This window comes from Denticeps clupeoides, chromosome 1 (assembly GCF_900700375.1).
Source record: "Denticeps clupeoides chromosome 1, fDenClu1.1, whole genome shotgun sequence".
Lineage (NCBI taxonomy): Eukaryota > Metazoa > Chordata > Actinopteri > Clupeiformes > Denticipitidae > Denticeps > Denticeps clupeoides.
Window position 1 is genome coordinate 6,295,710 of NC_041707.1, and position 72,089 is coordinate 6,367,798.

Consider the following 72,089-nt stretch of genomic DNA (forward strand, 5'->3'; position numbering starts at 1 on the left):
TTCTCGAGTTCCATACCTCAGAAGCATCCCTATGTTTCACGAGGAAGCCTTTATTGTTCTTGATTCGGAGCCCTTCTTTCTATACACATATAATTATCCACTGAGAGGTTGAAAGAACACATGTGTTGGGCCAGAACTGCTGGACCTTATGGAACAGGAGGTGGGAGATGGACAGTGCAGACAGGTAGGTGGCTCTCTTATGCAGGAGGGCACGCCTGCTTCTCTGACACGTCCTGCTGAGGCACAGCAGTGCCTTCAGACAGCCCATCACCGGACTGTCAACCCCGTGACCCACCCTCTTTCCCCTCTTACAGCGAGAGCAAGAGGACCCCCGCCCTCCCCGTGGCTGGACACCCCCACATTCCTGCAGCAGCCAGGTCTGAGTGATAGGCAGATTGATGTGCCTAAAGCAGTGCTTCGGGAAGCACCTTCCATGGTAGGTCATGGAGTCAACACTCTTGGCTTACATGGCTATTTCTCACACCGCAGGCCAGAAATAGCTGTTTATTTCTCTGCGGTCTAATTCTGGCTATGGGATGCTTGGCATCCATATGAAATATACTGCATATTTCCAATCAGCAACAACATTAAAACCAATGTCTACAACAAAAACAGCTGAAGCACATGGAGACAGACTCCACAAAACCTCTGAAGATCTCTTGTGTTATCTGGTACCTAGACATTAGCAAGAGTCCTGTATGTTGTGAGGTGGCGCCTCCATGGGTTACACTTTCCAAGACTGAAATCTGCTTGGAAGGCAAGTCCTCAACTTTCCTTGAATGATTTTTGTGGTGTAGTGGGGTGTGTTATCCTGTTGAAAGAGGTCACTGCCATCAGGGAATTCTCACTGGGTGTTATTCTCACTGGGTGTATGTGGTCTACAATAATCTTTACGCTGGTGGTCCGCATCAGATTAACCTCCACGTGAATGTAGAAACTAAGGCCCAGAACATTACACTGATACCACTGGCTTTGGGACAACAATAATATCCACATGATCTAAAAGAATATTTAATTCCTCAGACCACACCACCTTCTTCTATTGCTCTACGGTCCAGTTCAGATATTCCAATGCAAGTGGAACTTCTAACACAGCCAAAATTACCATGTGCATGGGAAGAAACCATCTTCTGATCAAGAACCCAACGTCAACGCGGCTCTTGAACTAACCTGCCAAGCAGCTACAGAAAGCCCATCTAGTCTATTTTGGATTAGATTAGCCTTCATGGACAAGTTAGACAAGCAGCACTTCCTCACGTCCCCCCTCCCGCCTTTAAGCACACACAGGGAGCCCTTCCTCCTTGCGCTGCCGTTTCCTCCCTCCCTGCATATGGCTGTCAGTCGGCATGAGGGCCGGTGCAGCCGGCGCCCTGCTGTCCCAGCTCCTGCTCTCTCTCTTCCCACTCTCTCATGCATTTGGCAAGGCTCCACCGTGGAACCTGAGCCAAGGTGAATTCTCCCTGGATGGCCCATCACACAACCGATCCCCCTTAAATGGCACGAGGCAAGCCAGGTGAAGAGAGCATCAGAGACACGGATACTTTCATTGGGGAAAAAATACTCTATTCTATTACTAAACCAAGAAAAAGAACAAAAGACATGTTGAATGTGGTCATAAAATATAGCTCTAGCACTTATTGTAAAAAAAAAAAAAACCCACTAAGAGCAGAAATCAGGTGCTCTGCAGGAAGACAGTAACATTTATATTTCCCCCAGCTGGTAGCTGAGCGTGACTGTATCAGTGGGACTGTGTCTCGCTGTGGTTTAATCATTGCAGTGATAATATCTTCGCAACCCTAATTCCTTCACACAGTGTTCGGGAATGAAAGAACTCTAACAGCCTGTAGCCCCAACAGATGGGGTCTGTGTTACTGGATGCTGCGGTGGCGCAACGGTTAGTGCTGCTTCCCGAGTGTGGGTAGCTTCCATCAGCGGTTTAATGCGCATTAATGCCAATGTTCACGTTTGTGGATGAATACAAACGTAATATTGATATAATGCTGTCCCCAAACATTCTTTCTAGGGCGTGTTTGCATGAATGACTATGAGTAAGCAGACCTAGGCCTTGTTTTCTATTTTGATTTTTCTCCCCCCTCTGGGGTCAGGCTTCCAGCGAAAAAGGGGGAATTAATCTGATAAAGGCGCAGAGCTTTTCTAATCGGACTGATGGGAAAGAACAGTTTTTGAGGCAGCAGTCAGCACCGGGTGAATTATTGTGAAGTGATGGACTGCCTCAGAACAGGAGCAATCAGAGAGATAGCTCTTGCATCTCCAAATTACTGCTGCTTTTTGATTCATCAACAGGGGAGGCGGCCAGTCGGCAAACAGAGAAGATGCTTTACAGAACAAAGCACTCCGAATTTTTGGTGGAAATTAAATCTCTGTAGGAGATGCCGGATAGGCCAGTTCACCTTTTTCCCCACTCACTGAAATTAAAGTACATTTATTTTCTGTGGCAACGCGGCAAGTAAAACAATTAAAATTTTGCCTGGATTCCGGGAGAAACAAAGAAAAAATAAAAAGCAATGAAATAGCGGCCCTCTTGGTATTCATGTGCTGTTGGACGACTCAGACGAAGGAGTTTCTTGGAAGAGGTTCGCTTATTGGACAGCTGAGGAGCTGTAAATTGTCTGATGTGTTGTCCATCCCTAAAAGCTGAATTAAGAGCCAGTGGGTCACTGATCTCATTTTGTCTGTAATTTAATTCACAGGATCGCTGTTGACAGACGTGTTTGAGTTGGGGTTTGAGTCTGCTGAATGTACTATTCCACCTAAATTGATGACGATGCATTGCACTGATACATTAATTTAAAAATTGTTTAGATATGCTTTTATTTCATAACAGTAAACCATTTGGCATAGAATATTCAACAATGCACAACACAAGTTTTCACACAATTTTGCCAGCATTGGAATAAAGACGTCCAAATTTGTCGAAGACCTGGCAGGAGGTGAAGACTGTCTTGAAAGGCTGAATGGAGAAATAACACAGAAATCACACTGTTAGGCATTGTACTTACAACATATGGAGTTCTTAAGAGCAATCTTGGTTTTCTTGTTTAAGTAAACAATTCCTTGGAAAGATTATTATTAGACAATTAAACTTGCTTTTCAAGTAAATATACATTAAAACCATTCATGTCGTAGAGACCAGTTTATAACAGCCATGAATCAGAAAACTTTATTGATGCTGGAGGAAATTTATTTATCCTGGCTTATGTGATGGCTGCCGTGACACACATAGACACGGAAACGCAAAAACTATAGAAATTTAATTTCTAAAAGAAATATAATAAAATCTGTAGAAATAAACAGACAATGCTTCATACAGAAATGCTAGGTACAATAGCTATAATATAATGAATCCCTATTCACTTCCAACTTACCACCTCAAGCGATTTTAAACCCAGCGTCTTGCCCAACAACCAACGTCCCATTAGGAATCGTTTCAAAAAAAGAGAACTCCCCCAGTGCAACAGACCCAGACGCTGACAGTAGGGCCACCTCACCCTGAGGAGGTTACCACAAAGAGTGCTGAGCTACCGGATCCCCAGCTCTGCAGCTTTGAGATGAGGTTCACATCTGCCTCACCCCCAGCTCCCTTTGCCCTTTCCTCCGGGCAGCTGGCCTGGCGACCCCAACCTTTGATGCTGGCAGAGGAGAGGTGGTTGCTGGAAGTAACTGGGCCTCTTAATCATGTCCGTAATGCATTTTTACAGAGCCCAGTCAGCCTGTTAATGATGAATACGGGATCCATAACAGAATATGTGACCTCTTTTTTTGCAGCGCTGCAGAAAAGCTTAAGATATTTTTAGTTGGACTGGATTCAGGTTTCATAACTGGCCCAGTTTCTATGGTAACATTGGGCCCACTCAGTCAGTCTCTTAAGGTGTGGGCTGGTATGGAGTGACTCCCCTAGAGGCTGACCTGGTCTAAAACATGCAACCATTCAAGGCCTGGTTATAATTCAGCAACTAAAAGGATCGCAGGATTCAAATCTAAATGGCAGGAGAAGGAGGCAGGGAAAGAGAGGTGGGTATTTAATTATATATATATTTATTTTTTTCTTTTAAGACTAAAAAAAGCTGAAGCCGAGGAAGGACAAACTAATGTCACAGACTGGGGCATTGACAATTTCATTCTCCTAGGCAAGCATGTGATCCCCCTGTCAGTCAGTGTCCACTGTGATGACAATCATCCCTGCGCCGGGGCCTGGGGACAGAGTTCAGCCGTCCTTGTGAGCAGGGCTCAGCCCTGACGCTAACAACGGTGGAAGAACGCAAATGGACAGTCACAAGCTGCGCACACATGAACACGGCTCAATATAACATCTGAACCACTGTGTTATTTCTTTAAAATTGTAACGAACCATATTGTGGTCAGGCTCATGCGCTCTTTATCCAATGAGGCGCTGGCGCTCTTTTTGACCACTGCACAGATTGTGCAGATTGTGCCTGACGCTGACCACCGAGGTCGGCACTCTACTGGCTCGGAGAGGGACAGGGAGAGATCGCAAGGCCCATCTGCCTTCGGCGGGGCTAGGCTTGTCAGGATGAAGGAAAGGGGGTGTGGGTCTGGAGACGTGCTCCGTGTGACAGTTCCCTTTTGCACTCGAGGACCCTGAAACACTTGTCACAAGAGAAGTATTGAGACCACACACACACATTTGATTCGCAGCCATCGTCTAAATAAGCAAAACATGGTCTATATAATTTAAGAGGAATAAAGAACACGTGTGTTGTATTATTATGTATTATTATGTGTAGTGTTACACGTTGGCGCAATATGAGGAAAACCAGACTCTTTTGTAAGTTTTAACATGCCCGGTGAGGCCACTTTTTTTTGGTTGCCATGTGAAAAGACAGTAGGTGTGTGACGGTGATGGCTTCCAGGCGGTGAAGAGGGTGTGCGTGGAGGGCACCCGCTCCTCCCACGCCAACTTGGAACTATTGAATGTCCAGGTGCTTCACGGGTGAGAAGAGTGGGAGAAAAGTTCAGTGTGTGGTCGGATGTCTGGCTTGTTCACACCCAGCAGGAGGGGACCAGAGAGGGTCGGCACCATGCTGACCTGCCAGGGTTTATAGTCCCCCCGCCATGCAAATATGGGCACCTGTTGCCCTCTCTTTCTTGGGCTGATCTTCTGTGGGGGCTGACAAGAGTCCACTGGTGCTGGTCATCCCTCACCCCTTGTCAAATGTCCGGGGCCTGCTCACATTTCCACTGCATGGTGAAGGTGCGGTCCTCTCTACGAGATATGCTGTGTTTCAAACAGTTCGCAATGCTGGCCAAGTTATGGGCGGCTATTTCCACAAGCTCTTGGAGCATTGTGAGGGTCACCTGCCCAACTGTGATCTAGACCACATAAGGGAGGGCCTGTATGTAGCCCATTCCACCACCTCGTCCACAGTCAGATAAGATAGGCAAAGCCAGCTATGGGTCAGCCGGAAGGAGTCGGGCCGCTTGGGCGTGGTGAGGTTCGGCGGGGTTGTTTTGTGCTAAGGAAGGGAGGGAGGATGTTGAGCGCATCTTCAGCCGCATTAGGGGGGGTCCACTACACAGGTTCTGAAATGATGAAGTGGTCACATGGACGGGTCTTGGGGGGCACCGTAACAGTAGATTATGTTAGAATGGAGTGATGACATCATAAGGAAAACATTACTGCTCCACAGCCTCTCTTTAAATACTACTAACATTCTGAGCATTGAAACCAGTGCAGACTTGAACATGGAAAACAATCTACTTTTGCTATATCTACTATCTTGTTAACTAACACAACTTTAGAGCCATTATAAATGCTACCATAACAATTTCATTCCAGACATTGTGATGAACAGAATACAAATAAATCATAATCAATGATACATTTTTCCAGAATTAAAAAGGACAAATCTTAATTAATAAACTTTTACAGCACAAATGGACAAACGAAAATGCCCCATTAAACATCCAGCTCAGATATTTTAAAGCTTTAAAATATCCGAGGCATGTGCCTATGACATTAAACGTGGTGGGAGTGGTAAACACAGAATGCACCCCATGAACTGGAGCACTTTGTGAGCACTTAAAACTAACACACTTTCAGTCCACAGGACCCTTAACTTAACCTAGTGATTGTTGTCGTTCTCTCCAATAGTGCACAATAAAAAAAGACAAGAAGAAAATATGGGATTGATTTATTTGCTCCCGTGTTTCTTTATTTTTTCTTTTTTTACAACTGAAACCAATTAGCAGGGGTAGCACATGTAGTGCAGAATGTAGGTCAGCATCAAGTAATAAAAAAGTATTGACTTTTCTCTGACTGTAAGCAGCATGAAAGGGGTGGCGCGGCCTTGTCGTACATGAAAAGAGCTCCATTAATTTCACTTATTTCAAGAAGGGCCCTGTCAAGTCCTAATGCGCCCTGCGCACTGTTCGCATTCAGACACCCTGACATCAGCCTCGGTCCGGCTGAAATGAGTTTACATTATTTTAGCTACAGTGAAGTTGGCGGCATAATTCCCAGCACTTGGCTCGATGGAGCTGTCCATGCATGTGGCAGAGGGGCCTTTCATACATGGCTGAGTCGGGCTGAAGCTTCTACCCGTTTTATTCACATGACAAAAAGTGAGAATTTCATTTGGGACCTTTCTGATGTGGCCGAGAGAAGAAAAGAAAGGTCTTCCTTTGTTGTTTCGTCCCTTATTAGTATCTTGCATACATAATGACCCGGATATGTCGGCTACAACTCTGTGTTTTCTATGGGTAGAAAGTGGTAATACAACAATCCATCTGTCTTCCAAAAACTGTCAACATTATATATTATTGGACATTATATTATAACTTTATATGTTATATTTTGCAAGGCTACATAAACCAACAAAATTGAAGGTGTTCAATGGAGCAGTAACCCTTACCCTAAACACAAAAATCTATAACAAGATTTTACAGGAGGTCAGAAGATACTATTATTTACTGGCTACTGTTATCCTAAACTGATTAATTTTTGCATGCTTTATGGCTTTAATCATTTTAATATGCAATGTGTTTGGAAAGTTGAGAGATTACACCACTATCTTCATTCAAATCAAGTATTTACCCTCAGTTGGAGGGCTAAGAAGAAAATAGAGAAATTATGGTACACCTATATTTAGTAATAGCAAAACACGTGCAGTTGTAATTTGGGGAAAGTAGGAAAGGGGGGTGGGCTGGGCGTGTTCATGTCACTGAAGACACTGGCAGGATGAGGTTCTATGTAAAAGCCTATCTGCAGGCAGAAACTAATCACGGTAAGGGAAGATAAGGAAACCGGCTTTATGGTATATGGTAATCAGACAAAACCCTAAGCTGGCAATGCATAATGATTTGGTGTTATTCAGATGTTTGATGAAATATGCATTTCTGAAACTGGAGCCTCTTTTATCATTTTTTTTTTCCTTCGAGAGAAACGATTTTTTTTCATTGAAGTCCGAAAAGTGCATGAGACAATGAAACCATAACAAACATGATGCTACTCTCACAGTAAGGAATCTACTGAAATCACTGTTTGCACTACAAGAGCAATATAAGAGGTGTAGGAACAACGAAACCTCTAAAAAGGGAGGAATAAACATTAATTGAAATAACAAAATATCATTAGAGAACAGGTAAATTACACAGTTCGAGACTTGTCTATAATGCATAATCTCCACGATCTCGAAGGCAGAGAAAATCCCCAATTCTTCTAAAGTAATTTAGAATTCCTGTTTGCAAAGCTGTGATTAGGACTAATCAGCCTTCAGATACTCATGATAATGAAACATGTAAACTTGTCTGTGTCCAGTGCACACAAGAAATAATAAAGGGGGCAGTGGTGGCCACCTATAAGCGTAATCAGGAGGTGCTACTGAGCAAAGTACTTTCCCCACACACTGCTCCCCGGGTGCCTGTTATGGCTGCCCACTGCTCACCAAGGGTGATGGTTAAATGCAGAGGACACATTTTGTTGAGTCACCGTGTGATGTGCTGCAGTGTTTCACAATGACAATCACTTCACTTTCACTAGCTGAAAATTCATGTCTTTGTTCATTGTAGTCATTGCATTAATAAGAGTTGTTATAGTTGTTACTGTGAATAATAAAGAAGTCTTAATATGTTATATGACTGTAAATCAGAACTTTAAATATAATGTTAATTCAAGCATATTAATGGACACTGATGATGTCCTTGGAAATTCTATCATCTGCTACAATTCTACATAGTTTTGCCAATGATGTAAATATATAACATAATCCAGGATATTGTGACTAACATAATTCATTCCATGTTTTTATAATGAAAAGTTCAGTTTTAAAGCATCCTTCTAAACAATCTGTATGTTTGACACTTGAATATGATGATAAAGTGCCCCCCCAACACAGGTATCCACAATCCATCCCTTAATCAACATGAATCGCAGGGGCAAATCCGACCATATCAGGGAGACTGAGCAAAAACAGCACAAGGATGCATTTCTCTTGTAATTATATTCGCTGCTGTTCTCCTGCAAAGTAATCTCAGCCGCTCAGCTGAAGAGGCTTGTTTCATAATACTTAAATTAGATTTTTTTCTTCCTTTGGCTGGACCAAAATAAGAATGACTAAAAACACTGCAATATAATTTGCATAGCCCATCCCATTCCCAAGCAATGACCCAGTGTGTTATTCTGTTGCAATTAGTTCAAGCAAGTCAACAAGTGAAAAACGCAATTCAAAATATTTTAAAAAGTCAATATGGTCAATAATAATAATAAAAAAAAATTCATATGGGAAAACAGGAAATTATTATATTATATTATAGGGCAGTGGATGGCCTAGCGGTTAAGAAAGTGGCCCTGTAATCAGAAGGTTGCTGGTTCCAAGGTGCCACTGAGGTGCCACTGAGCAAAGCACCATCCCCACACACCTGTTCCCTGGGTGCCTGTCATGGCTGTCCACTGCTCACTAAGAGTGATGATTAAAAGCAGAGGACACATTTCGCTGTGTCACCGTGTGCTGTGCTTCAGTGTTTTCTTTTTTTTTTAAACATGCTAATTTTGGCCGCTTCCAACGTTCCAATGTTATTCACTCCACCTGTCGATGGCTTTAATGTTGTGGCTGATCGGTGTGAACCTCATATTGAAATTAGGGTAGGAATTGAGAACCAAATACACACTTCTGTATGTGCCCCCTCAGGTCTCGTGTATGCAGTTCTCTCTGAAATGAGGTTCATTTGCATTTTCTCTTTGCTGACTTATATCCCAAACAAAGGAAATATGAAAGCTGTCATGTTTCATTGTTCCAAACGCATTTTTTTCTCCCACGTCTCGAAAACCTAAGCTCAGGAGAGTTAAAGGATGTGAAACATGCAAGCGTGCGGCGGTTCAGCGAAGCACATCCATTTGCAAAGGGGATAGACTTTTCAAGTACGTTTGAGCGAACCGGGACTTAATGTAAACATAGTGGGGGTATTTCAGGGAAGGAAATCAACTCCGAGGTCTCATATTATACCTTTCATATTATACCTTCTAATTGCCACGCCTACGGGAGTCACCTCAGGGACATGAATCCTTAGCAGTTTATGTGACATTGCTGGCCCACACTTTGTCTGTGCCTCTCAGGAGCCAATGAAATTCTGGGATGCTTCCATTTGACTAATGGCAAATCAGTGCATTTAAAAGGACCATCTTGTGGCCCTTTTAAAACAAAGCCGACTTGACAGATCACATGCTGCGTTTCATATTTATTTTATGTTATTTGTATGTGGGCTGATAAAAAAAAAAATGCTGACATAATGGAAGAAAGTGTGCAGTTAATTGATCCATACATAACATAAAAAGTGAGAGGCATGCTATGAGAATTGTTTATTATACAGCAAATGAAGGGGCCAGGGAGTTTTAAACCCCTATAAAATGGTTATAGTGAATTACCCCCAGCCTCCTGGTCACTAATGTAGTGCAGTCTAGAGGGCTTTGGCAGGGTGGGTGGATGAAACTTTGCTCAGATGCCATATCATATCCTGAAGTCACTGCTAGTGTCCTACTTTATCCAGCTTATTTATTGCTCATAATTAATATCATTCGCATTTAAACACACCTCATATATCACACATATCATTTTGATGCATTATACCACCCATGATTAACAAGACGAGGCAGCAACACAGCATCGGTTTAAGCAAAAATTTCTGGCTGCTGCCAGCCCCGAACCATGATATTTTTAAAAATTTTTTATATATATATATAAAATTTGAGATGTAGGCTGAGTTGTTCTTGGCTAGGAGGTAGAATATGCAGGCTGGAGGGGGTGGGGGCTGGGGGAGAGGATAAGGGGAGGGGGGGGGGTGCAGAAAAAGCAATTACTGAAGCAACATTAAAAAAAAATGTGGGACTAGGCAGTGGCGGGCTTCTGCCACCAAGATATATCAGTTTAAAAGCGTGATTGATGAAAGTCTAATGCAAGCCGAAAGAGAGGCTTTGCGGCAGGACATGGCCACTGCATGCACTTCATTAGTCGCTGTAATTAGCCTGGTGGTTCAATTTGTTAGCACTGGTGGTGATAATGCCAACATCAAAACATGGCCCGTCCACTCTGCCGCACCACGGGTCTGATGAAGGGCCTTCCTCGTCAAGCGGGCATTAACTAATACACTAATTACGGAAGATAGGGGGACTGCAGCCTGATTGTCACTCTGTCTGACCGCATTACTTCTCAGTGTCAGTCCTGACGCGGCACGACTGTGGGACTTCACTACAGATGAAATAAAACAGGACTCAGGAAGGGAGGGCATGAGCTACACATTACTGTACATCTGGGTACCCACTGAGACCGGAAAAGGTCCAATGACCAAAAAACTATTCATGACCTAAAACAAATTTTTAAAAATGGCTGCTCTTTAAAATATATGTCCCTATTTACCTTGATCCAGGTGCTTAGAGAGTGAATTTCTGGCAAGCAAAAAACACTAATCCTTCCGACATCACTTTCTTTTTAGCTGTACAATTGAGATAAATCATCAGGCCTTGCATTCAGGTTACACATGTTAATCTGTGCAAAGAATGGATCTCAAGGTGCTAACGAAAAGAATAGGGGAGCGGGTGGAGGGAGAAGAGGAAAGGGAATGGGTGTAATTTAATCAGAAATGCACTTGAAAATCACCATATCCATCATTATCTTCTTACCAGACAAAGTGGGAAAAGTGAGGGGCGAAGGAAATTCATTTAAAAAAAACTGGTTTGTGTGTGCCACCTCGGATGCGTTATTCATAGCGAAGCGGCAAAGGCAGGGAAAAGCGGGACATTCATCAACACTCAGACAAATGACAGAGGATTACTAGTTAGACAGCGTAATAAGTGCCATCTAATCTCCTCTTTAGAATCAATTTATGTTTCCAGGCTCAGGACCATCATGAAGGGACAAACTTTCACCAATGAGAAATTGCATGCTTAAAAATCAGTTCGTAATCAGGAAGTAGTCATTGCAACTTTTGTATTGGAACAACACAATATAATAAAACATCAACAATTATTATAATTTTCTTATGAATTCCTATAAATATATACATTCAAACTATTATAAAAAATCTGATAAATGAAATAATAATATAATTATTAATATTTTGTGTTTTCTTTAATTTTACACGTCAAGAAGGACTAATCAGAGGCATTAGTAGATCAGAAAACTGATACAAACCCCATTATATCCTATTCTCTGTATACTTATATCCTACTGACAAAGTCATAAATTGAATGACACACGTGTTCCAATATGCACAACCATTGAAAACAAAAAAACAAAATGACACTGACATTTTTGCATTTTGAAATTTTTATGGCCTTCAAAATATTTCAAAATGAGTGCACAGAAAAAGTGCCAGTGTGTCTATAACGACTGTTAAAACCATGAGGGGGAGCGGTTAGAAGCTGACAGAAGCTCTTACCTCTGACTAGGCTTCCTCAGCACTCAGAAACAAACTACCATATGAAGAATGCAGCCCATTATGCCTGACCACTGTTAAACAGTGCTGCACGTAGTTCTGCCAGGTCACGTGGGGGTAGAGTATGATCCTGATCTCTGCTTCAACTGGTCCTAGACGTGCTCTATGGGGTTAAGATCAGGGGACATTGATGGCCATACCATGAAAATCCTGAAATCGAGCTGTGACAATTCTGCCACAATGTGGTGGAGCATTTTCATCCATGGACAGAAAGTTGGGGGTGTGCTGGTGGAACTGGGGGATGACGATGATGGGTTCTATGATATCTCTGAGGTAAGAACGTGCAGTGACTGAGCCATGTACAATATCACATGTACACATCTGTTTTGCTCTGACTGGTGATGCCTGCCCAGACTGTTACATTTACATTTACAGCATTTGTCAGACTCCCTTATCCAGAGCGACTTACAATCAGTAGTTACAGGGACAGTCCCCCCCTGGAGCAACTTAGGGTTAAGTGTCTTGCTCAGGGACACAATGGTAGTAAGCGGGATTAGAACCTGGGTCTTCTGGTTCATAGGCGAGTGTGTTACCCACTAGGCTACTACCACCCCTGTTGCACCTCCTCCACTAAAGCAAACCCTGGGGACCATGTTGACCTCAGCATGTCGCTCACCTCACCTTCTCCACAATGCTGACGTGACACTCATCAGTGAACAGGATGGTAAACCACTGCTGCATTGTCCAGGTCACGTGGTGTTGTGGCCACTGCAAACGTTCACATCAGTGTCTTGGTGTCACCTGCAACAGTCGTCTGGCTTTCAAGCCTAAGCAGTGGAGTCTGTTGCGAATGGTTTGTCTGGAAACCCTAGTTCCCCTCGCATCTCGTAAACGCGCCTGCAGCTGTGTGGCAGTCGTCTGAATCCTTAGGTACTGGTCAGCATTGAGGTCTCGTGGGGCTCCACTCCTGGGTCTGTCATGAACTCTGCCAGTAGTTCTGTGTTTTGATGCAAGTCTGCTGATGACACTTTGAAACACACCTTGAAACAAACTTTGAAAGCTCACGAGCGACATCTGACTGCCTGCCACCGACCCAAAGCCGCGCCACGGCCAGGCGACGCTGCTCGTCCGTTAAGTGTCGTTGTGTGTTCATGGCTGTTTGAATGATGAACTTGGAATGACTTACTGACAATACCAGCTTTTTATACCCACAGAATGTTGAAATTGATGCCACATTGAGATTGTCTCTTGGTATTGGCCCCAATATAAGGCACACCTGTACACAATGGGACCATTACATGGAAAACACAAAATGAGGTGTATCTATCACCCCAATACAATTGCCTCCCTATCCCAAAAATGTCTGAAGTGAAACAAACAGCGGATGTATGACATCCACTAAGTCTCTCAAAATATCCCTAACTTATTGTGAGTAGTGTATTTTAACAAAGAATCAGCTTTAATGTGAACAATGATGCCTAAAAGACAAAATGACTGATGTTTAAACTAAAATCTCCTTTTTCTCTTCTAAGTTAGTAGTATTAGATGTTGTTGAATAGTAGCGTTTGTGTTTGTTTCTTGATGCTATTAGCAGGTTTTATTATGCTTACTGTAATTCAGGTCTAACTGTTAATGGTGACCCTGTAATCATATTAATAGTTTATACAGGTAATTACACCTCACATCTGGTTTAAAAGATTCAGTAATGCTTTCAGATGCTGCATGCAGTCCTTCAGCACAGCACTGCTGCCTGTGCACTGAATGTAGAAAGCAATCGTACATTTCTAATTAAGAGTCGCAAACAGGTAGGGCATCTTTAATTAGCAGTCGCTCTTGTTTTGTGGCGTAATCATTGTAATTAATTCCTGTCACGTCCTATTGGTGTAGCCTCTTACGGTGGGGTGTCTCCCCTGTTGGGTAAGAATAACCCCTGAAGTTCAAGCGCTGACTGCAATCTAACTATGGATCAGTGATAATCGGACACATCAATTATGCTAATCAAGACCCATGCCGCTGCTCCGACTGTCCACTTCAGTCAATGCACTGATCTGAGGCTTCAAGCACGTAGGACGTGCTGCAAGGCTTTCTGCAAATCTTTGTTCCCTGCCGTCCCTAAATATGACACCGGCATCATGTTCTAAATGAAGGCATCGAAGGGAACAGTGAGTCCCCATGCAGAGCAGGTACCAATGCAACACGGAGCCAAATACTTCCGCCCAACAAAGCATACGACCACAGTCAGCATCACGGCCACCTTATCCATTTCACTCCAAAGGAGGCATTTTCCAGGCAATTGCACTGGATGTAAAGGGCAGTGCCAGCTGTTGAGGACTAATAAAGAACAATCATCAATTACCTAATTATAGTCAATGCTTGAAGTAGGGGAGATTGGCGTCTCATTTTGTTCAGGATATATATTAAATAGTGGTCACATTTGACAAGTTTCTGCTGTTAAAATTTGGCTTTTTCCTTTTATATAGTGGTGCGTAAGACTGTACCTCTTTTTCCTGTAGGATTTCCTTTTTTTCTTCCCTGAAATGCTTTGTCCCATAAGCCACCTGCTCAAACGGGGCGCTGGCATGGATCAAAGGCTCGTACTTTTCGCTCTGTCTGCTCGTGTTGGAGAAAGGGTGGAACCTGTGGCAAAGCAGAGTTGATTTCACATGCAGGCAAAGCACAAAAGGCGATTAAAATTCCACATTCCCAATAACAAACAGCCGAATGGAAGCAAAGGGCGTGCTAAACACTGCGATGCGAGGGAGCCGATCATTTATCACAGCAAAATCAAACCACTATTTCTCACTGTACTGCTGATATCCCACATTCCCACTGTCAGCCTCGTCCATTAACCCACACCTCTGAACAGGAGGATCTCTTAATCTAAGTCCCTGCATTACATTAGTGCCCTTTGCTCCGAGTTAATGCATCTGCTTTCAAGTAACAGTACCATTGAATGGAAATTACTTATACATCACAAGTTCACATAATGTCTTGTGTGGCAACAAGCTGTGTAGTGATCGAAATGCCTCAGAATTCAAAAGGATCCTTAACTGTAGTTTATTTGGGGGGTTTCCACTTGCTCGCTGTGTTTTTTGGACACCAGCTCAGTGTAAATAGCTGTTACTTAGGAAAAATGCCAGATGTTAATTACAGTGCGGTTGATTTTGTAAATTGCACCCAAGACACATTGCCTGGAGGAAGATTTATCCTGCATAGTAAGAGGTGTCGGAGTGGGCCGGCGAAATGTCCGCTGGGCATTGGCTTGGCTCATCTGAAAACAAACAAACCACCAACAACCTTGGCACTTTCTGAGAACATAACCTGCAATAAAAGCCTTTTCAGATGGACTGAGGCGTGCATTCTCCCAAATGGTTCTTAACTGCAGCCCTAAACATGGAGAAACAGACCTTCAAGAAGGTTTTGATTTAGGACAAAAGTATCACAACACATCACTCATAAACTACAATATGTATAATCACGCATGTGATGTGTGCATAGCAATTGGATCAACATTGAATCAATTCTATTTACAAAATAAAAAGCCACATTTGACTTCAGTTTACTATATCAAGCAGAGGAAAAGTTCTCATCAACAGCAGTGCTACCCCTTTAAATAATGATACAATATCGCGGACATTCCTATTCACCAGAGACAAGAGCCTCCCCTACAAGACAGATTACAGTGTGAACCATGCTAATGTGCACATGGGACGGACATCACAGGGAAAAAATTAATGTGGCCCCAATGTCCCAGAATACACAATGGTTGTGGTGGTAGCCGGCTGGTTCACTTACTGCTTTCATTGCTTCCCAATTGCATTTTAATAGGGTAGTTTTTATTCATTCAAAGCCATTAAGGAAAGTTTGACTTCACACCGGGGATCTTTGGCAGAGCTGACCATACCCAGCAATTGCACACAAGGTGGCCACCAGGAGGGGAAAAAGCAAGAAAGACAGAAAGAAAATGATATGTTCAGCCACATTATACATTTCACCCCCCCCCAAAACCATATTCAGTTAATGATACTTAATAAAACAAAAAGATAATAATCATTTATTTAGCAAAAAAACTGTAAAATGAAACGTTCCGTTTTGACATGAATTTAGTGAGATTCTGTACTTATAAACTGCAGTTGGGTGTGAGCCTTCTTGTAGTAACCATTCTTAAGATGATAAGAAAAAATTGTTCACAGCACATATACATTCCATAAACATTTTTAATCATACTGTACTGCGTCTGCAGCACCATCAGTCAAGTCCAAAGTGCTTATACAGATAATACAAAAAGACTGTTACAATCCACCCAAATATTATCTGCATCAAAAGCATTCGCGACTTCATTAGAGTGGAAAATTAAGCTCGTGCGGGAAGGGTGAAAAAAAAGCTGAAATTTAGGTGGCACTTTGAAAAAAAAATTCCAGTGGAAATTAGCGAGAATAAGACGCCGGATGCTGGATCAAAAGGGGGCTAATCGTGCTTGGCTCTGCCCTGGAGCATGCACATGTATAATACGATTTGCACAGTAACTACTTCTCCTATTACAGCTTGTTTGGAGTATTCTGTGTTAATGGGGTTAGCTAATTTAGTGTTTAAAGTTGAGGAAAAGGCCGCCCTGATTAATAAATGCTGCACGCTGTGCTTATAATTAAAATAAATGGAAAGGCTTAAAACGAAGATGGTACTGTTTAAGAAATTGTGCCCAAAATGTTGTTATGATAATCCACTACTACTACAGGGTACAGCAACAGTCGCTGTGCAGTATATATATCTAATAAGGCTAGGTGACATTATGCATTAGGTGTGTTGATTATTTTTTTCCCACAAGCTAGATGAATGTAGATACACTGTAGATACATGAACCGTAAGCCAATTAAAATATAGACATAATATTTTAAATTTGAGAAAAAAAAAAAAGTGTTTTGCATGCAGAAGCAAGTCAGGTGGTGCAGTGTGGGTACTCACGGGTGGTCGACGACACGACCCCTCCACTCCTCACGCCTGAGCTCCTCTCTGGCCTCTTCCAGAGCGGTGATGGATGTGGCCACGCGCAGTGTCGGCTCCAGGGGCCGGTAGCGCTGCTGCCACACCTCCAGCGGCTGGCGGAAGGGTCCCTGACAGGTATGGGATAAGGTAAATGTTTTATTGCCGTGTCGGCCTGTCACGTTATTGATGAGGCTCCAGGCCTTCCCAGCTGCCCAAGGCTCTACCAACCTCCCCCCACAGTTTTACTTAAATTATTAACACAGGTAATTTGTCCTTATCAACCCAGTGGTCTCACCTGAGAATACATTCAAGCATAAGGCTTACATAAACAAAGTTAAAAATAAGAAAAACTTATAAATTAGAGATGCTCCATTAACAGGTCACACGAGTCTGCAAAAAGGCAAGTGTAAAACCACAAGCAAGTTATTTTGCCTGCTTTGTGCTCTCCTTTTGCCCTAGTTGGATGTGTGTTTTTGACCATTTGATTAATTTGCCTCACTACCTCACTTGCTCACAACCTCACTAACCTGTATCTATGCTGTTGCAAACAAGAATGTGCTCCATAATCGATGCTAAAAACACAAGACTCCTCCATTTCAGCCAGTGACATGACAAACATCTGTGGTGGGATTCGCCCAGCATGACTTCTGTCAGGTATGATGGATGCCCTCGGCCCTCCAGACCACTTCCTCTAAGCGGTAGGAAGCCAAACCCCCTCTAAAATTGTGTATTGGTAACATTGTTTAGTTGTTACTTAGGAGTCTCATCAAGCCAAAAAAAAAAAAAAAAAAACAGTACATGAAATGAAAGGTCATCGCAGCTTGATACAATTTAATGAAAATTCCTGGACTTCCATTTGGATTCCACCATTTATTTTAACTTCACTCGGAAGAAGTCATTTTGTTAAAGCTTCATGAACTCTATAAAAAGTCAAAGACATTTGTCTTTTTTATTATAATGGTAGATGATCTACACAATTCAGTTACTATGAGCCGCTTCCCTACACCAAGAACTTCCTTTAGTGGATCAGTTTGTTTTGTTTTAGAGTTTGACCTTCAGCACTTAATGCATGCTGGCGAGAGGGTCCCTGTCCTTGGTACTATCAAAACCAGATCAGTACCCTGGGTTGACCAATCCCCCCCACTTCCCAAAAGAACACATATAATCAATCTATCACTGGGAGATGGTTATCACAAAGGCGAGAGGCCTGGGGAGAGGTCTTCCTCAAGCCACAAATAATTCGGAGGGAAAGAAGCAGAGTGCGAGAGAGAGAGAGAGAGAGAGAGAGAGAGAGCGGTGGTATTGCCAGGCTGTTCTGAGGGTAAAAATCTAGATAAATAATGCATCTGCAGCCAATGGCGCATTGTCTGAAAGATCTGCTGCTTTTAATGAATTCCCACTAACAAGACACAGCTGGAGCCCCTGGCGGCCCAGGGTGAAGATACTAGCCCTAATAAAAAGAAATGATTCACGCCTCATTTCTGCTCACTTATGTTTTACATTAATAGAAACCAATAATAGGAACCCGTTACCATAAAAGTCATGGACCGTAAATAACACAAATGGCAAATACGTATCATCAAATAGCTCTCGCAGCTGGACAAAATGACATGCTAGGTTTGAGGCTACTTAAAGAATTCTTTATCAAGGCTCGATAAATGCCTGAGTATTCCCTTCCCGAGGGCAGCTTGATGGGATCTGTTTAATAGAAGACCTCTGTGGATGACAGGCACGCTTATCACTAGTTATTTGAGCATCTAAGTGCCCCAACCGCATCTGAGGGTGACGAGAAACATGTTTTAATGATATTATTCTTCTTAGCTGACAGTTTTTAAAGACATCTCATGCTGACAGTCACATTTTTGCTTTAATCACTGTTATCTTGCTGTCTCCTGTGATAATTAGCTATAATGGCTTGCTATCTAAGAGCCAAAAGAAGTAAACAAGCAAATGAAGGCCGTGTAGTGAATTATTTATTTATACACTCAAATATAATATAGTAGCATTTACATTAATGGCAGGGTCTCTAATTATACTCTTAAAGTTTTTAGAATGTATTACTTATTCTGTGCAATATTGAGTAAGGCTGGTCTGTAAATGCCTGGTGCAATTCTTTGTTATAAGATGATCATACCTGAGGCTTTTTGGTCCTTATAGGTGGCAGATGTGTGGCGCTGCCCGCCTCAGTGGGCGACTCCATCTTCTTGCCTATCCTATCTTTGTGTCTGGATGGGGACTTGGCCAAGGGCGGCTTCGCGCTCCTCATTCGCAGCTCCATCTCGCCGGGGCTGTCTCTGAATGGCGAGTTATAAACACCGGGACACTGGAAGAGTCGCATGAAAGAGTAGACAATTTAACAGCATTTAAAATCTCCTTCTTCAGAGTGTTCAAAACACCACTTTTGTTAATTATTGAAGCTATTTAATGTAGTTAAGGACAATACATATGCATGAGTAGATCACAATTCATTGCCTGTGCTGGGGAGTGTTGTAGTCCCTAAATTTGCTCTGACAGTTATCACAGCAGAGAGGCCTTTCCCCCTCAGGACATGGGAAAGGTCCACCGTGATAAATATTCATCACTTACGTATTTCTCGAGCAGGGAAATCACCAGTTCCGTCTAAAGGCACCTCTGGCTGCTCCTGCATGCAGGACATGCTAACAACGCAGTGGGTGGTGAGCGGAGAAACCTCCGGAGAGTCCAGAGCTAATAGCTTCCTCGTGACCCCCTCAACAACAGGCCACCCATAGCACAGGCTCCAGACGTATCCGCCCACCACCCGCCATCCCCACCCCTGGAGCAGAACGCGCACCTCTCATTTCGGCGGTGGCGTTCTTGCCTGCTCACAGGTATCCATGCAAATAGCCCGCAAGGAAAAAATAATTTACCTTTCTTTATTTTCACCACTCGTCCAGAGTAAAAACAATTATACATCTGATCACTTCCGGACGGGCTCAGATCCATCATTTCAACACCTGTCACACACCGCACACCAGAGTCCTTTTCACTTCCTGCACTGTGCCGTCCCGCCGGCGGAGCTTCTAGTCGTGGTCACAAACGGCTAATAATCTGACTGCTGTTATAACGTGAGTGATCCTCCCAGTGGTTTAATTAGGAGTGGAAGGCTTTGTTAAAGCCGTTCTACTATATATGCTAATAACTTACACTCTTTTTTTCTCTCTTTCTCTCTATTTTTTTTTTTTTTTTACAACTGCGGGGGTACTCAGCGCGGGTGGCAGCGCTCAGAGGCACGGGGTACAGTGCAACATGGTGGGGGGTACGCAGCAGACTCCACACTCGCCTTGGACATAAAGCAAAAGAGCAATGATGTTGACCCTCGTACAAAGCAACTAAATCTATGTCAGAGGAGGCACTTTTGTCCAGCGGAATTTCTCCCGTTAACGATGAACTGTGGGAGCGCCATTCATTTCCTGGTGACAAGGTCAGACTGTGGGAAAAAGAAGTCCCTCGCCATATGCACAGGAGAGCAGTGGAGGACCACGGCCAGAAGATAGCAGATCCCCTCTCTCCCAGGCATGGCAGCGTGTATCTGAGGCTTGCAGTTTAAGCGCTTGACCTTTCGGGAGAACATTATCACCGCTGAATAATGTGCATGCTCAAAACGTGTCACGGCGCAGTATGTGTATGTGTGTGGGGAAAAAAGGAAAAAAAAAAAAAACAGAAGAAACTTCTTGCAGCTTCTCCATTCACCTTGCTGTAGAGCCGTCGCATTCATCCAGTGCAGAGCTTGGCATTGTCAGGCAAAGAACTGTTCTATGGTCAGAATGTGGGCACCTTTACTGGGCTGCATGCGACAACCATGATGGTATGGATGCTATGCCATACCGGGGCGTGTGTAGTATTGACAGGGTGGGGGGGTGTGGGGTCAACTCATTTTATTTTTTTATCCATTTTGATTAAAAAGTCTTCATCTGTTGTCCAGGCTGGAACATGTCATGGTTTTCAATTCAAAGTGCAACGTGTAGTTCGGTGATGCGAACTACTTTTTGATAACCTATTCTATTGTTGTACATACAAAACAAGTTACCATTTAACGTTTCATTATGCTAGTCAGTCCCCTTCCATTCTTAAACATAACTGATGAAGTTCAAGGTTGGGCTTCAGAAATAATGACACACAAAGAAAAAAAAAAAAAAAAATACTGATAACTAGCAAGCAGCCCTGAAATAAGCAGTGCTTGGGAAAAAACGCTCAGTGTGTGCAGACTACTGAATGGTGGGTAGCTTGTAGAAACACATACACACAAACATATCCTCGGGCATACATGCCTGTGGACCCTCGCATCTGTTGTCCATTAAGCACCGATGTCTGTTATTTCTTGATTTCCACCCTCAGACTCCCGACAGCTGGCCGAAGTGCCCTCCTGCCCCAGCGATCACGACGTTCTGGCGCGCTGCCGCCGCCAGCGTTGGGAAGGGACGCGAGAAGAGGGGAGGAGCCGGGCGGGCACGACAGGATGCGGGTGCTGCCGTCAGAGGAGGCGAGCAGGAAGGTGTAACGACCGTAAAGGCATGAAGGGGATGGGGTGAGTGAAATATCCGCAGGAGGCCGGGTGTTGCTGAATCAACACTGACCAGCGCACTTCATCATAATTATCAGGACACACTACTGCCAGGGGATTTATAAAAAAAAAAAAAAAGTCCCGCTCAGCAAATGATTGGTGCCGCTAGGAGATAGGCAGCGTTAATACACTGTCACAGTCTACTGTGTAGTGAGATGTTCCACGTTCAATTACTCCTGGCCGGGAAATTCAGGATAAACATGCTCCAATGTTGGAGCCGGCTGAATGAGCTTCTCAGGGTGTCGTAAGCTGTGAACCGGCCTGAAATGATTGCTGTTCAGTACACAAATAGCCTTTCAGTGCTAAAGTGAGGAGTAGGCGGCGCTTTTATTCTCTCAACAACTCCAGGGACCCTTTGCCCTGCGTGTCCATAAATATTAAAAGCCCCTCGCCAGCTCATTTGTTCCTCATCTCACTGGGTTATCAGGTCAGTGACAGGTTCAAGTACGAGCAGAGCTGCCGGTGCTTAGACGGGGAGGAAGGGAAGGTGCCTGCGAGACTTTGACTGCAATGTCAGGCCGTGTCTACCTGCTTAGTGCTGAGTAAGAAATGCATCTTCTGGGCCAGGATACATTTCTCCCGCTCCTCACGCTCTGTTCTCTCCTGTTCTCTCATCCTCCTCTGGAACTCGGCAAACTCCTCCAATGTCTTCCTGCGAAGAGAGACAGAAGGCATAAAACCAATTTCACACCTACTGGCTCTTTCTGCAGGTGCACCCTGTGTCCCACTGAATTGAGAGCATGACAAGAACTGTGTAACACTGAAGGGACCTGGATCCAGACCTTATGTTCACTCTGCTGTTTGAGATGTCTGAAATAAAGATGAACTCTTACCTGGGGTCAGGTGAGGATTTTTTTCTAAAACTACCATTTTTTGTGGGTCCCACCACAGTCTGTATTTGCTGAGTTACACAATGTTAAATGAACACAATACAAAAAGACCAGATTCTGGTAAAGTGATAACATAGAAACATGATATTTAAGATCTAAACTTCATGACACACTGCATATCTACACCATAAGTCGAGTGTCACGCGAACAAAACTGACACAAGTCCAGTTATATAAGAACATTTTAACCAAACATGTTATAAGAGTTCTTATGTTGAGATACTTATTGACTGCATTTCATTCACTTTTCACGAAGGTAAAGAGATTTCTTTAATATTAGATGTGTATTATATCTCTATAGAGTAGGTGTGTCCATTTTTACTGGTAGCACAAGTTGCTTTTAATAATGACACTAAAATGCATCCCATTATTTTATATCAACAGAGTAATCCATCATCAATGTTTCTGGTTCACAGGATTCCTTTTTATTTCTGTGAATGTATGAAATGGTCCATTATGACTAGACAAAATCTACAGACATTGCTTGTCCATTTGTGATGACTTTGTTTTAATGGTATAAATGGGTTCTGAAGTGCACACATTTGAACTGAAACTGTAATATTTAACAGAGGTGATGTTAAAATGGTGGTGCCATTCAGAGGGACAGAAACATTATAGATGTGATTATATAACCTAAATTATCTCATTCAACCACAGACTAAATGACACCAGACCACTATCAATCTGTTCTGAACAGATTATGGTCCTGTAAAAGGAATATATTTTATCAATAATGGAGATATTAAGCCACATGGCATCTGTTGTAAAAACTGCCGATGTGACCCACGTTACAAACCAGACTTAATGGGTGCATGAGCATAAAATGACAGGTTCATTTAAACCATATAAAAATATACAAATCACACAATTTAGAAATTTCAATTCATACATAAGATGGATCAAATAAAAAGCTGGACATTTGTCATACTGGTCATTTCCTCTAACTCTGTTTTCAATTATGACAGCACAAAGAGGAAGATTATTATGCCCTTTATACATGGTTATAGTATTTGGGTATTGCAGACATGCCTTTTTTCCTTCTTCTGCCGTACAGGATTTAATTACAAAATAAATGAAATATGCTGAATAGCATGGCCTCAATTTGGTCACCTGCTTGCTGGAATTGCTTATTAATCCTGAAGAAAGTTGAGGAATAGTGTTTTTAGTTTCTACCTCCAGGGTTTTTTTCCCCTATTACTTTCTTCCTTAGGGTGAGGAAGGAGGGTGCATTTCCTGACCAGTTTGTTTGCCTGGTGGCACGTTGTCAGCGTGACCTTTGCTAACCTATATCTCACACTTATTATTAATTACACTGTAGTGGACAAAAGCCAAACAGATTTGTAACCATTGAAGGCATCTCTATCTGTGCCTGTGACTGGGTGGCTGAACACAAAAACCTCATTAGCCCTGATCGGCGAGTAGGGAGACATGGGAACAGCAAACACAGATGACCTCTCTGTGTCCTTACACAACAGACTTGGGTTTAAAGTGAAGCTCCAGCTCATGTCCACCCTACTGTAGTAAAAACACAGACTACGTTAGAACCGGCCTAAAGTTCACTGAAAAAAGAAAACACAGGCTAAACTTAAAAAAAAAAAAATTAATAGTTAATTAATAAAACTAATATTTTTGCATTGATGTAATTTAAATAAACCAGGTAATAGCAGGTTTATAATTTTTTTCATATCAATGCTAGAATATTATGTGTGACAGATGTATTAGATATTTTATTTTAGCCAGTGTTCACTTTTTTCAGTGTAACAATTTACATTATCATAATTTAAAGAAATGAGTTACTACAGCAATTTTCTTTATTACTGCTACTTCCAAACAGTAGACGAAAAAAAAAACAAAAAAAAACATGACATAGCCTTTAGCATACACTAAGCACATCACACCCAGACAATACCCGTAATATATCACATAAGACCAGTATACTGTATTCTCGACTAAAAAAAGCCCACAGTGCAGCCGTCTACTTCACCAGTGTCCTTGAAAGGGACACCAGCGCGGGGGGAAAGAAACCTAACCACTCGCAGTCCATAAATTTCCCTTTCGCTTGCGATGAGTTAAAGATTTGCCATGTTAGAACATTACAGAGAGAATTTATCTGATTATGGCAGTAATAATTACCCAGCTGTTTACTGCAGATAGAGAAATAATTCATGCAGGCAACAGGCCATGGTGGCAATGACACTCCGCATTTAGTAAATATGCAAACCGTTCACTTCTAATTACTCAGCCCAGAGGATGCCCTTATTAAGCTGGGGAACTTTAAGTGTCTTCTTGACAAGTGATAAATTGTTGCGCAGCACAAACTCTTGCTGTGGAATTACTGTGGCGAGCGTGGGTCTTGACTTCATTAGGATATGCAGAAGGGGGGGCGGCGGAATGAAGATGGACACTGTAACATGGTCAGCCCTGCCGACGGGCCGAGCGGCGGGCAGGCGGTAATGAAACGACACAGATCGCTTCGTATGGGAAGATCCTTCACTGCTGCCAGCGACAGCGGCTGGCCCAATGTTATTGGCATGCAAGGTCCCCTCCGCTCTGACTAAATGGCAACCATTAGTGCAATATTTTTTTCTAAATAATTAATTCCAATGACGCCGCTACATGGATTAAAATGCTGGCACGTGGACCTCAGCGGGGTGACTGATCAGTCAAGGGGTGATCCCCAGCCTAATGCCGAGCGGATTTCCCCCCCCCCCCCAAAATAAATGAAATCTCTCGCTAATTGACGGCGACCTCGGAAGCACTATATAAACAAGTGATTAACTGGTGTGCAGACAACCCCTTGTTGAAGGGGGGGCGGGAGCGTATCCTGAATGTCACAGTGCATGTGTTCTACAGTAGAGCGAGACAGCAGGGCTGACAGCCCATTCCAAATCTTACTGGTCTCAATCTCACACTTGTTTGCCCCTATTTTCCCAGAGTGTTTATCTGATTGGTGTTCACCAGGGCGGCACAGTGAAGCGGCGTCCACCTTCCAACAAATAAGAATGTCGCCACTGAAGACAGGCAGCGGGGCGCCGCAGTCAATCTTGCCAGTGAGCCACCGGTCCTTTCATTTTATTGAATATGAGTATATGTAATGTTACAAAACCTTCCTTTTCCTCACTTATATTTGATGCAGCAGCTTTTCATGTCAGGGAGAAAAAACAATAACACGGAGGTGACGAAGGCCATTAAAGTGGAACGGTCGTTCTGATGCTGCTTCTGCAGAGTGGAGGTTGAGTCAGTGATCCAAGGAGCACTTAACAAATTTACATTTAATTCTAACCTAAGCCTTAAGATATTTTCAGACAAAATATATTGGGTGTGTTAATGTTTTTCATAAAAGATGGCACCTTTTCTGCCCTGGAAGCACAGCATTTTTAATAATGTCACAGCTTGCTTAAACCAGAGGCTAATTTAATTTTTTTTGTGACTTCAGGCAATTTACACATACAGTATCTTCATGTCTACTTAATGCAAATTTTGTCACAAATTACTCAAATGCATTTCTCTTTTTATCCAAATGGAACAGCAAGTAAATATCATTGCAGCATTAATTCAAGACTGATTATCCAGAGAGTGCATCTTTTAGTCACCATGGAAATTCTTATACCACTTTTCAGTCAAACCATCAGAAAAGTAGCTGTTCATCTGCCATATTTGCCTACCTGACTTCTTCATTTTTCCTGGTTAGTCCTTCCAAATAAATCTTCCGGGCATAATAATTGTGCACATACTGCCTGACGTAGTAACCTCTCCATGTCTTCTGTATCTGTGCAAACATTTAGATTAAATAACAGTTATTTTTAACAAAATTTACCAACAACAACACAGGAAAAACATTTAACTTCATTGTCATATAGATTTACATACTTTAGAATTCTATGAATTTGAAAGAGTAAAACAAGGTGAACTTGCATGTTCCAATATTATTTGTGTTTTTGTTTGCCCACTGAAATAAACCTAAGCCTGCTCAATAAGATGAATGCACATTGCATGCTGTAGCTACCAACTTCCAGCCAGACCTCTGGAAAGAACAGAAGAGAATCTGCAGTGGACATCATTCCTGCACCCATGAGCTCCAAATGGGGACAGATGTCCTTCAGACTAATTAGGAGATTAAAACAATAGCAGGTGGAAAAAATAATGTGAAAAAAAAATAAAGCCAAATTAGAATTGCCATTGATCAGCAGTCAATAAATAATTTTAAATAAAGTAATTGCTGGCTCAGAATCCAAGTTCTTGGTGACCCCTTAGACTAGTGGAATCAATGTTGTATATTGCTCAATTAGATCTAATACAAATCCGGGGACCCTTGTAAACACTGGTTTCTATTAAGGGTGTAATACATTGGCCTGTGGTGAGGAGTATGAAAAAGACTTTGAAGGAAAGAAAACAGAATCCAAATTGATTAAGAAAGTACCTCATGAGGGTCCAGTGAAAATGAGATAGACATGTCCTCCATGAATACTGGGACAACTTGTCCCAGTTTCATTAGCAACTCGGCCGAGTGAAGTACAGTATTGTTGCATAAAAATAGTTGTAGCATATGTTAAAAAATGCATTCAAAAGAATGGTATAACAGACTAGATTCATCTCAGCATTCATTTTTTTAACAAATGTACTCCATTGTATAAATAATGCTATACCCCATTTTAAAGAAAATCAGATTCAAAACTCACCCTGCTTCTGGACATTTCATTTTATTTTTTATAAGAGCCATAAAACACTACCATCCTGTTAAGAAGCTTCTGTTCACATCTAAGTGGTAATAAGACTTTTGGTCCCATGCGCCTTGACCCCCGATGGAAGGTCAGACACTATCATCTCCATTGAATGCATGGAACAGGATCCTTATGAGAGCCAAGTGTCTGGGCCCATATCTCAGACCCGATGGTTACACAAGTGTAAAACTTCTGAGCTGGGCTTTCTGGTGATTTCCACACACTGCCCCTGTAATGTGTGTTCTTTTGTAAATGGTTATATTTTGTTGGACCTGTTAAAATCTTTTATCGGTTTCACTTGGGGAGAAAATGCAACGTGGAGTTGTAAAATGTGGGGTTTCAGTTCAAGCCACAACCCCCGTAAAAGTGCCAAAGTATCACTCAGACCTGAACACATTTGATTTATGGGTTGTGAAATATGTTAAATGTAAGCTTCTAAAAATCTCCATCACCATAGTTACATTCTGTATCTAAAAAGATATGCATAAAACTTCATTTAAAAAAATAATATTACAATGATATTACAGCATGTCTACAGTATGGGGCAAAGCCCAGACAAACACCTACCAAACTTACAAAGTACTACAGTCTGTTTGCTTACTGCATTAAAAAATAAATTGGGAAACCAAGCCACTTTTCATTTGCCAAACAAAGGCAGACATATTTACCCTGACAGCCATCTGATTGCATAAATTCATCTTCCTGGTGAAAAATGCTGCCTGTGAATAAAGAGAAGTGAGAGTGTTAAACTGCGGCCGCAGTGCGCCGGTGTCTTGAACAGCCTTGAACATGCAAGAGATAAAGCCTTCTTTATACATAATACATAAAAAGTCATAGAGACACAGAGCAGGGGGAGAGGAAGAGAAAGGTAAGTCAGACTTTGTATTGAAGGGACATGGCTCTTCTTAATACATAATGCAGACACTACCAAGAAAATCTATGGTAGTCAAGCTGGAAACTAATGGTGATATATGATGGCAAAATGCTCTACGCTGAGTTTGATAATCAATGGCACTCCGTGGAGGATAGGCGAACAATGGCAAGGAATATTCACAGCATGTAATGTTGCGATTCAATCACTGGGGCACACATTTAAGGAGACACTTCAGCAAACTATAAAAGGGATACACATATTAATAAGCCCAGTATAATGATAACTGTAACTGTTATGCTGCATGAATGGGAGAGAAAGACAGACATACAGTAAGAGAAAACCGTGAGAAATAAAGCAGAAGACAATGAAGGAGAACTATAAAAAGTGATAGTTTATGTGATTTGTTGTTATATAGGTCACATTCTGCATTGCCTGTTGCCTTTTGAAGGCAGGCACACTGATATTTTTTTTCCCCAAACATAAAATCTGTGCAATACACATTAGCCTGATATAATATAACTCTCTATTTCTGTCCTAAGAACAGCAACCCCGTTCAGATAATTAAATATCAAACTGGGGCTGAATCAAGTTATTAAGACAGAAAAAGTGTTTTGTTAGTTATCCAGAAACATTAAATCAATAGTACTAATTACATTTCAAGCAGATTTTCTACATTAAGATTTGTGGCATTAATCAAATTCTCTTACAGGGACAGAAAGGGTTAAGTGTCTTGCTCAGGGACACAATGGTATTAAGTCAGTTTGAACCTGGGACATTGTGGTCTTCAGGTTCAGAAGTGGTACCCAGCAGCTGTGCTGCTGTGTGTCACAATGACAATCACTTCACTTTAACTAGGCTACTACCAACCCTAGTCAATTCACTAAGGATATGGTTCAGATACATCTTCATCTTTTTAGATCACATGGTATGAGGCAACAATTCTATGGCTACTTCTTATGAAAATACATTTAACTCCACTCACTTACCTCCAACATCTTCCTGAAGATCCGTCGTGCTGAAAAGCCACGCCATATCTTTTGCATTAGAGTCGCCTTCTTGTTTAGATATCTATAATAAGTAAACATGAGATTATGGGTATTCATCATTTAGCGTGGGATCTTCTTTTAAACATGGAAAAATTTGTATTCATCATTAGCCTGTCTTCCAAATGCAAGTCTGCAGCCATTTCAAACTCAACTAGACCATCAATTTTGAAAAGGCCATTTATAACAGAGGAAAATCAATGCCTCTGTGAAACTGTAGCTGCCCAGGAGCTGCACTTAAGGAGCTCAAATTGTGGCTAATTAACCACTTAACACATTGATCAATTAACTAAAGTAATCTAAATTAACCCACTATCTGCGAGTTTGTCTGCTGACCCTGCAGAATTATGTTGGGGTTACAATACAGGCGCCCTGCAAGTGCAATCGTTTATGTCAAGGGGCAATATGAATATGATTTAAGTTGAAGACTGTAGTTATTGAGTTAAAACGTTGAAATCTTACAAAATGCAGTTTATTTAAAAAAAATGCAAAAAAAAGTCAGTCATGCTTTAGGCTTGTGGAAGTGTTTAAACCAAACCTTACAGTTAAAAGAACCAAGAAAAAAAAATACTATGAAGCAAACAACCTGAGATAGGCCCGAGTCTGACATCCTCTAAACCAGCTCTGTATCTTCACTGCTGCAGCATGTTCCAGTGCTCTGTTTTCCTCTGCAATCCTACAAAATACATAAAGACTCATTGTAAATGATCAAAATATTACATTTAGTTAGCAACGCACTGGCATTTATAGACAAGTAAGGAAGATATACATAAAAGCTGGTTCAACATATCCCGAAGCACATACTTAAAGGCACTCGAATAAAGGAAGCTTTTTTTGAGTTCCTCACGACAGACACTTTAAGATGGAGCACCTGATTCTGACGAAGTACTCTTCTCGAACTCGCTCGATTCGACTTAGCAAGTTCACCAGCTGCGCCATGTTCAGTTTGCATGTCTCCAGGGTAGCGAAAAAAATACCGCGTTGCCAGGTGCACCCTTTCTCCGCCGAATCTCGCTACCTTTGAAACTGCACGTCAAGCATTTTACACACTTTAGATTAGTCATTCACCCAAAACATACAACCCGTGTTAAACATATAATTGACATTAACTTGTCCGTTGTAAATTGGGTTTTAGAGGGATTCGCTTTTTTGTACCTCGCTGTTTTTTGGCGCTTTGAATCTGGCAACATAACCAGAAGCGTGTCGCGCGAATTTGGATGTAATGAAATGTTCAATATCTTTAAATTTCACATTTGCAATTATGGGAAATTTTGGGTGTTGGATTTCTTTCACAAACAGAATAGAAAAAAACATACAAATGTGAGGAGAAACCGAGGAGCACCTTGTTTGGTAATTTGCCGTCAGGTATGTGAAATGTACCTGACGTAAAAGTGAAATGTGCTAATGTGCTAAATGTGCTCTTTTGTCGTGTGTCCGCGGCAATGGCGGCGACGCGTCCAGCAAGCCGCCTGCGGTGCCGACAATCAGTGACGGGCGCCGGCCAACTTGCTGTCCGGTCCCGCCGCAACTGCAGAAATATGGGGAGAGGGGTGACCCTTCGGCTGTGTCGCCCATCCATCCGAACGCAGCGGTGGGCCGGCCGCCATGGTAATTGCCTCGGAAGTAGTGCTTTGACGGGGCGGGTGGGTGCGAGCCATCATTCCTGCAGCAAGGTGATGAGGTGTCGCCTGGAGAGGCGGTGGCGGTGGCGCTGGCGACCCTCTCCTGGCCCGAGCGGGTGCGAGAACGACGTCGGCTGTCTGAACATGTGTGTGATTTTTGGCCCAGTTCGCCTAGATTCAGAGTCAAATGTCAACGTGCAATTAAAGCTCCTGCAATTAAATATGAAATATAAATATATCCACAAACACAACATTTCTAGCTTTTGAATATGATGTATATGTAGAAAATAAGATAACAGTGCATGAACTGGACGGTTTGCGGGACACCGCGGAGAAGTTCCCATCAATATCAACTTAGAATAGAATAACCTTTTCAGTGATCCCATGATAATAATTATAAGAAAACTAGTCCAGGATTAACTTTTTCATTACTATGTTACTCTAATAATACTTCCGCAGACAGTAATGGATAAAAAGTGCGACGGAGCCGCTGGAAATGAGAATCATATTTCTATTAGCCCAACTCTACCTGGGGAAATGGGTAATAAGCCGTGCATTGTGTAAAATGCTTTAATACTGAGGTGTTTTATCATTATTTGTGGTGTAGTGCACAGAGACAGTGGTGATCCATTAAATGGCCAGATTATGTGATGGCCCATCCGAACCTTCTGCTTTAGTGTCCCGTACAGAAGGGCATTCACTGCTGCCGGCCTCAGCGCCCAGGTGGGGAGATTCATCACCCCTGCTCCCCAGCACACTGTTTCATCATTACCTCAGACTCCCCACCTTCAGCATTCATCAATGCTTTTGACCAGCGCAGCCCAGAGAAAAAGCCAGACGTTTATGCTTACTTTTCTGTGTACCTGCAGCGAAAGCAAAAACGGATGCAGGTGGTCTTTGTCTCTGTCCTCAGAACTGTGTGGCTTTAAATCTCCTTCCAACTTATTATTCATCACCCAGGTATCGCCAGCGTCCCTCGGTTTTGCAATTTCTTCCTCTCTTTTTCATCCTTTCTCCTCCAGACACTAATACTGTCTAGAGGGGGCTCGTGTTTTTCTTGTCCTGAAGAAAGGCTTAGCGTGATTCTGATTGAGGTTTTTCCTATTTTATTGAACTGTAGTGTTGTGAGTATCAAGAATTCGGCGGTGTGTTCACGCTTCACAGTCATCATATCGCCGTTAGATTTCCCTCAGATTTATGGTCCCAAAAATATATATATATTCTTTGCAGTTAACAGAAAGGCAGGCATTTGCTGTCCAATTCTGAAGAAAGGAATATAGAAAATAAATCACCTGCATGTGCTTTTTTTTATTTCCTTCCACCTGTCCCTGTCATTTTTTTATTCAGTGATCATTTATTTTCATCCCATCTGGTGCTGGACCTTAGCATTGAATTGTTTCCATGATTTTTATTGCTACTTTATAATTAGTACACAATGGTATAGTTTAATGTAAACCATCTGGCCCATTCATTGGCTGTTTTTTGGTGGGATTCGTTGCTGAATGCAATATTTAATTAGATAACATTACTTTTTTTTACAATAAACAATTCTTTATATAAAAGTAGTAGAAAAAAAGCATATTGATGCACTGGGCAATCTGAAATACTTTTGTCCATTTTGTTTTTATAGATGTGGACCAATTCTGGGTTTGCCTGCTGAAGGCAAATTTGGCCTGTAGTGTATTAGGATGTACCTTATTGTGCCCTTGGAAGACAATTCTTCTGACCTGGAGAGGGAGCTGTTTGACCCTCTTTCAGCTCTGTCATGAGCACATCCATCCCCTCAGCAACCCCAAGGAATGAGAGGTTTGTTTATTAAGTAATTGCCGAGCCTCCCTCTCTCTCTCTCTCTCTCTCTCTCTCTTTCTCTCTCACACACACACACACACACACACACACACACACAAACAGGTCTCCGGATTGAAAGAAAAATTACAGACGCATTACCTACCATTATAAAATAACAGAGGAGTTAAGAAGTCTATAGACTCTAAAATTGTGATATAAATCTCAGTGGAGTAATGTTACTATTAGAGTTATTAAAATGTACTGATATGATTGATTATATGGAAACTGTAAAGCCATTGTTTGAGCAGGGACAATAAAGGTTTCATTCAACTTGCTAGGCCTGACGCACAAGCCCCTGGGTGAGATGGGTGAGTTTCTGCACCCATCATTCCAGTATACCATGAAATCGAACAGCATTTGCCTCGACCAGGTATAGGGGTTTAGCAATGGTAGCAAAGGGTTTTAGCATTAGGGTGGTAGTAGCCTATTGTGTAACAAACCCGCCTATGAACCAGAAGCAGGGTTCGAATCCCACTTACTACCATTGTGTGCCTGAGCAAGACACTTAACCCTGAGTTGCTCCAGGGGGACTGTCCCTGTAACTACTGATTGTAAGTCGCTCTGGATAAGGGCGTCTGGTAAATGCTGTAAATGTACGTTGATGGAGGCAGTCAAACGGGACACTATGGAACATCTTGCACTGCAGAGCAAGTTTTACCATTTACTTTGGAAGTGAAAATGAATGGAACACAGGTTATTTATTTATCAGTATGTTCCAAAATTTCTCTCTTCGTACCATGTGCTTTTAATCTGTTTTGCCCTATCACATATTAATTTCAAAAGTTTGTGTGAAAGGGGATGAGATCTTGAACCCCATCATAGACATCCAGTCGCCATCATGGATTTTTCTTAACTACACTGAACAGTGGCTGTCTGTTTATTATTCAAGGTGGAAAATGGTCAGGATGGAAAATTACTTGCTTGCATTGCATTTAATTTTACTTGAAGCTTTTCCCCCCTTAAACTGCATTAAATCCCATGGCTTGACAAAGGCTTTAATTGCAGGGAAGTGAACCTAATATTCGCTGTACCCCGTAAGCAAGGTAATTTATCTCTGAGAGGAGGTGGGAGACTGGGCTCTCATAAAGACCTTGACCCCTGACTTCCATGCACTTCTAGTCATGGATCAGTCATGCACTAGCCAAGGCCCAATCTTATTTCTAACCTTTTTGTTTGCTTCACTGCTCACCTGAGCATGGCCAGGATTTGTTGGCCATTTTCCTGCCCTTTCTGCGGTCCCCCTGCTCTATTCTGTGGGAGCTATTACAACTGAGAAATTAGCTTTCATGGGACTGATGACATGTGACTTAAAGTTGTGGGCTTAAAGGACTGTCACTGAAAAGTTCTGCAGTTTAACTATCAAATCAACAAAATAAGTGGAGCACAGTAGTTGGTCACAGGTGCTTTTGGAAGTAAATAGATTTTGTCCAAAGAGCACTTTCAGAGTATTTTGTCATTATTTAAAGGCCACTTTGCTGTGACATGCAGTCTAAAACAAAGCAGGGTGTTTTGCAGATACTTTCAAAGGGAAGATTTGGATTTTGTAATGAGTGTAAAGTTTGTCTGGATCTCTTATTTACGGGGGACATGAATATTTTCCATATGTGAAATGGTATTGGACTGTTGTTTTGTCCCCTGCTGTGTGCATTACCTCGATTTCTTTGTTTGTTTGTTTATTTGTTTGTGCTGCCTGCAGCTAAATAAGATTCTTCAATAACTGGGATTCTTTCACTTGAGGTTTTTATTTAAAATGCAGTGCTTTTTTTGTCAGTACATTTTATAACATTCTCTTAAATGCATAATTAATACATATATGTCTCAAATTAAGAACATGCATACTTCATATGATTCAACTCAAACTGAAGTATTTTGTCAGCAATATGTCTAACTGAGGTACGTTTTAGGTGACATGATGGTTAATTTATGCATTTTAAATGTTCACTGGATGCAACAAAACAACTATGCTATTTTATGTAATATTTATATGCATTACTTATATGAAGACATGTTAAGGAAATAAATATTGAACTCTGTGTGTGTGTGTGTGTGTTTGGCGGGAGGTACAGGTGCATGTGTGCATGTCCGTCCTAAATAGCCTCCATTAAGTATTCATAGAAGGAACTGTACTCATCTGGTTATAAGTAGGGATCTTGTTCTCTTAATAATTATGGCTACGAAATCCTGTATTTACCCAGCTATCATTTAGAGAGCAAAATACCACAGTTAAGTCATCAAGAAACAAAGGTCATACTTGTTTCATAAGGATTATCCTTGTTAAGGAGTAGGAAAACATTAAATGTTTGTAATCCCAAGTTATTTCTTGCATGGCTGGTTAAAAGTTACTTTAAGCCCCATAAAATTAAAGGCCAGCACTCTCTCATCTGTGGCAGCAATTGGATTTGGTGGGAGAGGTGCGCAGCCAAAATGTTGCCACAGAATTAAATGTCAAAAAATCTTCTTAAGTTGCAGATATATTGTTCACAGTAGGCGATTTTGATTAATACATTTAATCTAAATCATTGAAAGTTCCTCTTCCCTTTATCCATAAAATTCACTAGGACACAAATCAGTTTTAGTGTAGCTTGATAACAATTGGAAAATAATGCATCTTCCCATCCAATAAATTGTTGCTTATACCTCCAACCAAAATCAATTCATCTTCCACGAATTTATTAAAATCCCAGTAATAAATCTTGCACAATGTTTGTTCATCTGTTTTTTGATACGTTTATATCACTTTTGTTATGGTCTAATGTTTTCCCTGTCGCTGCAGCGTAAAATGGAAAAATCCATTTTGGGCCAATTTAATAGTTAAAGAAGTGCAATGCTGGTGAGGTGGGGTAAATGGAATCAATAAAAATGGCAATGTGCTGGGCAGATAGCACCATTCCCATTGAGTTTTTGATTAACCCATCCGGCAGTGAACTTGACAGCAATATACCATGCCTTGTATGGGAGGTATTCCCTAAGGCCTTTTTTGTCTTTTTATACCACCTTCTGGCCGCATAAAAACTATACTTCATATATACACACACATATGAGTCTTTGTCTGTGTGTCTGTTTTTTATGTCTTATTCCCTCATCCTTTTCTCATTGTTCATTATTATGAATATATTGATAATATTATATATGAGATTAATATGTGGTAGTCAGGTTAATTAGTATGTAACGTGTAAATCTGTTTTGTTTCTGCATGCAGTTTTACTATGGGTGTATTTACTTGATGCGATTTGCTTGGTTTTGACCATTTTAATGTCCTATTACACACAAATGGAGATATGGCCTCTTTTTATTTCAGCCTAACGATTAGGGTGTGTCTCAAAAGCAGAAATACAATACGGCTCAATTGCAGACCATTGTCTAATTTACTCTTGATCAATTACCCGTTGGAGATGCACTGGGTCAGTTGTGTGCTTGGGATGTGAGTGATTTATTCTCGGTGTTAAAAAAGAATTAGTTTGGATTGATTAATGTTAATTAACTATGCTAATTATGCAGGATGAAAACAGATGTTTTGGCCTTCGAAGACTAGACTTTAATTACCGGTTCTCTTTGCTTACCTAAAAGTAACGCTGAGGTGTATCACAAACTCAAAAACAATGGATTCAGCACACCGTCAAGGCGTAATTTCTGCGAATATCCCAAAAGTACTTCAGCATTACTTACACATACCACCTCTAACAGGAACAAACTGACTTATACAACATATATTTGTCTGGACTGTTCGCTTTGAGTCAAATCTTCCCATTTGCTGTTCTACTTTAAAAGGACACTTTAAAAGGATTTCTTTTTTCCTTTCAATGTCCTAAAGAAAAGACTGTGTAAAACATCACGTCTCCCACTGACCTGGTGCCATTCTCTAGGGTTACATGTGTTACCGCTACCACGTTGAAGGGTTCCATGATGGGCTGTCATTCCAAGGTGCCACTCTTTTTCCTCCCTTGTCTGTCAGACTTTGATATGGTAATTCACCCTGACGGACTGCAGTAATGAACAGTCATCTGCTTGCACTTAATCTGCGGTCTCCTCTCCGGCTCCCCACGCTGGCCTACTAACCCAGAGAGAACCACACCAAATCCACAATGTCAGCCTCAGGGCCATGTTCATCATGGCAACCACTGATGCCCTCATGTAATTTTTAGTGCAGTCATTGAAGCCCAGACAATGTCTCAGTGCATAATTTTATATTGAAATTGATTATGATTTTGGGGCAAAATACTGTTAATAGTTGTTAACAAAAGACTTCTTGAGCCTTGATTTTATTTAAATTCCCATTCAATCTGATTGATGCTGTTGTCCGTCTCTGGTGTAGGGTACAGTATGAAGGGTCTTGATCTGCTGTGACAGTCGGCAACATTGTCATTTATATAGTAAAAGAAAGGCTCTTTAGAGACGCACAAAACCTGAACAATTGTGTTGCAAATTCTGCTGAGCATAATCACTCAAGAGCGCAGTTTGAATTTAATGAGCAGTTTAACAAAGTGTCATTTAAGATAATTTTTTCCACAAAGGTACTAAACATATGAAACAAACACAGTGTAACCGTAATCGTATTTTCATTTTGTATTTGCACCAGAAGATAATGTATATTGTGTGTGTTGTAAACCCTAGTTCGTTCACAGACAGAGTCTGACCTTCTGCACTTTCAGCACTTTGTTTCATGCAGTAGTAACCACTGATTACACTATAAATGACCAGGGTACAGAACCCCGCACTCCGGAAAGCATTATGTAAATCATGCATTCTATTTCCCCGTTCTTTTGTGAATTGGGGTAAGAAAGAGGTTAAACTGATCCCGTTCTTCCTGCTGGAATGTGTTTTGTTTGTGATTTATTGATAGGCCCGCACACACTGAGTCATTTGCTGCTTTCATCCACAGGCAGCGGGGGGAAAATGTATCGGTTTCCAAAGCACAGCCTGTCTGGCGTGATGTGCTTAAAGTGTTATTGATAGTGAGGATAAAAAAGAGATCATGCCAGTGTCTGTTTGAGCTCATGTTCTTGCCACGGCAGACACGAAGGTGTGCCTCGCGCTGTTCAGCCCCAATGTCATTTACTGAGGGTGGTAAGAATGCCCCAAAGCAGAGGCGCCTGCACTCCTCAATTTCCCCTTTACCTTGTTACCAGAGGGCTTTCTCTAATGGGCAAAAGAACCATTTACCACCATAACCAATTATCAGATAAGAAGTATGCAGACAGTGTGTACATTCCAGATAGACTATGATTATATGAAGTCGCACGGGAGCATTACGCGTTATACGCGCGGCACAGTTTCATTGAAAATTCTGTCAGTGAAAGAACTATTGTGGGAAATTTACTGTCGCCTACCCCCCATTTTCTTCAATGTCACCTGCAATTGAATCGGAAGTGCTGAAATGAAGGGGAAGCAGGGTCTCATTTTGTTTTTCAGGATTTCAGCGCAGAGTTATGGTTCAGTGTTACTCTACGTCGCCATATTCATTGTTCAAAATAAGCGAGCCAAAGCAGACATAAGTGGGAGACATGCCTCTTTGACTCAGTGGTGAACTGTGGGTGAGAGGGAAAAAAAAGAAGTCACCTTACAGTCCGTATCAGCTGACAGGATATGTCACGGTGGAGGGGACCGGTTCAGGCATCTGATCTGCAGCAAATTTATATCTGAGCCAGCCAAGCCTCCCGATACTGCTGCTGAGCTTAGTGGCATGGATTTACTGCTGAAGTTTGAGCATTTTTAAATTAAAATGTATTGCTCATTCTCAATGTATTGATTTACACACAACTGTGTCAATATTAACTCTGGCAATTTTTCCAATAAGTTTTAAAGATCTGCCAGCCAGGCATAAATTCATTAGACTGCACTCCCTAAGTCCACCACAGTTTCCTCTTGCCGTGGTCATGATTAATATTGACTGTTTTAAACCATAACCACATGATTTACCACCAAGTTATTTGTCTGAAAATATCTGTCAAACATTGTATATTTAAACCTACAGAGCGATAAGACTGCAGTGTGCAGAGATTTATAGTCATTTGTGTAAGCATAGTTTCACCTGGACTGAATAATGTTTGAAGTGAAGATTTAATTAGTTAATTTTTGTGGATGCTGTTATTCTTCATTGGCTGCTTTAGTGCTTCCATATACTGTATTTTAATATGTTCTGTTGTTTTGAGTGAGCAGGAGACTTGATCCAGCAATGATATTGATGTTATTAAGGTGGAAATGAAAAGGAGTCTTGTCTAGTGTGCTTTCTGCAAGATGTTGATACTGGATGAAGTGTACACTAGGGTGGGCAACTTTCTCAAACCCCAAATGAGGGACACTTTCTTGCAGGTGCACGCGCAGAGCAGAGCAACATGAATTTTGCTTAGTATCAGATTGAAAAGGAAATCAGTGGTATAGCACCACTGTGGCAACTGCTCCTGTACAGATTCAACTGCAGTGTAAAGATCGCATTCGACAAGGCAACTGAAGCATTGCATTATGGGATCTGTAGTTTGTGTGTTATCAGCACTTCATATCACCGGACCACAATCATTGATCTACAGTACAGGCCAAAAGTTTGGACACACCTTCTCATTCAATGTGTTTTCTTTATTTTCATGACCATTTACATTGGTAGATTGTCACCGAAAGCATAAAAACTATGAATGAACACATGTGGAGTTAATCATCCTGTAATCCTGGGGGCCGGACCTGTTCAAGATGGCCACCGGTGTTTTATGTAGAACGCCAACTTCTATGGTTACCTTTCATTTCTGTAGCTTTCTTTCAATAAATTGATTGCTCACAGAGAACTATTCACATAATGACAAGTTATGGCCCCGGGTTGTGGTGGGATATTGGTGAAGCATCTCCATTCCTGTTGCATTCCTCCCCTCTGAGTGGCCCTATCACTTTCTCGTCTCCATCTGCTCCTGAGCAGTGAGGTGGCCCTGCCAGTCCCGCACTCCGTCATCCACCTAATCCCCTTCCCTCTGCTCATTGTCAATACCCATCTAATTCTACTTTAACAACAGTAATTGGCTGATGGAGTAGAAGCTATAGATTTGCTTTCCTGATGACTCTCGACTTTTTTTTTTCCACTGGTAATACTAATAGAATTCCAAATCCGCACCACTCTGATCGTGTCATGAGTAGGTCAACAGTTATGTCAAGGTCCTATTGGAAACCTCGCATCCAACATCTTAATTTAGACTTAGCCATCTCTCTTTCTCTTACCTCCTCCTCTCTTTTGCAACTAGTCATGAATGAGCTGCAGCAAACACCTTTTCCCCTCCAATCCAGGCTTTCATTCCATTACAACAGAATTCATTTTTGCATGTGAATTATTATTGGACGTGTTCTTGTCTGTGCTGAAGGGTTATAGATTTGATTTCCATAGAGCTGGCACCTTCTCGGAGGGTCTCAGTGAGTGCAGCTCATTTATTTATATTTATAGACTTTGAATTGAATTTCTGATCAATGAGGGAGGACGATTTGTACGTTCCAAAGTTTACCAAGGGGACGGTAGTTACGAATCAGACTGAGGAGCACACACACACACACACACATATACAGGTATATGTGTGTGTGCGTGTGTGTGTGTGTGTGTGTGTGTGTGTGTGTGTGTGCGTGTGTATATATATATATGTAATACAGGTGTCCTGATTTACACATAAATCTGTAATAATTTTAAGTAATCATATTTTGTATAGTCTATTAATTTTATAAATAGTCACTATATACATTCCAGAAAAGGCTGCTTTGGTTTTAATATGAATTTACAGGGCTTTGTCTGTTCCAGGCTAAATTTAATTCAACTACGGTGACCATTAATATTCTTCATGCTGCTTTTACGTTTATACTATAGCGTCTACACAGCCTTGGGCCCCTGATAACAAGGTCAATTGTATGGGCACACACAAAAGAAGCTTAATTTTCTCTTTTTACACCAAGGTTTATTGTCTTTTTTTTTATAGTTTGCTTCAGTGGTCCAAAGCTGGACTGAGTAAGCACAAGTTCATTAGATAATCCCGGAGGCATGAAGGTTCCACTCATTAACATGAGAGGGAAGCGTGTCAGTCGCCGCGACCTCCCAGCAGTCGTACATCATAATAGGATATCTCACGGACTTCAGGGGCAATTTTCAAAATACCTCAATAATTAATATGGTTGGACATTTAAAAAACGTTATTGGTCTTGAGTGAGTAGACCAAAACCCTCAGTTGAGGCAGCGAGTGCGGCCCCAAGCCTGGGGAAGAAGGGGGGGATCATACTCAAATGGGGTGAAAAGGTAAATTAGGTTGTCATGCTAATTTGGAGTCAGGTGACTGCGTAATTGAATGCATAAGGGATACAGCGCAGGCAGTCTGAACTTGACCTAGCTAAAACGAGCTGACCTTGACCCCCCCACCGCCGCGCTCCTCCAAACGCCAGCCGCGCTACTCGCGCTCAGCCCTCAAGATCCACGAGCTAGAGGTCAGCAAATTAAGCCAATAAATCTCATTTGCTCTCTGTGGCATTAAGCAGCGTTTACATTAGAGCGGGGCATCTGCCAGCTTTGGTCATGTACTGTGTGAGTACAACATGTGCCAGCTATGTTCACATATCAATTTCAAAAATAAATCGCTGCAGTGTGCCAGCAGATGACCAGTCCGGTGCTAATGACTGTGTACTAACATTCTCTTCCACCCCCCCCAATTAACCTACTGTTTCAAAGTAACACATTCACTTCAACTCATATATATTTGTTAATGTTAAAGTATATGGAGAATGAAAATGAGAATTTAAAAGAATTGAAAAGAAATTAAAAGAATTATTGAATAATTAAATAAAAAATGGCCACAGAATAAACATAATATGCACCTCCTAAAAATTTACATTAAAAAATACATTCAAATTAATATTACTCCAGAATTTTTATTATCATTCAAGAGTTTTTTAGTTTCTGTTTTTTTTCTATTTTTCTATGTTAGCAGCTGGAAAAGGGGGACTTCTGAGCTAACATGAAAAACATTGCATATTTCCTATATGTCTTCAATTATTTTAAACTGATGGAACACAACCAAGAGGAACTCTTCTTGATTTTGGATACTATTTTGTTTTTTGCTTTAATTAATGCCCCTTAAATAATTCGAACACAATCAAATGTTTGTTTCCTTCCTAGAGATGGATATCTCAGGTCATCCATTCTTTCAGATAAAGGTGACCTTGCCTCTTTCTTTCAAGGAGCATTGTAATGGTTGCTGAGGCCTGGGTAATCTGAAGGGATCTTACTTGATAAAGAACTTTGTCTGCTCATTATGTTTTGCATCATGGCCTGGGTGTCCTTCTTGTGACCATACTTTAAATTTATTGCTTTAAATGAAACTTTTTTTTTCCAGAGCTGTTTGCAAATAATGCAGCTTGCACCTTTTGTGAGGGGCTGTAGAGGCAAAAATGAAATAGAGAGGCATGTGTGTCGACTGCCGGACTAAAGAGTAGTAGTGGGCTGGGATGTAATCACTGACACAATGCAGGGCAGGAGAGGACATCAGAGGATAAGCTCACAATGGGAAAGCGGTGATTGAAAGAAGTGTGAGGCAGGTTCATGGACACAACACACTGAGAGCGTTTCCAGCATTAGCATGGAGACGAGGACCTGGGAGGACTTTGAAGGACACAGACGCCTTTAGATGGGCTGAATATTGATAGTGCTAGGGAGGGGGCTACTATATGGGTTGCTATAGTGCCACCATGGTAAAGACAAGGCTTCCTGCTGTGTTTTAATGAAAACATGCCCCTCTTTGATACTTTAAGGAATCTCTATGCTGTGTGCCTCACGAAAAAACAAGGACTGGGTTTCCGTGTCTAAATTCACTTTCAAAGTTCCTTGACTGAATTCAACCAAATATGTAATAGCTTTTGCCTGTATTTTTCTTACATATGCATATATGGAGAATATGTTGTGCGTGCGCGTGTGTGTGTGTGTGTGTGTGTCACGCAGCTCTGTGTCACTGCTGTGCTGCAGGGATGAACACAGCCATGTGGATAAAGTTGTTTCTGTTTCCTGGTCGCCGCTGGAGGCTGCCTGTCATGACAACTCTCCATAGGCCAATTAATTATGATGGCCTACTTATGATGTGTAATTGTGATGATTTATTGTGTAAATAAATAAATAAGCACAGGACGTCTTATGAGCCTTCTGCTCTGTCAAGATTTAAAACACACACGCGCGCACACACACCCATGCTGATGTTTTTGTTTGTTTCTAAGGAGAGCAAGCTACATTACCTTGATAAAATGCGCGCTATTTGTTTAGCGTGACAGAGGACAAATAAAAGAAGTCTTTAAAATGAAATGGCTGCACTGCCATTAGTGGGTAAGATAAAAAAAAAAGGGTGGGGAGCTTGTAGTTAAAACAGAAATAAATGAATTAATAAACAAAACATCAGTAGGGCCTATCGCTCGGCACCAGAAAAAAGACAAATGGTGTTAAATGAGAAAACACGGCGTGAATTGCAAAGGAGATGAGTTGTTTGTCAGCGGAGGTGTTGTGCTTGTACTAAATGACGGCTGCTCTAATTACCTGACTGGCAGTAGGGAGGTGAAAGTCACACCCATGCAGACAGAAACACACTTGCTTTTTAATGCTAATTGTCCAAAAAAAAAGGCCCAGTTTTCCTTTAAATTGTTTTTTTTTTTAATGTTAGTAATTCCCAAATCCAAGGTCGGCACAATTATAGTAATATTTTGGGTTGCTTTTATGGTCTTATGCAGATGCATGCTAGTCGGTCGTCTCAAATTCAGCACTTTGTTTTCCCAGCATTCCTTCATGCTTCCGTACACTGCACCGCTGGTGGCGGCCACCGTGGCCAGCGGGGTGGATGGGGTGGGGGCTTGACCCAGCCGCTGACCCCTCATCTTTTCCACAGGCAGGTGATGGTGGCAATTACTGCCACAGACATGGGGCGTCCACCACCTTCTGCAGGGCCGGTGATGAATTGCAAATGGCTGGCACCCAGCGCACAACTCTAAACTCAAATAAATCTTCAACGTGTAATAATGACAGCAGCGGGGAGAAGACTGGCAGCTATAACAAGCCTGCCGTTGTCACCCACTTTACCGAGGCTTTCATATCCATCATTATCTGCCACGGCGCGTGAGGTGAGCCGGACAAGTAGGCCCAAAGAAGGATGTGTTGTTTGCAATGAAGCATCCAGCCAGTCCCATCTGGCACCTTGTAAATGGGATTTTTTTTTTCTCTCTCCTTGCGTTAAACCCCTCCCCCTCCGACTGTTCTCCTGACTTCAGCTGTCTGTCACCTTAGGCAGGTACTGGATCCCTCCTCTCAGCAAGACAGTATGGTGTGGCCGGTGTACAGTAAAGCCATGATATCCAACATTATGCCATCAATTTCTTTTCACATTTCTACCTGGTGTCGTTTTACTGAGTGTTATAGTGCAGTTAGTGTGGCCTTATGTCAGACATATATTTTTTTTAAGTGAAGACAATTCCAATTAATTGGTTTTTTTCTAAGCGCTCATTTGTGGCCTTTAAGTCTTGGATTAGGACCCTGTGAATCCCCTCTCTCCTCATTGTGTTCTCGGCATAATAAATCTTGTACACACCACCCCCCTGACCCCCCTGCCGTGCGGCTCTCATGCAGATTGGCAAAGGTTTGAATGGTCCGGCAGGAATATATAGCCCTCCCTTCGCTCTCTCTCTTGAACCCACCTACCTCGCGGATCTCACTCAGGGTCCTGATAGTTGTATAAACAGGAATGTCAGGACCAACAGATCTCTCTGAAGCTGAAATTTGGGCAATTTGTTTCCACACAGTCAGAGCTGTTCGGTGGCCTATTTTTGGAAGCCCCTTTGGTGGCCTTACCATACGTTCCGACATAATTTATGGTGGCACTGTAACATATGGACTTTTCATCATTGTCCAGCACAAACTCCCCCTTGAATGTTCTCTCTCCCTCTCTCTCTCTCTCTCTCTCTCTCTCTCTCTCTCTCTCTCCCTCTCTCCCCTCCTCCTGCCCCCCCCATTCTCCCTCTCGCTGTCTTTCACATGCACACACCTCCACTCTTTTTCCTTCTCTCTATTTCCTTTCCGTCCTTGTCTCTGTCCAACTTTCTTTACTCCTGCTTTTGTCTCAGCATTTGTCCTGTCTGAATCGCCTCTGCATCGCGAGGTCTCTGTGTTTAATAATACAACAGAAGCCGTTTCTTTCTCTCTCTTTTTTTTTTTTTTTTTTTTTTACAGAAGCTACAATCCTCTTGTTCTGAAACCCTGTGCTCAATCTTGCATATCAATGGCGTATTCAAAGCACTATATCCTCTTCACCTGCTGCCTTGTTAACACTGCAGTTAATTAAGCTGGGCCTTACACTCATGAGATCCATCAATGTAATGTTGACTTGCAATTTGCCAACATTTACATGCTTGATGCATGAAACGCCTTTGACAGTGACATGAAAGAGGTTTAATTAAGGCCTGGCATAGCAATGCAGCCTTACCCAGTCTCTGAAAACAGAAAGAAAGACTCTAGTCCTTGTTTCTTGTCTCTTATACTACTTACAGGTATATTTTGGGTCACTTGTTTCTCATTATTAGTATTTTACTGTTGCCAGTGCTAAAAATACATTGAATACAATATATAATTTATTATGTTGTGAGCTTTAATGGCCAGGGCTTTAGTGTCCAGTACTTCCTGCGCATGGGGACTGGTTTCTATTTTGCTTAATATAAAATGCTCCGTAAGGCCTTAATCGGCAGCCATACACACCCAGTCGCCATGTTTCACATTTGTTATGTATTGCTTCAGAAATTCTATCAGGATCAAAGCAAGTGACTGCTGTGTTGACCGTCTGGATTAGCTAATCTAAATTCAAATGTGAGTGTTCGGTTTTATTTTATGTGTAATTTATTTGTTTACTTTATTTTGCAGTAGAAAAGTAAGCCTATTCATCCCTGGTGCAGTGATGGAGAGTATTGTTCTTGCTCGGACATGCAGATGAAATGTATTTAAAATACTGCATGTGTAGGTACAGGTTAGGGAAAAAGGAGCTCTGACCTGTTGTCTTTGGAGAAATTAACCAATAAAACATACATTTAGGATAACATTATAATCTCAAATGTATCACTTTGGGATGAAGCCTCTTTGGCTGCATTCGAGCCAGAAAACTGTGCGTGACTGTGTGCATGTGTGTCCTTGTGTCTATATGTATATCTGTGTGTAACATGACCTCCTCAGCTCTTTAAAGTGCTGGATCTGAAGGGCTGGCCTGGTTTCTGCTCTGAAATAGTGGAGGTAAACCATCGCTGCTGTTTGCTTAGTCATTGAACTAGGGTCTCCATTTTTGATACTGAAGATTTTAAACCAGCTTTACGATTAGTTTTCTTTACATGACAATTCAATTCACTTTCATTTAATTAAATTCAGCAAACCCTTAATTCCAGCAGTTGTCTTTATAAAAAAAATTACAATAAAGACATCCATCTTCCCTTCATGTCTTTGCCATCCCTGCAACCTTTGGCCTTCAGAGAGAATAAATAAAACGTTGGTGTGAGCTGATGTATGAAAACACTATCACTTGTCTGGTTCACAGCCTCATAATGTAATCCACAATAAAAAAGCCAATCAGAGGCAGTTTGCGTTACAGGGTATGGGGTCAGTATGGGGTACAGCTGTTCTCCTATAACCATTTAATCTGGCCTTTACTCTCGTTTTGCCCTCACTCACACCTCAACACATCCACATGTTATAATCTTATATAATCTTTACCATTTAAATTGAATCTATCAAATATAAATCAATTTATAAACCTATACATTGAATTTATACATTTATTGCTATTAGAATCAGTTCATTATTACTATGTTATAGAAATACTTTTCTATATTTTATGAGAGAAATAATATATCTATGTCAATATATATTGACAAAATATTGAAAAATATTGAAAAAAAGTTGAAAAATATCAGCTATATTCAATTAAATTATAAATGTTATGCTTATGCTAATTAGTATTTTTCTTCCACATATTCACATATTCAGTTGACTTGATAATGGATTGTCTATTAGTGGTGCAATAATATCCGGATTATTGATAATGTCTATTTTAGTGATCAATTACAAAACAATTGATGATGACTATACATATAATAAATAAATAATAAAGTGAAGTGATTGTCACATGTGATACACAGCAGCACAGCACACGATGCACCAAATACGTATATATATATTTTTCTTTTATTATTTTCTTGTTTGTCACCATTCTCCCATAGTATAGTTCAAAAACATTACATTAGAATGAAATATTTTCTTATGGTTTATCTCACCATTATTTTCCACCATAGTAACCTAAACTATTATATATTTATTAGACTTTAGCACAATTGTTTCTTTGTTTATTTAACCGTTTTCAATCATTTTCTAGCTCTCATGGTCAAGTAGCACATATCATTATACTAGTATAAGGAACATTTGTGCACAGGGGATCTCTTTTGTAGAAAGATCTTCCCACGAAACCAGTGAGCTTTTTGAAAAGCTCAACCCAGCTTCTTATAAATCTTGTCCCATTGTTGTTCTATTGATTATTTCTGGCCAGAGGGTCCCAAAGGGGACCTCTTGGTGTTTTTATTGTTATTTAGAGACATCAATATATCTGTGGCCTTTTTTTTTTACACCACTAATCAAAAGCTCAGGCCGCGATGGACTGTGGTGACAGGTATCTTAAAAAAAAACCCTAAACTGCCGTCTGCATGAGACGTGGGCTGCGGACCATATGGAGGATACTGTTGTGCCGTATTGTGTCGCGTATGGGCATTAATAAATGAAATGCATGCAGGGTGTGTGAAAACGCTCCGCTGAGGTTTGATGAATGGCGTAACTCTGCCTGCATAGCTCAAGGGGGGAACCTGGGGTGCGGAGGCAGAAGTTGAGGGGGTAGCGTATCGGAGGGAGGCCGGTGGACACGACGCCCCCGCAATCTGTTGTTCCCTGTCACCGCGGCCTGCATGTTGACAAACCTGCCATCCAGTGTCCAGTCGGGCTGGGCTGGCGTGCGACAGCTGTTGGACCCTGTCCCACTCTGAGCGGCATGGGCACACACGTGTGTGTATGTTTGATGAGGGGGCTCTGAGGTGCGTGGGGGTGTATCCTTGTAAATGATAGTGGTGGCCACGATGTTTAGTGATGATTTGCTCCACTGTTTGTGTGTGTGTTAGTGTCTGTGCATGCACACTGTGTGTGCAGCGAGTGTGCGGGTATGAAAAAGGGCCGTACAGTGGTTGCTTCCGTGTGACTTATATTGCCCCTGGTTAGCCAGTAGAGGCCACTCACAGCATTCTGTACAGCTGTCAAGCAGGCAGACACTCACCTCTCTCCCCCTCTGCCCTATGTGTGAAACACACACACACCTGAAATCACCACCTCATAATCCTCATGAACAGTCTGTTTCTGTGATGCCATCTCAGTCAGACATAGACATGCTATGTAAAAAATCGATGCTTTTCCACTATGAAACACCTTGATTAAACCATCATCTCCAAGGCACTGCATCCGGATGAGCAACAGTTTTATCTAATTCTCAAAAATCTTAACTCTAACTAAACTTCTGTATCGCCCATGTATCAGCCTCTGTCTTCCATGCAGCATTCTGGGACACAGATGCATCTATCATGCAGTCGTAAAAGCAGATAAATGATTTATCCATGAAGAAAATATTAACTGGAGTCTGGACAATTGATCGCGAAATGATGAATGTGGGGCTGTGGTGAAAGAGCCAAAAGGGCCGAGTTGTAAATAAAGGTGTCAAGAATGCACAGTAAAAAACATGTGTTACATGACACAATGCTCTGTACATTCTGAATGCAAGAAATACTACGTTTCCACAGCATAAAATGCAAATATGCAAGCATTAGGTTAAGTTTTTATGTTTTATTCCATTCATGGTTGTGAAGAAGTGAAAGGTTTCATGTTTTTATTTATTTATACACACACACACACACACACACACACACACACACACACACACACACACCTGCAAAATTAAAATTTTTTTTTTTTTTTTTTTTTACAAACTCTGAATTACTTTAGTTCTGCCCTCAGTCACTCTATTCCATCATACTCTTCTGTGCAGCATGGCATTATCCACTGAAGGATTTTTTTTATGAGGGAAGTGTTACTGGCTCCGTAAGCTTGGGATTTGGAGCCGAATTCACTGAGGAGGAGTAATGAAATCATCATAATCCCTCCACTCTCATGTCTCTCCTAAAGCATGAAATCTCTAACCTCCAGATTAATTTATTATTCCATCTTTAAAGGGGAAAAGGAAAGCCAAATCAATATATTGTAGCACTTTGAAAGTGTGGTGAGGGGGGGAAAAAAATAAAAAAGACAGGGGGAAAATGGTGCTGGTAATTAAGACATATGCGCTGGTTCATCGTGCAGCAGCATCTCATTTCGCATGCTTATGCAATTGGCCTGTATGTAAAAGGGATATGATTCTGATGGAGGTGTAATTGAGAAGGGAATAAACATAATCGCATACACTCCCTCTCTCGCTTGAACCTTTGCATAAAAACCTCAGACGTATCACATCTGGAATCACTGACGCAACATTACTATGGTTACAATCCCTTCCATGCCATGAGCGAGCTAATTACATACTAAGTGTGGCGATGGAGCAAAAACTAATCAGAAGACAGTGGGCGGTTCCACTTTGGAAGTCGCTGTGAGTGCCTAACCACGGCACTGTGGAATCATAGTCAGTGTGGATGATACATGTGTCCTAATTATTTTATTAAACGATTAGTTATGCCTGAGCCATGTTCACAGAGCTGTGGAAATGATCAAGAAGTGGCTTCATGTTGCTTTTACTATGCAGCTCTAACCTACGAATTAACTGAAACGTGGGAGAAGAATTTTGCAATGGATTTTTTTTACATTTAAATACTTTATGCATACATACAAATCTCATACTCATCTTAATAACATAGTTAGTTGTGTCATGCATGCATGAAGCAATAAAGTAAATTGTGTCAGTGGACACTATTTATTTATTTTTTTGTTTGTTTTGTCTTCTTTGTCCACCTTCATGTAAAACCCCCAGTGTCTTAGCAACAGGTTTCTCCACTCTGGCTTACTTTTGTTTTTAATGCACTGCTTCAAGTAAAGAACCCATTTTTTCCCAAGAACAGCTTCGGTTTCTCTCAACCTCATGTTTATTTTCTGCCAATAGTGTAAGAATGACGGAAAATGGACGACTGGTATAGTGATATTTGCAGCGAGATAAGTCAGTAAACAAGATTAATATGGCGTATAGAAGGTTGTCGGCAGCCCAAGCTAAAGGAAATAAGTTGCCTGCGAACAGAGAATACTGTAAACTGAATAAATCTGTCAGGTCCAGCGCCAGATAATGTGATCATGAACCCATGTAACGCAGCATGACAATAGGCACAGGACTGTCTCACTCCATGCCACAGTGTTGAGAATGGATTACAGAGCTCCCGAGCTACGGCACACATACACATTTTAAACCTTCCACTGAGATGAGACTCAGATTAAAGCCTCACAGACCCGGCACTCATACTGACAACACACACACACACTCACACACAGGTTCTGTAACAGGTTTATTGCTAGTATCTGTTGAGCTTTGCGCATAGACACAACACATGAACTCACACAGGGCATGGGCATGGATGAGCAGCTCACATACACACACACACACAGATGTGTGTAGATTCATGTACAGGTTAGTTGCTGAGAATGAAGCATACAGACACAACAGATGAACACAAATACATTCTGAAAGCAATATCAGTGTGGATGGATGAATAAAACAGACACACACACAGCAAATAGAAAACAAGAGGCCAGGGGGGTTAAAAATCACAAAAATACTAACTAAACACTCGTAAAGAAGTTTTCTACAAAAACACATATGCACAATACAGGGCAGACATTTAAGATCATCCTTGGATTTTTTAAAAAATGCTGCTTTAAAGGAAAATCCTGGTAGAAAGCATTAGAAACATGTAAAACTGACTGACTTTCAATATAGTCAATAGTCTGTAGAAACACACTGTTTTAACTATTAAACTCTGAGGTCTGTATTTATTTTGCAAGAGAAAATGTTTTGTTATTAACAAAGAAAAAGCTGAAAAATAAGAGCTAAGGGTGAAGCTTGTACAAGCTTTTGCATTCATTAAATTGCTCTTACAGTGTATATTGTTATGGTCTACAGTTAGACTTGCTTCTTCTTCTAATACAATTAAGAAAGAGCAGCATATTATTAAAAATTAGAGGCTAGGCGTAACAAAATAAAGCAAATTCTTTGTGAGACACTGAACTTCTACTGTGTTGTCATGTTTTTTATTGCATTATTTTCTTGCCTCCATTTAGACACACAGACTTGCATTCATTCAAACCCGCACACACAGAGGCGTGATCACACTCGTATAAAATCAAATAATCGCAGGACCACACACAATCATCTCAGCACAGCACGGAGAGCAACAACACATTGGAAGCCCATGGGAGTCGTTTATATTGATCACTTTAATCAATCATATATATTTATATATTTTTTATTCCTTTCAGGACTTTTTCAGTGTCTTCTTAGCGCCCCCTCCCCTCCCCTGATTGGATAAATGACACAGCTGGAGATTGCCACGATTTCCTGAGCATGTAGCATTATTTCAGCCCTCTGAGTGGAGGGCGAGCATAACCACAGTAACAAATCGCCGCATTGTGCTGCTGCTGGTGGTTGGTGCAATTAGGTTAAAGTGTGATTGAATGTGGGCGCGCCTCCCGCGCTGGGGTGTAATTTGCAGCTGGTGGGAGGATGCCTGTGTGTGTGTGTGTGTGCGCGTACTTTGCGGATGGGATGGGCGGACGATCGGGCCGTTGTCCTCGACCGGCGGGCCATGCAGCAGTGTGTGTTTGTATGTTTGTGCTTTGCACGTGTGTGTTTGCGTTACCTGTCTCTGGACCACTTCATTACAGGCACATCTGCACTCGGGGCCCAGTGGGTGGGAGATAGCCTCCCTGTGGAAGAGCACACTGTATCTTCCCCCCGCTGACAGCCCGGCATACATCACCGCCCTCCACTCAGTCATTTGTTTTCTCCCTTTGCTCTCTTTTTATTATCTATTTATTCCCCCTGCTCTCTCGCCGCTTCCTCCTCTCCCTCGCTCTCCTTCGCTGCCTCTCACACCAGTAATGAGGGACTGGTGAGGCTCTCCCACGTTTCCCATCATCATCGGTGAGTATCATTTACATCCATGATCCTTCATCATTACCCCTGCTGGGCCTTATTTATAACCTCGCTCTCTGCCTCTTTCACACTCACACCTCCCCCAGACCACACAAAGAGGCCACACAACAAACAGTGCGCCACCAGCACAGGGCAGTAGCTCTTCCCGCGCCTTCCTTCTGCCGCTATCTTCACATCTGTTTTCCGGCGCGTTACGCCTGACCTGAGCTGAACCCGAATGCACCTTAGCATGGATTCAGATTTCACTTTTTTCCGAACGTGTTTTTATCATCAGCTGAATCGATATCATCACGGCCTCCTATCGATATCAGATGCTTCTCAGCTTTTTGATGAAGATCAGTGTGCGGAGGGTTAAGTTCTCCTCCACTGCTGTGGAGTACAGCAGGCAACCGCCAAGTATGGGAACTTAATAATATGAAAGAAAATTGATTTTCTGGAACGAGATTTCACTTTGATAAGGTGTTAGTACAAAAGGGAAAATGCTCTGAATCTTCATTAGAGTACTCTGGTATGCACTGGGATAATCATTGATGGGAGAATGAAGAAAAGTGGGGAAAAAAAAACAGAATAGCGCTAGGTGCTAAGCCCTAATAAGAGAGTGAATTGATTTTTTCCCTCTAGGATAAGATTTAAATTAGAGCGGGACGAGGAGACAATGAACATTCTTTATGTAATGTAAAAAAAAGAAAGAAGCTGCTTTGGTTCGCTCTGCACTTCTTTCACTTTAAAATAAAGCAAACAACTAAAGACCAGTGGAGATGAGAATGTGTGCAGAAATGTGCTGACTTAGTATGAAATTTAAACCAGAATTACCTGGACATCATGTTCAGCTGCTAGACTGGTGAATTGTCAATGAGGAAAATGGGGAATACTGTATATTAAATTATCGATTCATCATTTATATATTGTATTATATTTAATATGATTATTTTTTATTTGCAGATTTAATTGGTATGTATTGGTAAAAATATTTAATATTGTTTTCTTTATTTCTCTATTAGTAGTAGTACCAATAGTTATAGTAGTAATTATATTATTGTTAATTACTTATAATGTAGAAAATATGATTATTCTGTGCCTGTTCATTGAATATTAATAATCTTATTTTATCTTATTTTAGTCTTTTTTCTTTTCTGCTTTAAAAATGTTCACAGTCATTGAGAATGTGAACAAATTACATGAACATGCAATAAGAATAAAGATGCAAATGAAATTACCTATTTCTCTGACTTGGCAGGATGGGAGCATGAACAAATAAAGAGAGAAATGAGGCTTTGTTTGTGGATCTCTTGCATGTGATGGGGTTTACACCACACCACAGTCTTTATGAAGTCAAAGTGTGACATTTGTTGCGGACCTGCAGGCATGCCTCAAATGTGTGAAATCAAACACTGGAAATGACAAAAAGGAACTGAAATGTGACAAGAAACGGAACCCAAGTTGCTTGTTGTTTTCTAGGGTTTGTCTGAATTTTTTAAGATACCAAAGCTTTGCATATAAGCAAGTGCTAATATATAGCATTTTAATACAGCAAAATTGATCTCACTAATTTGCAGAAGATAGCATTTTAGTGGAAAACATACAGAAGGAGACATTTTCCTGCTGCATGTTTTTGACATTGTGGAGAGTTATAAAGTTTGTGCCGGAGAGCGGCGTTGATACGTGAAGTCTAGCTTGCGCTCCCAGCAGCTTTCTGCTGTGAAGCAAACACGACTGGAAGCCACAGCCCAGGCCTTATAATCACATCTGCCATCAGCTGCCTCTCCCTGTGAGAAAGCTTTGACAATTCTGCACTCAACAAGGTGTATCCTACGGCACAGTGGCGCACGCACGGGGCTCACCGCTGAGCACGATTGTGGCAAAACAGACGGCGTGTATATGTGTTTACGCCCCCTGTCTCTCCCTTTCTTTTTTCCCACCGCTTCCCTCACTGCAGCCTTCGCCAGCGACCCAAACGCGGGCCATCAGAAGTGGCCGACTCATTAAAAAGTGCCAGCAGGTAGGAGCTGGCCGGTGCCTTTCACTTTCCGCTCCTCCACTGTCGATTCATCATGTTGCAAAGCCTCTATAGTACTTAAAGCTTAAAATTCATGCCTGAATTTGTCCTCAAAACATTTTCTTTTGGTTACTTAGTCTGCAAATGCATGAATACAAGTTAGAACGTATGACTGTCATTTATTAGGTAATTTGAGATCCACATGAGTGAAATTAGTGACTCCTTATTTATCTTCTACTGATACTTGGTTGGTCTCAGACATTTGTGCTGATTTGTGCTGATTTGTGTGTGTGTGTGCGAGAGAGAGAGCATGTTAGTGAATGTCCTTAAGAAACGCACTCTCGGTGATTGGAGTAAAAATAGAGTTGCGGACAGAAGCTCTGGTTGGTGAAAATATCCGAAGGGCACAGGCTGAGCTACTTTCAATTAATTTTTTTCTTTTAAGTTCACATTACTGACTGATTATACTTTATTGATCTGTATCGTTATATACATCTAGAATATACATCTAGAATATATTTAGTGTTTTATGAAGAAATTTAATAAACTATTTATGCTCTATGAACTTCAGGTCACATAGAATTAATTTGCAGTCATTTTTCTCTTTTGTACCAGTACATCTACGTCTATATCTATTTCAGAAGCCCTAAATGAGAATGAAATGTAATTAGAAAAAACAAAACAGATAAGTGTAGAGGTCCATATGTAGTCATATGCTTTTTTTTTTTTTTTTGTTATTTCTTAAGGCGATTCCAATCCTGAAATGTCTTTTCTGATGGTGCATGAAGATCCACAGACCTGTTGGAAGTATTTCGGGAAGTGCTCAGGATTTGCAGCGATTGTTTGATTGGTATGGGGGGGCGAGAGGGAGACAGGCCATAATGAAGATTAATGCTCTCCAAGGCTCCGACAGCAGCGAAGAAATAAACTTTGCTCTCTGGGTAGTGTATGTGTCTGCAGGGCTGCCCCCCGCTTGCTTCGCAGATGAAACGAGACAAGTGTCACACCAAGACATGTCAGATGACTGCCTCAGATTGCTCACTGTCACACAGCAGCTTTCTGACACATTGAACCACTGCCTGTCCTAGTCCTCCCCCCCGGCCCCATGTTTTGTCTTCAGTACTGGCACATTAAAATAAAATTCTGATAAGTGATAAGAACGAAGGATCATGTTCCACAGCGCGTTCAATGGTCTTTTGCATTTTTCCCCTAGAGGGGCACAGGGGTGGCAGTGTTAAAGATGCTGACCCCACCCCCTCTGATGGCTGGATATTCCTCTCATGTTTATCTCACACGACACGCCCGTATCACACGCTTTATCACAGCTTAACATCTCCAGTGCATCGCCATTGCGGAAACTGCGAGGAAATTCCTCAAGGAAACGCAATGAGAATAACTAGCAGGATCGCTTTTGACGGCGCTCTTTTGCGGCCTTCTCCCCTCACTGTGCACTTGCAGTTTCCCCCTGGGTAATAATGGCTTGTGACAGTGGGGGTCTTGGCCTGATCGCACCAGGCCTTGGCGTGGGGGGTGTTCGGGTTGAGACCCAGCTCCTCTCCCCGCTGCTGTGACACTGCCAGGGCAGCCCGCTCTGGTGGCACAGCTGATGCACTGTCCAGCCCCATCCACGTCTCCTTGATGCTGAGTGCTCCTGCCAAATGCCAGGAACCATAGTCACATCTGCTCGTCTCCGCAGTCCCGTCGCCACGGCTGCGAGGGGTCCAGCGTGCGGCCAGGGGGCATCCGCCAGTGCCTGTGATCCAGTGACGAGGCTCGGGCGGCACACATCACCCAGCCTGACGGCACCAGTGTACCTGTTGACGCTCTTTCAGCATTATCCCTATTGACATGTATGGCTTCAGAGCCTGTCACTACTGCATCACCAGCCAAGTTCTCCGGCAGTGCGTCTCTCGCTCGCTCTCTCTTTTTTTAAAATACCATATCTAACCAGTGAGAGATCTTTGCACTATTTATATGAATGTGGCTTGTAGCAAAAGGTTAACACACTGGAAAAAATGAAGAGAGAAAAGACTGCTATGCTGCCAGCAGTGTTTTTCTTTCCGCTTCCTCCCCTCCACTGTATGCTTTGGAGGAAAGAGTTGACCCCAATGCCCAATAGAGGCAAGGCATCGGCTTCTGCCTCTGTTTTTACCCATTATTATTATTATTTGTTATTATTTCATAGTCTTTAATCATAGTATCACAGTGCATCTGGTCTGAGCGACGGCTATTTTAAACTGAATTTATTTAGCTGACTCCCTGCCCTCCTCATAAAAGAGGAATAGGCTAAGGTGTTTAACCTTACCTCGAGGGTGAGTTTCCACCCTCTTGCTTTAAAATGAGCAATGCGAGGAGCTCTTACACATTGAATGCAGACGAATTGAACTCCTGCCCTTCTCACTCCCCAATGTGAAGTGCTGCATATTCTCCTTAATGGAACCAGAATTACATGCTTTCGTCAGGGGAGAAAGAGGGAGGGGGAGAAGAAGGAGGGGAGAGGGAGAGGTCAGGCTGTTTTGGTTTTCAAAACCGGGCTCACTTTTATGATAAATACATTGAGGCACCGAGCGGTCCACCATTGTGATGGTGAATGGACATTTAGGACATTACAGTTGCAAGGTGATTAAAACGTTCACCTTGGATGTAGGTGTGTGTGTGTGTGTGTGTGTGAGTGTCTGCATACATGTATAGGCTCTGGTTTGATCATTCAGGATTTAAAAATTCATGAAAGATATTTAGTTGAGCTAATTTAATTAATTACATTTGTATATTTTGAGTCCTACATTTATTTTACAATCATATTTGGAAAAAAAACCCTCAAAACAGTCCATTTCACATTTAGCACAGATAATGGTTTTGATTGTATGATAATGATTGTTTTAGAAATTAATACATAATTAGGAAAACCAGGGTGGGCCTTTTTAGCCAATGAAGATTCTCTAGCATTGTCAGTTCTATTGCCATTATTATGTTTGCAGACATAGCCATAGTTTAGAATCAAAAGCATCACATTTGTATAATTCATTCAAGTAATAATTTATGATCCCTGGGTTGGAGCGGTGAGCACTTGTCAGCCAAATTAATTATGTTTTGATATAGGCAAGATTGGTGGATTTATGAAGCATCACTGTCTTCACTTGAACGTTATGTGATTTATGACTAATCTGTGAATGCCTACAAGTTATTTATTGTTAATTTCCTTGTGATTATGTGGGTTCAGGCCATTAATATGAGCAGATCTGAACTAATATAGACGACTGAGATGTTAAGCTCAAGTAATAGGTTAATATTACTCATTACTTAATTTCAGTGGCCATTAAAAAAAAATAGGTGCAGCATTTGTGCTTTGACAGTTCACCTTATTCTGTTGCACAGTCGTCAGTGGTCCAGAAACTGACCATTTATGAGTGGAATAGTGGGTGACCGATTGAGCACAGCAGCAGATGTGAGCATTGTGTCTATAATTTTATTAGCTGGGCAGTGGTGGTAAGGAAGTGGACTGGAAGGGTTGCAGGTTCAAATCCCAAACCATCAAGTTTCCACTTTGATACGCTTGAGGAAGGTACCATCCCCACACACTGCTCCCTTTCATAAATGCAGAGTGGAGCAAAACAATCACTTTCGAGTTCCTCTGTTACTCAGGAAAACAACGGGCAATTTTGCAGCATGTTGATTCACACAAATATGGGCCACAGGCTAAGTAAAAGTTTCTAATAAAGTGGCCGGTGAGCGTGTATCTTTGCCATCTACCTCTGACAGCCCACACCCCCTGCTTTTGTCTCTGACAGCTGGATAGTTTGGGAGTTTCTATTAGCATATTGCATGGTTGAGGGCGTCCAGAGATTGGTTACATTTTGTTCAGGCGGCATTAGTGCTCCTCATATGGCCCATCAGCCAATGTCGGCCTTCCCCCATGATCTATGATTCCCCCATCACTCTCCTATAAATCACAGACTAAAAGGATTTTTCCCTGCAGATTCTCCGGCGTGAAATTTATGCTGTAGTTTAAAAAAAGGGGGAAATTACTCATTGACGAGACCTCCATTCTTAAACGTTTCATAAAAAATGGCACAATAGTTTGCATTCAAATGATGCTACCTTGTATTGCAATTATCAAAACTTTTAAGCCAGAAAGCAATCGAGTTCTCATTCAAAAGTAAAGCTCTTCAGCCATGCTCTGACCCTGAGATGATAATGATTATGAATGCCACCGCTGTTGACCACAAACAATCCTCCAGAAAAATCTCGCACCGTTTATGTGTCTCCATCACCACATGCAAATTTTGGGGAGGTGGGGGGGAGAGCACTCGAGTGTAACGCCTTTCATATCCTATCGCCATTTCGCCCTCAATTCCCACCCGGGCTCACAGGCAGCAGAGGATGGGGGCAGAGTCAGAGTCATCTGAGGTCGCTTGAGGAAATGCTGTACACGAGTTTTAATGCACTACATGCTCTACACCTCCTATTTCACTGTATAGTCAATGTCCATATTATTTGACTTCCTGTTTTGTTGTATAGTCCATGGCCAGTTATTTGAATGTTGTAAACATTCCCTTGATCAATAATATGGTTTTAATAAGATTTATTGTGTGCTTCTTATATTTGTGAGACATTTATGTTAATTTAGCTTATTCTCTGTGGATATAAAGAATCTATCATATGTTCATGTTCCTCACTGTACACCCGCATAAGTTGGGACTGAAGCAGCTGCTTATGCACTATAATTTATGTCGCTGTTTATCCGACATCAATAAAAGTACTTCAGGTTCCAATTTGTCAGCAATTAGGTGAGAATGTTTACTGGCTGGATTACTAGCTTTCAGGGGCCGATAGCAGATATTCATCTCTTGAGCTAATTACACAAGTACAGCAAATTGTGGGGAAAAAAACCTTTTCCACGTTTTGCAGAAAAGCAGAGATTGGATGGTTGTGGTGCTTTCTGGGAAGGGAGAGTTTTAAAGGTTTTAATTAAGCTCGACGTGATGCAATAGGAGGTCAGAGATTACTGGCACTGTGCAGCCACCCCTCTAATCAGTGGCATTCTGATGCAGCTCTTCTGTACACATGCACTCAGGCAGTTGGATTCATTTTACTACTGTTTTGGTGCTAATAGGAAAACACATTTTAAGGTGGTCTTGGAATGCTTTTCAGACTGAGCAGGTATTATAGAATATCAGTTTCTTGATAAAGTTTGAAGAAATGCATTTAGGTAGAAAGCTTATTAGCCCCCTTATGAAAGCGTGTCTCTCCACCTTGCAAATGCAGTGATTCATCACTAGATGCTGCTGTTTAGAGATGAATTTTCGGGCACAGTGTGATTTATTTTATTCCTGAAACATAGTTTTTCACTGTAATATAAATATGTTTAAATGTATGACAATATTGTAATAATAAATGTTGAGAGCAAATAGCATGTTATATGTGACTTCCATTTTTAATATAATGACTATAAAACAAGCCACATTTGGAATGCTGCTATGTTTTAACATTGAACTGCAGGCCTGTTTCTCTCTCACACTCTCTCTCTCTCTGTTTCTCCCTCTGCATACGTGTCTGTCTGTCTCATTCTTTCTGACTCTTCCTCTTTCTGTCTCACCATTACTAACTGAACTGCTATGGAAATAGGTTCACTTTGGATTTTGTAATCCAGTCTTTGTATGACACAAATTTCATGCAAATCCATATTATAAAATGATTTGGACCCTGTGAATGAAATAATTACACTGACTCTGCATACTGTGTTCCAGAATTTTTTGTAGCAATAGTAATGTTTTACAAAATGAGCACGTAAATCCCTGAAGCCTAGACAATTTGTTGTTTTTGAGCATACAGTGAATAGTGCTCAGCAATTTCAATATGCTGTATTAGAGTTTTTCGTGTTTCTTGAACTGCTGTCGATGGGAGGCATTGGCAGGCAGAATCTCTGCCTCGTCAGGGGCATTGTCAATATTAAACTGATGTTGCCCTCAGCAGTCATGAACCCCTGAACCGAGTCCGTCTTATTGAAGACTCCTAATGGCTAAAGTGACGTTTTGTGATCAATTTCTTCATATTAATTCCCCACACTGTTGCAGAATGTAGCTGTGCCTTTGAAAACTTATTTGATGTTCTTCAAAAAATTCTACACTTAAAAAGAAAATAACAAAACGCTTTCAATGAAAATAATAGTTTTTTATTGATTGAATGGTGCCATTTGTAGACACACACACACTTTCTTTACATTTTTGATAAAAAATTATATCATGTTCTACAATCATCTTGTATAAGGAAGATTGACTCCGAAAAGAAATTCAGTCACTTACTTAGTATTATCTAAAATAATTCAATGTTAAACAGCCATTTTGAGCTTAATGTAATTTTATTTAATTGATTTAACATTCTGAGTGTGGATGACCTTTGACCCCTACAGACTATGTGGCTTGTGTGAAATATACTACAAATTAGACAGCGATGCCCTTTCCTTTGTACCTTAAGATTATATTCCTGTTGGGAGATCACAGTGGAACATTTATAAGCATGGAGAAGGCAGCATGATATAGAAATATATATTTCTTTATCTGTGGGTGTAATCCCTTCTAACCAGCACCATTTGATGACCCATGTGTGCTGGGCAGTGCCCTCAGAGAATTGTCGAGGCAAGGACATCCTCAGACCAGTCCACCACTGCTGTTTTTATCTGTCACAGCATGCTGTGTTATCTCTAGAATTTACACAGAATACAAAAGTTGACGAAAGGGGGCCTTGACTGCAAGGCCTGACCTGTCTGCAGACCTCTGAGAGTTTTATGCTGCGGGTGCTGAGAGGCTAAGGAGCTGATTAACTTCCTCTGCAGGCAGGGAGCACGCTGCTAAACAAAGAGAGGACACGACAGGAAGTTGCACAAAAGTTTTGGCTGTGGTAAGGGATGCATGAAAAAAAAAACAGTAAAACAATATCACATTCTCACATCCAACACTTCTTTTATTTGCTGCAAAAATATTGAACGACCTACGTGATATAATAAGGCTTCTATGCAATTTCATGAAATTTGTGAAGAAAACGTATCTTCCATTGCTGAGAACTGAAAGGACACAATGTGGAGCCACATTAAACATGAAGCATTTTTAATGCAGTGCAGAGTTTTCCAGAAGTCCTTAAAAATAATCTTGACCATAACATAATAAAAGTATTATATTGTTCAGTGCAATCTTAAAATGCCATAACATTGATTTATTTCCCAAATCTTTACAGCTTGCAAACGTATTCATAAAAAAATTACATTATTATTATAAATTTTCTTATGAACGAAGTCTGAACAATATATTGAACTAATATTATTGACTATTCACTTGCCTGTGAAGTGAATCTTAAAACCATTGTAAGTATCCCATCCCAAGCAAATAATTAGTTTGAAGGCCCTTCGTTCAGCCCTGTTATTGGCCATATTAGAGAACGGGGGTCATGGTCTTCTCTTAGACCTCTTGCTGTAATCCCCCATCACTGAGCAGCTTAACCTTTTGATATCAGCGTGTTGCAAGTTCAGAGGTTCCTGGAAGTCTTTGTGGGATGTCATCAGCACCACAGCCAGTCTACCAAGCATCACCTGAATTTGGACAGTCTGCATCACATTAAAGGTCTGTACAAACTTTGGTTTTGGTTCTCTGGCTGGGCATTTAGCATCCTGTGACTTTATGAGGTTTGTGCTCATTGCCCATTAGGTAATTTAAGAGAATTACAGTGCTTCAGTGCCTCCCTTCCTCATTCACTCGCACACACATGTTCCTGTATTAATTCGTATTGCTGACATAATACGAGGGGCACTGGGCAGTGGTGGCCTAGAGGTTAAGGAAGTGACCCCGTAATCAGAAGGTTTCTGGTTTGAATCCCACTGAGGTGCCACTGAGCAAAGCACCATCCCCACACACTGCTCCCCGGGTGCCTGCCATGACTGCCCACTTCTCACCAAGGGTGATGGGTTTAAAGCAGAGGACACATTTCGTTGTGCACACAGTGTGCCGTGCTGCAGTGTATCACAATGACAATCACTTCACTTCACATAGGCTGCGGTGACGAGTGTCACAGTGGAAGATCGTTCCATGCTGCATGGTTTGCACTACAGGTGTGGTATCCCCAGGGATGAGACACTAGCAATGAATCTTTGGATGGGTTAAGACAAGCCTAATTAACTTCAGGATCACTGCTGTGCAAAAGATGACTTTACTATTACTTACTAATAATATAGATAGGTATTTTTTAAAAAAAGGATGAAAAAAATTCTGACACTTTATTTGAAAGAAAAAAACCCAGAAATGATTTGGCAGATGCACCCCTTTTTTAAAAATGGTGTTTGGGTGGGGGCAGGGACCAGATGTCCCCTTCTTCAAGTCACTCTTGCATATGGCACACAGCAAGCAGGTGTGAGGGAGAGAGATGGGGGCTCATATTCCATTATTTACTGCTATTAATCACAGCATCACTCTGGCCCGCTACAGGGCATAGTTGGCACTAAATTCCTCAAGGGGGAAAAAAGAAAATCTGTGCAGATTTTTGTACCAAATCATCCATAAAGGGATACAAAGCATATCTATTTACTTCTATTACATTTGTATAATATATATTTTTGTGTGTAGCTATAAACAGATATGCACACCATCCAGCAGGTAGAGCAGATGAAGCTGAGCATTTGCCTGAAGAGGCTTGGCATTCTGCTGGAACTCTGGGTTTTAACAACTCATTTATTTTACTGATTTGCTGTAACTGATATGCAACTGAGAAGTGGACCATGAAAACTCCTGCTGGTCCCCAGCAGAGGCAAGGCTCATTGACTCCACACACCTGACATGTAGAAACACTTAAGATTGTTCTGCTCCTTCCCCTTCTCCTGTGCACAGTCTTTAATGCAGCCCTCCACCCAGCTGTTTGCCATTTTGTGTCTGATTTGCCTTGCGGCCGTTTTTCATTTTTGGGTAGGTAATGCTATACTGTGTCCTGACCGTTATCAAATGGTCCTGGATTATCAAAAACCTTCATCTTTCACAATTAAGTTTATACAGTCCATATTTCATTACATACCTGCAAATAAGAATCATGCAAACAAAGCAACACTGCTATAGAAAGTGAATGATTGTTCAGCGAAGAATAAGGGAAATGATTGTGTTTGTAACATAGTGTGGCTGGAGTGCTATAACAAGCACTTCAGCAAAGCCACTGTGATTTTATATGTCCTTTTGTCAATGCCCAAGACATGTGATATTCAGGCCATTTTGACTGTTGAGTACATTGTTTTATTAGGCACTATTTTTGAACTGCTGTTAAGCACAGTGCTATTGTATCCTCAGGATTTACATAAGAGAAAAGGGTAAAAACAAGAAAGAACTATTTGGTAGACATCTGCCTCTTGAAGAAGAGAAACTACTTGTGTAATTATTTCTCTCACCCAGAATGACGTTTTTATACAAATTGCACACTACTTCCTCATTCTGGATGATTTTATCATCACATAACATCATCACATTTTTTATTATGTCTATTTACTTAAATGCTCATGATGTCTTTGACTTTATGATAGTGAACAAACCCGATGCTTATTAGCACTGCACCATACTGTTTCTTTCTCCATATTGTTAAGCAAGTACCATTTGTTTTGTGTTTGAAATGCTTAGCAAACGTGGCCCTTTTTGCCTTGAAAAATCCTGTCTCTTTCCCAATGAGTAAATCATGTCTTTAACAGCCCTCTTCTCCGACGCACATCCCTTTCACCCCACTGCCCTAATCTATTGATTGCAGGTTTGACAGCAATGTTGAGCAAGTGCTCAGTGCTGTTACGCTGGACAAAAACTTGTCGGTGTGAGGCCTGACAGACCCATTTGTGTTTGACATAATGCTTAAACCCAATAGCTCTTGGAGGGGTCTTAATGGAGCCGCTCGCCGGTAAAGACGGGATGATCATTAGGCTAATATTTGGGCTACTTACAGCATTCTTCGGTAGCTATTAACCTGTACATACGCCATTAGTGCAGCACAGAGTGGTGGCAAGTGGCTGTGCTCATTTTTCTCAACTTTAACTGGTGAAAAGAGGAGGATGGGCTGATCGGCCTTTCACCTTATAAATGAGTGCAAGATGAGTGCAAGAGAAAGGAAGCTGGGTTCACATTTAAGTGAAAAGTATCATTTGAGTTCTGCGCAGTCAGATAACGGTACTATAAAAATTAGGTATTTCAGTGATGAGGCACAATGTAGTGATTTAATACAATGTAGTGGTTTCATGGTGCAGTACATTTCGGTGTATGAAATCAGTAACTACAAAAGAACATTTTATTGTTGCATTAAAAAACACCATAAAAGAGGAAGAAATTAAGAAACAAATTGAAGGATGTGAATGTATGTACTACTGCAATATTATATTATATTATTATATTATATTATGTGTTTGTCACAGTTACACCTATATGTACTTTGTACAATGAGCAGCAGTGGATTTCAACACGCTATATACATGTACACACATGTCGGGGCTATGACGTCATTAGGACCCCTGCCATGACATGCAGCCTTCAATTAAGGTTAGGATTAGGGTATTTTGGTGAGGTGAACCATATAACAAACCCATTAAGTAATTAGGGAATCCAATGAATGGTTTAATCTTTTTTAGTAACTGAAATTGTTCAGGACTTTTTCAAATGCAAAATACAAATATTGATTATTAAAATGTGAAACCGGCAATTATTTCATTTGATTTGAGATAAAGTTTTGATTATATGGGGATCTGCTACAAGAACTGGGTGTTGGTTTGTATTTGTGCATAACACGCATATTTCAGATACACTATAATTGGCTAAAATATATCATTATATTATTATGCTGCCTAACTTAAGGTTTTTGGGAAGTACAGCTGACCTTGCTAGTAAACTTGCTAGTCAGTTCTTCCAAATTGTTTGTCAGCGGGCAGGTAACTTTGAGTGAAGCTCATCTGTTAAGCGCTGCTCAGTGCTCCAGTTCCAGATGAGGCAGTGGGGAGGGAAGCGTCTCATTTGTGCATCTTCTCGTTCATTCATTAGTAAAGGTATGTGGTAAATGTCATGATTGGCTTTAATTACCCCCACAAACACAAACACCGCCAGACAAATGAACGAACAATTAAGGTTGCAGGAGTCAATAAACAGTGACAAAGGCCTCCAGCATGCAGAAGCCATCCTTCCTGCTTAGCTTAGTTAACAGCCACGGCAGAAGCAGAGACCACCCCACCCCGCCCCCTCTTTCCTTTTTTCACTGGGTGAGTAATTGTCTACACAGCAGTGACAGATGTGCAATATCGCCTCTTCTTCGGGAAAAAAAATTCACAGTTTGTCCAGCACGTCAGCTCTCTCTTTTTAGTGCTCCAGAGGTCCTGCCCCCATTACGGGTGATTTAGAAATTGAGGAAGCCGAGTACCAGATGCCGGCACTGAAAGCCGTAGTTAGCCGGGCCTCATCTGCATTCCGGTATTCACTTACTGCAAGAAATTGTGGAGGCCCCTCTGGCCAGGAGATGAGTGCCGAATGACAGCGCCTTGATTTGTTGAGAGGGAGAATAAATGGGTTTTTCTAAAGATGAGGAAATATCGCCATTACCAGCCAATTTATGTCTTTTTATCTGTTCTTTAAACATGTCACTTTTGTTACAGTTGCATGGTAATTACGGCCCGCCCCAAAAGAAAGCGAGAAGGAGAGAGCAAATATGCAGGGCGGTTTATATGTTCAGATGGGCTTCAGAATCCTCTAATCCTGATAAAGACCCATTTATGATACTCACGGATGATAGACTCATTTTAATTTTGAATAGCTTACACTCCCCGTAAATAGGCTATAGAATTGGATTTTAGAGATTATGATTATCGTGAAAGCAAATCACAATTTGGTTATTTATTGCCCTTTGCTTGATTGTGTGGGCCAGAAGGGGTCACACCCATTGGCCAGTAAACAATAACAGAATCACTGAGGCTGTGGGACCTTTGTGTTTCCGTACAAACCTTAGCAACTTAGAAAAATTGTCTGTGTGTCTTATTAAACATAAAAAGGTGTAGTGGCGCGGTGCCATTAGAGAAAGGGTTAACCTGATGATATGTAGTGATTGTCCTTGTGTATCGATTGGTCTGCGTGCCAGTTCACGCCCCCTTACCGCGCGCCCAGATTTATGCACTGAATCCACTAAAGGAGTTGGAGAGTTGAAACTTCCTTCACTGGGCGCTGAGAGCATTAATGTACATCTTTATTCCCACTCCATGGAAATTACAAACGGCAGAATGCAGGCACCACCATGGAGTTCTTGTACGTCACTGTTAGTGCGCTGGACTGTTGTGGCAAGCATGTCATTATTTTTTATCGAATAGATTACCACATCCATTAAGGTCTTGCTAAGGCATGTAATGCTTTATATATCTGACATTTTGTGCATAAATAATTTCCTAATGAAATTCCAGACTAAATTAGCAATTAGTGGAGTTCCACTTAGCATGTGATGAGAGTATGTTGAGACTGTGCATGTCCTGTGGCGGTTGTGGACCTCCGAATTCAACTTGACCTTGATAATATGAGATACTGTACACAGAGCATATAGATGACAGAGGGTTTGAGTATTCTGCATGAAAGATATTTTTAACACATGACCTTCTGCGGCAGTAAAATTAGCCACCATTCATGCAAGGACATTAGTATTTACTGTAAAATAAGCATTTTTTTTTTGCCAATGACACATTGGAACACGTGTTAAAATGTTGCCCTAAAAAGTTTCTGTTATTGTACTGCAAAATAATTTTTAAAACATACTCATCATTGTAAAAATCATTGTGAATTTTCATTTCCTATTGTACCTGATTCAGTCTACAGTGAACAGAGAAACTCTTTCACCAAACAGTTTGCTCAGCTACAAGTTGAAAGGGTGAATGAAGGTCATTACGCCGTGAATTGTGTTATTTTTCAATTTAAGTGTGAAAAGAAATGCCATGGATTTGTGTGATTCAGAACCGCCGGGTGCAGAAATCTTTGTGGGATTGACGGAGGCTCCTGCTAATGTCTCTTTTGTCTTATTGCTCCTTCAGTTCTCATTTGCATTCGGCGGGGTTATTACAAGTGCGCACTGGCCCGATTTATCATTCCCAGGAAGCTCGTGTTCCGAAAGTCGGCGACGAGTAATAAGTGCCGATGGACGGGCGATGGATTCCTTTTTAGCTGCAAAGACAATTTCACCCTTCTCATCCCTCCATTCAGCTGGAAGTGCGAGGCTTTAAATGTGATTGGTCCTGTTTCACTAGCGCGCCATTTCAGCTCGTCCATACACCACAACACAAGAGAAAGCCTTGCCATTTGTGCATTGGAACAGAAGACATCACACGGCAGACATTTTACATCGCCAAATCCTGTTAAAAGGCTTATTTTAACATTCAGCACTCTGTATGCAGTCTCAATATGTCTTGACAGAACTACTTAAGTCTGATTCAAAAAATTAATTTAACAGTCCAATCCAACTTAATCCAACTTAAACAGTTGGACTCCATGAGCGTGGACATTGTGTGTGTGTTTCGGGCAGAGAAAAGGTGGATATTTCTAACTTAGTTTTTTTATTACGAGTCTGTAAAATCATTAATTACTGTCGCGGTAATGAATATATGAGCTTTGTCACATTTTCACATTGTCTGGCATGCTAATGAGACAGCAATGTGCACGGCAGTGGCGGCTGCTGCTGGGCTGTTCAGAAGAAATGTTGGTTGACATTGAACAGGATTAACATGGGAATCGGGCCTTCCTCCACATTGGCCGTTCAATTAGCCAATTAAACAGCTGCCACAGAAAGCTCACTTTGATGGCCGAGTCGTGTTTATGTCCCTGTTTCCCGTTCAGTCAGCGCTCATCAGTTCACAGGGTTTTCGAAGTTGCCATTTTTGCCCATCTGCATCAATTTCCCAGCTTGTGGCTGCTTGTGTTCATCATAATTTGCCTCCTCCTTAATTTGCAGCCCGCTAATATTATTTCTGAATGAGACCTCATGCTCTGTTTTTAGAATGAGATTCACAGATATACAAATTGTGCGAGCACAGAGGCTGTAAGGCCTATGGAGTGTTGGGGTGCGCTAATTGCATGAGGAGGAAGTGGACAGCAGAGGGGAGAGGTACTCAGAGCCATATGCACTCCTCATGGTCCATTTAAGACAATGATTATTTGTTTTGTTCTGCTCTCCGTAAATTATCATTATGGCCCTGACAGGCTGTCTCTGTCGGAGGCTTGTTCGAGAGGCAGAGCGATTTTCGAAGGCCCCCCCACCCCACCCAATTCGGGACAGCTCTCCGGGCAAGAGGGCTTTCACAGCTTTCACATTTTTATCAGAGCAATACGCCCTGAGAGCTTCTGACAGGACCATTGATTCAGTGCGATGAAACAAACAAATCAAAAAGCGGAGAACACGAGGACTGGGATTTTCACCCTCCGCTCATCGCTTTTGACAGATTCAGTTTGCTGCGTTTATTTATTAATTTCCTGACACTGTTTTAAAAACACATCTGCTTTGAAATGTAGTGTAAATCACAATGCTTGTGGAAAGGCACAGCACAATGGGGATATGGAGAGTAGTGTGGAAAATGTTTTTAAGCTTGTTATGTTGCCATGACTATGCTACATCTACAACTTGCAAATTTACTAAAGGTCATTCAATGGGTGTCCACAGAGAATTTCTTCTTGGACGTTTGTGCGAGTTGGACCTAGGTAAATTTGTACATGCATGCATGTGTTTGCAATGATTTTGGAAAGCTTGGTGCCGTGGTTCGAACCAGGAAAACGATTGGGCTTCTATTACGATTGGGCTTCTATTAATGTGCATCTTAACTGTATGTTTGATGTACAAAACATACAGTCTATACAAAACTTTAATTCACGAGGGAAGGGGGATTTTGAAATATTATATGTAGGTTTTGAGTGGTACCATGCTACTTTAATGTTGAAATGCTTTACTAGTTAATTGTAATGCCCAGGGGCGCACACAGCAGGCTTTGAGTTTCCTTTGTTTTGTGTGTAAAAAAAAAGAAAAATTGTGTGACATTAATGCATACATGTACCTCCCCTCCTTCTGGTACTGTGTATGACCACTGAATCTGACCGACTTTCACCCTCAGCATAAACAAATCTTGTTCAGGGTTCAAGTTTTCCTTGGTTACACAATATAGACACAAATTCCACCCACAACAAATACAAGACAATATTGGAGGTGTTCACAATCACCCATCACTGTAAACATGCAAAAACCATATCTACATTAACAACAAAAAATTCAACGCAATAGTTTCAGACCCTTCATTATCCTAATTAGAAGTAAAAACTTGTTAGGGTGCCACATCAATGTTGTATAAATTAAAGCCCAGTTGGGCTGTTTACTTAATTAGTGATTTAGGAACCTTTAACTAAAGCTCCGGCCGAGGAATAATTGATTGTCTTTTAGTTGTATATAGATCGCTCTTTGGCTGGAAAATCTTTAGGTAATCCTTTTTGGATTCTTTCCCTCTCCTCCACTTACCTTTTCCACTCCGATGCATGCGACTAAGGGCTCCATTGCACTGATGTTTTTTTCCATTTTTTAAAGACAAATGATGATAATTCATCCAATAGGCTAAGGTGATGAATTGGCCACCGCTTCTCAAGTCCCATATTTGGCCCACTTTACCACTCTCACACGACAGGAAGGAATATTTATGGCGGGGCTCTAGGAAATGAAAGGCTTTTACATTTTAATGAGCGCTAAATAGGAACGGAGAAATATTGTTCATTAGCCGTAATCTGCCGAATTGCTTGAGTGAACTTCCTTGTGAGACTGCTTTAAACGATTCACTCAAGTAGAGCAGTTTGTATGGTAATTAAGGGTGTGTTTGGCTGTCAACATCTGCGCTGTATTTATAATGGAGGCCTCAGATTACCACAGCCAGCACCGCACACATCTGAAACCGCTTATAGATATGCAATATTATTACACAATTGCCATTTTTTTAATTTTACATTTACTATGACCAACTACCAATACTACTGGATCGCCTTATTAGGTGCACCTACTGTTTACATGCCAATTAAAATAAATAATAAAAGATGCCATTTATGTTTATGAGTATTACACTTTATTTGTAATGCAACAAAGCAACATCTGACCTTTGCTTGGTGCATGAGATTAGCTTAATGAAAGAGGCTCTTTAATTTTTACCAAATTCGTATATATTTTTGTTCCATATATTCCATTGCTTTTCCATGTATTTTGTGTTTAAAATGACAGGGAGCCATTCCACCAGTGCACATTAGAAAAAATTACTGCTGTGACATTTCTTCATTAATCATGGTGGCTGGCGGTGGTACGGCACTCTGCCTGGCAGCCGCGAGCGCCCCGCTGAGCTGGCATCCGCGCCCCAGACGTGGGGCTCTGAATGCCACAGCTGCTGCTGCCATCAGTCCCACAAACATATGACTGCACCCCGCCCCTCCACTGAGCTGCTCCACCAAAGCTCCCATTATGTGACAGCCCCTTTGCTGAAACGGGGGCTCTTTGGAGATAGATGGTTACGCTGAGCTGTGCTGGACTCTGGACTCACTTAGGAAACACTTAGAATACTGAAATAGTAATTAATAACAATAATATTAGTAATAGCAATAAGTGAAAGAGGGTTGGATACAAATTGGGTCACATCAACTTCGAAACGGCAGTTGTTCTGGGGAGCTCCACGCATGCATGACTGTGTCTACAGTAATCATTGTGGACAAACGGAACATTTTTTCCCAGTTTGATGACAAACTGAAATGTTCCCTGGTGACATTGTAGAGTTGGTACATTGTACACGGCAATGATTGTTCAGGGATGGTTTTAGAAACAGAGACACAAAGAGACTCCTGAGAGCATTTTTTAACAAGCAATTTCTGGAACGTTCTAAGAACATATGTCTGATCCAGATTTTACAGAACACCTTCAGAGATCTTGTGGAGTCTACTGGTCAGACCTTTTATAGACTAGTATAGACGCAATATTAGGCAGGTGTTTTTAATGCTGTGGATGATGATTATGGCTCTGTGACAATAGTTAGGATTAAGAAGCCATACATTAATACACACACATAAATTCATATGTACAGTGACTTTCAGCGTCCTATTTAGTTTTGTTTATGTGCTGCAACCCTTTGAGCTTTGCCGCTGTTCGGTGCTCCTGTGGTACTGTAGGCCATTTCCTTCACTTTGAAGGTTCCAACATCCCTCGCTCTGCCCAGCTAGGCTGTCTGACTGCTGGGTGGGAATAGAGTCTCGGCTGTGGTGGCCACAGCACTGCTGGGATCTGTGCTCTGCCATATGGCATAGACCGCAGGGACTGGTCAAGAAACCAGGCCAATCAGATTCTTAAGGAGCAACTCCTGCTTCCCTCGCTCATTTATTTTCCTCCTTCTGCACAATCTTGTTTTCTTTTTTACCACTCACACATCTTTGTGTGAGAGGCCATCTCTTCGTCCATGGTGGAGAGAAAAGTAGGACAATTCTGGCAAGGCAATGTACTGCAGGCCCAGATGTGTCACGCATCCCCCAGCGCCTCCCCATGACCACTTAACCCCAACCCCCACCATGTACGTTTGACCCTCAGAGATGAGGACAATTATAATCTGGAAGTGTCGGGACGTATTCTGAACTGCAGCATCATGCAGTCTGCACTTGACCACTGTTACGTTTAAACATTTATTAGTTTTGACTTATCTAAAAAAAATTAAAATTCCTAAAATGGAACAAGTCATTTAGATTGAACTCGTTTCTCTTCAGCTTATTTAAATACATTTAATGTAGAGACACTGTTGCCTAAATGTTTGGACGTCTGGTCAAAGTGGCAGACAGTGGCAGTATTATTTTATGACTAGCATGCATCACCGTGCCACATATTGGACTGTCCGTTGAAAGCATGCTTTGGCAGTGCAGCTCTTGGACGATGCTGGCATATAGTCTAATTGCCCTCTGTTTTACTGTTACGATTATTGCCACTTATTATGAGCAGCACACAAGGCATCAGTGTGATATCATTGTTCATATCTGTTTATGACTGGGTTGTGTCATTTTGGTTAGCATGTTTGTGTGTGTATCGTGTGTAATATGTGCTTATTGTGGGTATTAGAGCTGTGTGGGGGACAGTGTTTGTTTGACTTTGTCTCTGGATCTCAGCTGTTTTCAGCATCCCTGTCCTATCCGTCAGTACTGCCCCCCCTCTTACATTGGCACCCGCCCATCCTGTGCCAGGTGTCCCTGATGGCGCTGACACGGCCACAAATGTGCTGCCAGATTTTTTGTGGAACCCCCGCGGCTCGGTTTTGGGGGTTGGCATCCACGGTGCTATGTCATCCGTCTCTCCCAGCCGAGTTCACAGCTCTGTGCGCCTCCACACCATGC

General features: G+C 41.5%; 1 protein-coding gene across 1 annotated transcript; it reads right to left on the minus strand.

Moving 5' to 3' along the window:
- Positions 1-2,815: 2,815 nt before the first annotated feature.
- On the minus strand, positions 2,816-29,938 carry spata17 (spermatogenesis associated 17). The gene is made up of 10 exons (XM_029000486.1): positions 29,871-29,938; positions 29,586-29,675; positions 28,943-29,024; positions 27,751-27,801; positions 26,027-26,130; positions 22,001-22,124; positions 19,025-19,213; positions 16,870-17,018; positions 14,406-14,544; positions 2,816-2,971 (listed from the first exon to the last, which is right to left on the minus strand). The coding sequence occupies exons 1-10, from the start codon at positions 29,936-29,938 to the stop codon at positions 2,891-2,893; spliced, it is 1,077 nt and encodes a 358-aa protein (XP_028856319.1). The 3' UTR covers positions 2,816-2,890.
- Positions 29,939-72,089: the final 42,151 nt, after the last annotated feature.

What these genes read in the sequence shown, in the direction of transcription:
- spata17 (XM_029000486.1), bottom strand. Translation starts at nt 29,938, where the DNA reads ATGGCGCAGCTGGTGAACTTGCTAAGTCGAATCGAGCGAGTTCGAGAA. An exon ending in TCTTCAGGAAGATGTTGGAG is followed by an intron (nt 27,802 to 28,942) that starts GTAAGTGAGTGG and finishes CTTTATTCACAG; the next exon opens with GCAGCATTTTTCACCAGGAA. An exon ending in AAATCCTACAGGAAAAAGAG is followed by an intron (nt 2,972 to 14,405) that starts GTACAGTCTTAC and finishes TTCTCCATTCAG; the next exon opens with CCTTTCAAGACAGTCTTCAC.